The sequence below is a fragment of the Homo sapiens genome, chromosome Y (assembly GCF_000001405.40).
Source record: "Homo sapiens chromosome Y, GRCh38.p14 Primary Assembly".
In the NCBI taxonomy this organism is placed as follows: domain Eukaryota; kingdom Metazoa; phylum Chordata; class Mammalia; order Primates; family Hominidae; genus Homo; species Homo sapiens.
In genome coordinates, this window is record NC_000024.10 from 20,807,592 (window position 1) to 20,879,680 (window position 72,089).

Below are 72,089 nucleotides of genomic sequence, written 5' to 3' on the forward strand. Positions count from 1 at the left end.
TGTGTTAACCTTTCTCTAGATTTTCTATGTGTGTATGTGTGCGTGTGTGTGAGTTTGTGTGTGCATGTGTTCCCTCCTTTATGCCATCCTAATTTGGGCCCTACTAGATTTATGCTAGACTATTTGAGAAGTTGCTTATTACCATTTCCTAACTCCAGTTCCTTTATTTTCTTTTGCCTGCTGTCATGGTTTTGAATGTCCCCTCCAAATTTCACATTGAAATTCTCTGGCCATTGTGATAGTGTTGGGAAGTAGGACCTTTAAGAGGTGATTAGCCATGAGGGTGCACCCTCATGACTGGATTGAAGGTATTATCTGGAAAACAGGTTAATTATTGTCCAAGTGAGCTTTGGATCAAAGGATGACTTTGGCCCCAATTTTCTGTTCCTCATGTGACCTTCACCATATGATAGCCTCCTGCCATGTTGTAACATAGAAAGAAGGTCTCACCACATGCAGCCCCATGGACTTCCCAGCCTCTAGAAACATCAGCAAAATAAGTCTCTTTACAAATTACCCAGTCAGGGCCAGGCGCGGTGGCTCACGCCTGTAATCCCAGCACTTTGGGAGGCCGGGGCGGGCAGATCACGAGGTCAAGAGATTGAGACCATCCTGGCTAACACAGTGAAACCCTGTCTCTACTAAAAATACAAAAAATTGGCCGGGCGAGGTGGCGGGCGCCTGTAGTCCCAGCTACTCGGGAGGCGGAGGCAGGAGAATGGCGTGAACCCCAGGGGGCGGAGCCTGCAGTGAGCCGAGATCCTGCCACTGCACTCCAGCCTGGGAGACAGCGGGACTCCGTCTCAAAAAAAAAAAAAAAAAAAAAAAAAAATTACCCAGTCAATGGTATTTTGTTCTTGGAGCAGCAAGTAGACTAAAACCGTCTATTATTTATTCCTTTTTAGGTAACTAAATAAACTAACTTACAAAGGAGCATGTCAAATTTCCTGTCAAATTGTCAAAAAGCCCATAAATGTTTTTAAAACGTAGTACAATAGCCTGCCATTGAAATAAAACTCCATTTTACTCTTAGCCACATTTTTAGAAATAAGTAAAAAACAACCATAAAGGTGAACATGTAATTTTATTGTTCAGTAAAAGAAATACAGGAATTTTTAATTTTTTGTCAATATAAATTTCAATCACTGTTGTGCTGCGTAAGTTGGCCCTCCTCTGATGGAAGTTCAGTTGTAATTAGGGTGATATTTGTCAAGTGAAGATAGTTATGAGCTGGCCTGGAATTAGAGGCAGCTGATGAATCAGCTATCACAGGCATTTGGAACCACTGGTTGCCTGCTGGTAGCCAGTTAGGATAAGAAGCCTTATTGACTAATACCTCAAAATGTCTGGTTGGAAAAGCAGATGGTTCCACCATTAGCCCCGAAGAACTGTTCTGTATCGAAGTTACGATGTGGTATTGGGAAGTTGTGGTTGTAACAAAATTCATAATGTGGCCATTTGCTTGCGTTGCAGGTGCTATGAGAGTGCATATGAATAGTGGCCAACTGATTTAAAATAGCATGCTGATCTGTTGCAATTTTGTCTGATGGTCCAACTGAGGCTGAAATGGAGGAGAAAGAAAAAACACTTTGGATTGTTTCAGGTGAATTAGCAATTCTCTGGCTGACAATAGACTTCCTTGTTAGAGGCATATTTAAATTTGTAGAGTTAGAAAATGAACTTTCTCCACTAGTTTCAGCCACTGAGCTGGAATTATGATTATCCATGTTACCCCCTGCTCTAAAGTGCTTCTTGTTGGCATTTTCAGCAACTAAAGTAGATACATAAGGGTTTTTAATCCCAGCTCTTCTTTTCATTCTTATTAAAAGTTGAGGACAGCCATGTTTAAAATTTGGAATATGATAGAACTGTAACTAAAACCAAAAGAAAAAGTAATTTAGTGCCATTTTAAACCAAAAGACAAGCAACAATAACAAAATGCATAAAATCTCAGATTTCTGTTTTATCATGCAAAGTTAATCTCATCAAATAATGCATGTACACTCTCGACTATTTTTAAGAGTAAGCATATCTACAACTATCTGATCTTTGACAAACCTGAGAAAAACAAGCAATGGGGAAAGGATTCCCTATTTAATAAATGGTGCTGGGAAAACTGGCTAGCCATATCTGGAAAGCTGAAACTGGATCCCTTCCTTACACCTCAAACAAAAACTAATTCAAGATGGATTAAAGACTTAAACGTTAGACCTAAAACCATAAAAACCCTAGAAGTAAACCTAGGCATTACCATTCAGGACATAGGCATAGGCAAGGACTCTATGTCTAAAACACCAAAAGCAATGGCAACAAAAGCCAAAATTGACAAATGGGATCTGATTAAACTAAAGGGTTTCTGCACAGCAAAAGAAACTACCATCAGAGTGAACAGGCAACCTACAAAATAGGAGAAAATTTTCGCAACCTACTCATCTGACAAAGGGCTAATATCCAGAGTCTACAATGAACTCAAACAAATTTACAAGAAAAAAACAACCCCATCAAAAAGTGGGTGAAGGACATGAACAGACACTTCTCAAAAGAAGACATTTATGCAGTCAAAAAACACATGAAAAAATGCTCACCATCACTGGCCATCAGAGAAATGCAAATCAAAACCACAATGAGATACCATCTCACACCAGTTAGAATGGCAATCATTAAAAAGTCAGGAAACAACAGATGCTGGAGATGATGTGGAGAAATAGGAACACTTCTACACTGTTGATGGGACTGTAAACTAGTTCAACCATTGTGGAAGTCAGTGTGGCGATTCCTCAGGGATCTAGAACTAGAAATACCATTTGACACAGCCATCCCATTACTGGGTATATACCCAAAGGACTATAAATCATGCTGCTATAAAGACACATGCACACGTATGTTTATTGTGGCACTATTCACAATAGCAAAGACTTGGAACCAATCCAAATGTCCAACAATGATAGACTAGATTAAGAAAATGTGGCACATATACACCATGGAATACTATGCAGCCATAAAAAATGATGAGTTCATGTCCTTTATAGGAACATGGATGAAATTGGAAATCATCATTCTCAGTAAACTATCGCAAGGACAAAAAAAACACCACATGTTCTCACTCATAGGTGGGAATTGAACAAGGAGAACACATGGACACAGGAAGGGGAACATCACACTCTGGGGACTGTTGTGGGGTGGCGGGAGGGGGTAGGGATAGCATTAGGAGATATACCTAATGCTAAATGACGAGTTAATGGGTGCAGCACACCAGCATGCCACATGTATACATATGTAACTAACCTGCACATTGTGCACATATACCCTAAAACTTAAAGTATAATAATAATAATAATAAATAAATAAATAAAATAAAATAAAAAAAGAGCATGTTTGTTGGGAAAAAAAGCATTCAAATAGTAAAGCCCTCAAGTGTAAACATGTTGAATATTGATAGTAATGTTTCATTAAATGCCTTTGGTACCTTTATTTGGAGGTCACTTCATTCAAAGTTGCTAGCAAAATTTCTTAAAACCCTGAAAGTTTAATACTTAAGCTGCCCTCAATGATTTTAAGAAATTAAAAACTTAAATAATTACCTTAAATATTAAAAAATTAAATAATTTTAACCTTAATATTTTATATAATTTTCAAAATCTGACCTTACTTCATGTATTAACATGTTTACTTATGTACAAAATAAAATACACTCTACATAAAGTGGCAACTGAAATATTTTGAATACCTTGCTTCAAACAGAGATTTTTGTTTTTCTTCTGCCAGAAGGTCAGCTAGAATATCAGATCTTTGAAAATTCTGTGAAATTTTACTATATCCATGAAGGTTGAGCTGTTGAGCTAAGCTTTTCATACTGTCAGTTTCAAATATTCTGTAAAAGAGTCTTTCTTTCCAAAACTTCTCATTTATCACTATGCAAGTTCCATTCTTATTCCACCAAATAGAGTTGAATTGGTCACTTTGCCAAAGTTTTCTGGGTAAGATCAGAGAAAGAAAATCATTATCTTTATCTGGCTCAGAGACACAAACTATGTAACATTGCCTTTATATCAAGGATTCTTGCGACAAAACTTGAAAAGCATTTTCTTCAATTATTGGCCTTAAGTTTGCATCCCCAAGAAATGTGTGTTCATATAATGGAGACCTTAAGGCAGGCTTCTGAACCAGTTGATTCATCTTTAGGAGAAATATCTCAAGTTCCTGAAAAATATGTGCCATCTCAAACAAATTTTTCTTCAGCTACTCTTCCAGCCTGCATGGTTTTTAACACTGCACTTCAAATGCTGCCTCAGTAAGTCTATGCAGGTAAAGTAATCTAGGCCATTACAGTGGTTCTCAACTTTAGTACCAATGATATCACAAGAGGACTTTTGTCTTCTAGCAACAAATGTTAAAAAAAAAAAAAAAAATAGCCAAAAGTGTTTCCTTCCGAGTCTGAGAAATGTATCCAGTAAAAATAAAATGTAGCCTGAGTACTTACACTGTGCAATCTGCACAATCTCACTCCTGCAGAATCTTTTAAGTAAATAAGGAAATAAATAATGTCCTAAATCCCTGAAATAAATATGCTTTTCTCCCTTACACATATGCTCTTAATAAATTGGTGCCAGAACTATACGGCCTGGTAATTGGGCAATGCAAAAAAAAAAAAAAAAAAAAAAAATTTAAAAAGTTATGTTTATTTAAAACTAGAATGTGTATATAACATATATATTGTAAGGCATAAATTTGTTATACTCATGTGATTTAAACTATAATTATATTTAATAAAATGGTTATTTATATATTTTACATAGTACTCTTTTAAATATATAAAAAGCTTTCCATAGTCATGTGAATGGGATATTTTAGTTAATGTTTATAAATATTTCACAAATATTTATAAAGTAAAACGAGTTTAAACAATCATATATTTTATTAAAAAGGTACCAAAAATTAAATAAAAAATAACCACAGTTTTATAAGTAAAGTAATGTTACTATTAAAACAGTAGTAAATGTATGTTAATATTCTACCCTGAACTTCACACACAAAAAAAAACTACAAAATCTTATGTTCATTACTTAAGTTCTGTATACTTAGTTTTTTTCTTCCCCTGCCTTAAGTCTTTCCAGTCCTAACAAGGAAGAGATCTACTAATTTTGTTTATAATTCACACTTCTGTAGGTTTTGTTAAATGTTCAATAAATGTTTTAATATTTATCATATTTTTAGGAGGCGGTTCTCTCATACCTAGAAAGAAGCATCATTATAAGGACATTTTATTAGTTTCACATTTTTAAAATGTAATATTTTATAAATTATCAGTATGTAATAGAAGTATTTTTCATTAACAATCTTTAGTATATACAATCATATGTAAAGCTATAATATTTAATTAGTGATTAACTACATGTAACATAATCCATATTGGACAAAAATAAAGGAGTTAAAACAGATCAAACGGGATCGGGCCAAAATGTTGGACTACAAGAGCTCACGTGTGCTGCTATCCCGGAGAGGAGATAGAAGGGCTAGCGAGCACTGACCCTGAAGGCTGATTATCTGAGAAACCACATTAGGATTCACCAAGGCAGCAGAGGAACACAGATAGCAGAGAGAAGTGAAGTTGTTGTACACCAGCCTGTTTGGGTTCAGTGCAGATGGGACTAGGAGAATCTCCCTGACCCTCCTGCAACCCCATCACAATTCTAGACTGAAGCAGAGAGCCATCTGGATGTTTTACAGGGCCACTCTACAAGTCTTGGGCCCTGCAACATACCAGCATCAGTGCCACATCCCCAGGACAGGCCACAGTTGCAGTGCCTAGGAGAAATAAGATTGTATCACCCTCTGCTTGTTGGTTGAGGCTCGGTGCCTCAGTGCCAGCTTCCAGACCAGTGGTCCTCTTACAGTGAGTTAGATAGGCAGAAATGAGCATGGCAGGACAGAGTCCCAAAGAATATCAGGTGACTGTCAGGCAATTGTCAGGTGGCTGGAAACAGGAAGAAGACAATTTTCTAACAAACACAGGATGTCTTTGGCTTGTGGGCAATCACTGCCTGATAAAAACTGAAAATGGCTAAATGTTTGATCTTCCTCTAAGGGCATGCTCAGTCATCACAGGAAAGGGCAAAATGATGGTATGCAACCCTCATATGACCTTTCTCTGGGAACACTAGACCGGTAAGAGAAAATTACCCTAAGAGATCATGCACATAACTTTAACCACCAAATGATGCATGCAGTCCCTCCCCAAAATTGGCAATATCCTCCAAAGGCAGCAATTAGCCAACAGCAAATACATAGAGAATAATGAGTAGATGAGACCAGATAAAAAAGATGATAATGTAAATTTATAGGACCCCTAAGCCAAACATTGTGTGGGACACTCAATTTTTTGAATTGCTCACCAGGTGCCTTCCAATTATACTTTTCTTTTTGCTTCAGTAAACTCTTGTTTCTGCCTTAAATCTACCTGTTCCTTTTGGCCAAATTATTTCTCCCAAGAAAACAATAATCAAAGGCTGTAGAACTCACTCAGTCTTGCTGCTGATAACAGTCTCTTTGGCCCAAACTGGGCCATCCACTTCACACATCCCCACCACTGATAATCAGGCAGGCAGTGTTTGCTAGAGATTTTACCCCAGTGGTCCCCCTTTTGTGTGAACTCAGCAGGAGGGGTAGATTCCTGTTAACTAGGGAAACACCTGGAGAGCAGAACACACAACCCTCCACTGATAGCAAGGTGGGCAACTCTTGCAATAACCTCTGGCCCAGCAATCTCACTTCTGTCTAAACTCAGCTGGAGGACACAGCTTCATCTTGTCCCAGAAAACACTGAGATGGCATAGCATGTGACACCACCTGCCATTGCCACTGGCAATCAGGCAAACAAGGCTTGCTACAGCTTTTGGCCCAGGGACTCCATTTCTGAATAAACTTCAGCTAGAGGTTGAAATTTGCTATTAACCTGGAAACACCTGGAAGCACAGTACCACCCTGTATGCCACCACCATAGGTAGGCAGGTGGGCAATGCCTGCTAGAGCCTATGGCCCACTCACCCTGCTTCTGTGTGAGCCCAGCCAGTGGGCTCAACCTGTTGTCCCATGAAACATCTAGATGGCAGACCAGGTGACCGAACCCACCCCTACCAATGATAGCCAGGTGGCCAACATCTGCTAGAGCTTCTAGCCCAGTAGACCTGCTTCTGTATAGACTTACCTAGAGGGCATGACTTCCTCTTGTCCCAGAAAACACCTGGATAGTACCACCTATTCCTGACACTGGTATCCAGGCAGGCAGGGAGGCAGGCAATGCTTGCTAGAGATTCAGGCCCAGCAGACACCCCTCTGGGTAAATGCACCTGGAGGGCACAGCTTACTGTTGTCATGGGAGATACCCAAAACACCCAGAAAATGGAGTGTATGACTATACTCACCACTGCCACTGGCAACCAGCCAGCTTCCCTGCTTGGATATAAATTCAGCTAAAGGATACAGCTTTCTATTGTGCCAGGAAACACCTGAATGGCAGGGCAGACATTTCTACTCATTGGTCAGGCATTGGTGGTAGCGGGATGAGTCAAACCTGCTACAGCTTCCAGTCCAACAGTACTACCTCTGCCTGAATTTGCCAAGGGACACAGACTCCTGTTGTCTGTGTTCACTCCTAGATGGCAGGGTGGACAACTCCACCCACTCCCACCACTTGTAGCCAGATGGGTCACACCCATTAATCCTTCCAACCAGTGGACTTGCTTCTACCTGATCTTGGAGGGCAGGCACAATTCTATTTCCCAAGGAAGCTTAGAAACAGTAGAATATAGCCAACTTTGCAAGGATACAGCTTGTTTGCCAACTGTGGCCTCTGCTTGAGGTAGCCCTGTGGACCCAAACGCCCAACAAAAGAAACATAGGCATGGAGACAGTAATTGAATTTGGTTGAATGGGTTGAAATTCTAGTTCACTCAAAGCCCCAGAGTGAACTAGAATTAAAGCCAGTCAACCAAACACACTTTATGCCATAATCAACCCCCAAGGGGCATCAAACAAGAAAGAAGCAAAGAAAATAAATAAATAAATACATACATACATACATACATACATACATACATACATACATACATAAAATTTAAAAAATAAAAAAATTATCCAAAAGTAGCAACTTCAAAGATTGAAGAAATGTCAGCCCACACAGATGGGAAAGTCCACTAGCTCTGGTAACTCAAAAAGTTTGAGTGTTTTTTTTACCTTCAACCCCAGCAATGGTTCTTAAACAGTCTGAAGTGGCTGAAATGTCAGAAACAGAATTCAGAATATGGATAACACTAAAAATTAACAATATACAGGAGATAGCCAAACCCAATTAACCACAAAATCAGGCAAAAAACAATTCTCAGGAAATTCAGAAAAACTGAAATTAAACACACTGTTCAACCACACTGCAATACAAAATAAGAATTAATGCTCACAAAATCACTTCAAACTATACAATTACATGGAAATTAAACAACCTACTACTGAATGACTTCTGAATAAACAATGAAATTAATGAAGAAATCAAGAAATTCTTTGAAACTAATGAGAACAAATTTACAACATACCAGAACATGTGACAAAGGCATAGTAGTGTTAAAGGGGAACTTTACAGCACTGAATGCCCACATCAAAATTAGAAAAATCTCAGATTAACACCATACATCACAATTATTAATAGGAGAATTGGAGAAACTAGGGGAACTAGAGAAAAAATAAACAAATCCCAAGGCTAAAAGATGACAAGAAGTAAGGTAAATTAGAGTTGAACTGAAAGAAATTGAGACACTGAAAACCATACAGCAGATCAATGAAATCAAGATCTACATTTTGAAGAATTAATAAGATGGATGTACTGCTACCTAGAATAATAAATAGAAAAGACATAATTTAAATAAACAATGAGATACAACATTACCATTTGCCCCATAAAAATGTGAAAAACCCCCAGAGAATATTTTGAACCCCTCTATTCACATAAGTTATAAAACATTGACGAAATTTACTGGATAAATTACTGAAAACACACAACCTCTCAAGTCTGAAGTAGGAAGTAATTGAATCCCTGAACAGACTGATAATGAGTTCCAAAATTGAGTAAGTGATAAAAAGCTTAGCAGAACAAAACGGAATAAATGGATACACAGCAGAATTCTACCAGATGTATAAGGACAAACATACTATTTCTACTGAAAATATTATTTAAAAGTGAGAAGAACGAACTACCTATTTCATCAAGTGAGGGAAACATCATCCTGATACCAAAATCTGGCAGAGACAAAAATAAAAATAAAACTTCAGGCTAATATTTGTGATGAACATTGATGTAAAAATACTCAACCAAATAATAGCAAATTGAATAAAGCAGCACATTAAAAAGCTTATTTACCATTAACAGGTAGGCTTTTTCTCGGTTGTAAGGATGGCTCAACACATGGATAAAAATGAATGTGATTTACCAGATAAATGTAACTAAAAACAAAGAAAAGATTATCTAATAGATGCAGAAAAGACTTTCAATAAAATTTTACATTCCTTCAGGCTAAAAATCTTCAACAAATTAGGCATTGAAGAAATATACTTCGAAATAATAACAGACATCCATGACAGATTCGTAGCCAACAGCACACAGAATGGCAATGTTGGCAACTTCCCCTTTCAGACCAGAGCAAGACCAGGGTTTTCTCTCTCACCACTCCCATTCAACATAGTACTGGAAGCCTTAGCCAGAGCATTCAGACAAGAGGAAAAAAAGAAAAGACCTCCAAATAGGAAAAGAGAAAGTTAAAAAATTCCTGTTTTCAGATGATATGATTCTATATCTAGAAAACCCCATAGTTTTTGCACAAAATCTCTCTTACATGATTAAAAAAAATTAGCAAATTTTTAGGACACAAAATCAATGTATGAAAATCAGTGTCCTTCAAATCAGGAAGATGGCCAAATAGGAACAGCTACGATCTGCAGCTCCAGCAAGATCAACACAGAAGAAGGGTGATTTTCGCATTTCCAACTGAGGTACATGGTTCTTCTCACTGGAATGGTTGGACAGTTGGTGCAGCTCATGGAGGGTGAGCTGAAGCAGGGCAGGGCATCATCTTACACAGGAAGTGCAAGGGGTTGGGAGATTTCCCTTTCCTGGCCAAGGGAAGCCATGACAGCCTGTACCTGGAGAAATGTACACTCTTGACGAAATACTGTGCTTTTTCCCACACTCTTAGCAAGCGGCAGACCTGGAGCTACCCTCCCGTGCCTGGCTCGGCAGGTTCCATGCCCATGGAGACTTGCTCACTGCTAGCACAGCAGTCTGAGATAAACCTGTGATGCTGCAGCTTGACAGGCCATCCACCATCACTGAGGCTTGAGTAGTTCACAGTGTAAATAAAGTGGCTGGGAAGCACAAACTGGGTGGAGCCCAACACAGCTCAGTGCAGCCTACTGCCTCTATAGATTCCACCTCTGGGGACAGGCGATAGTGGAACAAAAGGCAGAAGACAGCTTCTGCAGACTTAAGCATCCCTGTCCAACAGCTCTGAAGAGAGCAGTTGTTCTCTCAGCACGGCATTCAATCTCCAAGAATGGAAAGACTACCTCCTCAACCCCTGTCTAGCCTGACTGGGAAACATCTCCCAGTAGGGGTCAACAGACACCTCAAACAGGTGGGTAGCCATCTGGGACAAACCTTGCAGAAAAAGGATCAGACAGCAATATTTGCTGTTCTGCAGCCTCCCCTGCAGATGATACCCAGGCAAACTTGTCTGGAGTGGACTCTAGCAAACTCCAACAGACGTGCAGCTGAGGGGACTGATTGTTAGAATGAAAACTAACAAACAGAAAGGAATAGTATCAATATCAACAAAAAGGACATCTAGTCCATTCCAAGATGGCTAAATAGGAAGAGTTCTGGCCTGCAGCTCCCAGTATGATCGACACTGAATATGGGTGATTTCTGCATTTCCAACTGAAGGACCTTGTTCATCTCATTTGGACTGGTTGGACAGTGGTTGCAGCCCATGGAGGTTGAACCAAAGTGGGCGGGATGTCACCTCGCCTGGGAAGCACAAAGAGTCAGGAGATTTCCCTTTCCTAGTCAAGGGAAGCTGTGACAGATGGTACGTGGAAAAATGGGACAGTTTTGCCCAAACACTGCACTTTTCCCATGGTCTTAGCAACTTGCAGACCAGGAGATTCTCTCCCATGCCTTGATCAGTGGGTCCCATTCCCATGGAGTTTTGCTCACTGCTAGTGCAGCAGTCTGAGATCGACCTGCGATGCTGCAGCCTTACGGGGGGTGGGGGGTCATCCTCCATTGCTGAGGCTTGAGTAGGTAAACAAAGTGGCTGGGAATCTCGAACTGGGCAGAGCCCATTGTAGCTCAGCAAGGACTACTGCCTCTATAGAATCCACCTCTGTGGGAAGGGCATACATGAACAAAAGGCAGCAGAAATGTCTGCAGATTTAAATGTCTCTATGTGACAGTTCTGAAGAGAGCATTGGTTCTCCCAGCATGGTGTTTGAGCTCTAACAAGGAACAGAATGCCTCATCAAGTGGGTTCCTGAACCCTGTGTAGCCTAACTGGGAAACACCTCCCAGTAGGGGCCAGCTGACACCTCATACAGGTGGGTCCCCCTCTGGGACAAAGTTTCCAGAGGAAGGATCAGGCAGCAATATTTGTTGTTCAGCAATATTTGCTATTCTCCATCCTCTGCTGGTGATACCCAGGCAAACAGCATCTGGAGCGGACCTCCAGCAAACTCCAAGAGGCCTGCAGCTGAGGGACCTGACTGTTAGAATGAAAACTAACAAACACAAAGGAATAGCATCAGCATCAGCAATAAGGACATACACATCAAAACACCTTCTGTAGGTCACCAACATCAAAGCCCAAAAATAGATAAAACCACAAAGATGGGGAGAAACCAGAGCAGAAAAATGGAAAATCCTAAAAAGCAGAGTGCCTCTTCTCCAAAGTATTGCAGCTCTTCGCCAGCAGTAGAACAAAGCTGGATGGAGAATGATTGATGAGTTGACAGAAGTAGGTTTCAAAAGGTCAGTAATAAACTTCTCCGAGCTAAAGGAGCATGTTCTAACCCATCGCAAGGAAGCTAAAAACCTTGAAAAAACATCAGATGAAAGACTAACTAGAATAAACAGTGTAGAGAAGAACTGAAATGATGTGATGGAGCTGAACGCCATGGAACAAGAATTATGTGATGTATGAACAAGCTTCAATAGCTGATTCAATCAGGTGGAAGAAAGGATATCAGTGATTAAAGATCAAATTAATGAAATAAGGCAAGAAGACAATATTAGAGAAAAAAAGTAAAAAAAAAAAAAAATGAACAAAGCCACCAAGAAAGATGGGACTATGTGAAAAGATCAAATATATATTTGATTGGTGTCTCTGAAAGTGATGGTGAGAGTGGAACCAAGCTGGAAAACACTCTGCAGGATATTTTCCAGGAGAACTTCCCCAACCTAGCAAGACAGGCCAACATTCAAATTCAGGAAATAGAGAGAAATTCACAAAGATACTCCTCGAGAAGAGCAACGCCCAGACACATAATTGTCAGATTCACCAAGGTTGAAATAAAGGAAAAAATGTTAAGGACAGCCAGAGAGAAAGGTCAGGTTACACACAAAGGGAAGTCCATCAGACTAACAGTGGATCTCTCAGCAGGAACCCTACAAGTCAGAAGAGAGTGGGGGCCAATATACAATATTCTTAAAGAAAAGAATTTTCAACCCAGAATTTCTTTTTTTCTCTTTTTTCTTAAGTTTTATTATTATTATACTTTAAGTTTTAGGATACATGTGCACAACGTGCAGGTTTGTTACATATGTATACATATGCCATGTTGGTGTGCTGCACCCATTAACTCATCATTTAGCATTAGGTTTATCTCCTAATGCTATCCCTTCCCCCTCCCCCAACCCCACAACAATCCCCAGTGTGTGATGTTCCCCTTCCTGTGTCAGTGTGTTCTCTTTGTTCAATTCCCACCTATGAGTGAGAACATGCAGCGTTGGTTTTTTTGTCCTTGCGATAGTTTGCTGAGAATGATGGTTTCCAGTTTCATCAATTCCCCTACAAAGGACATAAACTCATCCTTTTTTATGGCTGCATAGTATTCCATTTTGTATATGTGCCATATTTTCTTACTCCAGTATATCATTGTTGGACATTCGGCTTGCTTCCAAGTCTTTGCTATTGTCAATAGTGCCACAATAAACATACGTGTAGCATGTGCCTTTATAGCAGCATGATTCATAAGCCTTTGGGTATATACCCAGTAATGGAATGGCTGGGTCAAATGGTATTTCTAGTTCTAGATCCCTGAGGAATCACCACACTGATTTCCACAATGGTTGAACTAGTTTACAGTCCTACCAACAGTGTAAAAGTATTCCTGTTTCTCCACATCCTCTCCAGCACCTGTTGTTTCCTGACTTTTTAATGATCGCCATTCCAACTGGTGTGAGATGGTATCTTATTGTGGTTTTTTGATTTGAATTTCTCTGATGGCCAGTGATGATGAGCATTTTTTCATGTATTTTTTGGCTACATAAATGTCTTCTTTTGAGAAGTGTCTGTTCATATTCTATGCCCACTTTTTGATGGGGTTGTTTGTTTTTTTCTTGTAAATTTGTTTGAGTTCATTGTAGGTTCTGGATATTAGCCTTTTGTAAGATGAATAGATTGAAAAAATTTTCTCCCATTCTGTAGGTTGCCTGTTCATTCTGATGGTAGTTTCTTTTGCTGTGCAGAAGCTCTTTAGTTTAATTAGATCCGATTTGTCAATTTTGGCTTTTGTTGCCATTGCTTTTTGTGTTTCAGACATGAAGTCCTTGCCCATACCTATGTCCTAAATGGTATTGCCTAGGTTTTCTCCTAGGGTTTTTATGGTTTTGGTCTAATTTTTAAGTCTTTAATCCATCTTGAATTAATTTTTATATAAGGTGTAAGGAAGGGATCCAGTTTCCGCTTTCTACATATGGTTAGCCAGTTTTCCCAGCACCATTTATTAAATAGGGAATCCTTTCCCTATTGCTTCAACTTTGATGAATCTGACAATTGTGTCTTGGAGTTGCTCTTCTCAAGGAGTATCTCTGTGATGTTCTCTGTATTTCCTGAATTTGAATGTTGGCCTGTCTTGCTAGATTGGGGAAGTTCTCCTGGATGATATCCTGCAGATTGTTTTCCATCTTGGTTCCATTCTCCCCATCACTTTCAGGTAGATGTAGATTTGGTCTTTTCACATAGTCCCATTTTCATGGAGGCTTTGTTTATTTCTTTTTATTCTTTTTTCTCTAAACTTCTCTTCTGGCTTCATTTCATTCATTTCATCTTCCATTGCTGATATCCTTTCTTCCAGTTGGTCTCATCAGCTACTGAGGCTTGTGCATTTGTCACATAGTTCTCATGCCATGGTTTTCAGCTCCATCAGGTCCTTTAAGGACTTCTCTGCATTGCTTATTCTAGTTAGCCATTCATCTAATTTTTTTCCAAGGTTTTTAACTTCTTTGCCATTGGTTCATACTTCCTCCTTTAGCTTGCAGTAGTTTGATCTTCTGAAGCCTTCTTCTCTCAACTCGTCAAGTCATTGTCCATCCAGCTTTGTTCCATTGCTGGTGAGGAGCTGCATTCCTTTGGAGGAGGAGAGGTGCTCTGATTTTTGTCAGGTTTGTCAAAGATCAGATAGTTGTAGATATGTGGCATTATTTCTGAGGGCTCTGTTCTGTTCCATTGGTGTATATCTCTGTTTTGGTAGCAGTACCATGATGTTTTGATTACTGTAGACGTGTAGTATAGTTTGAAGTCAGGTAGTGTGATGCCTCCAGCTTTGTTCTTTTGGCTTAGGATTGACTTGGCAATGCAGGCTCTTTTTTGGTTCCATATGAACTTTAAAGTACGTTTTTCCAATTCTGTGAAGAAAGTCATTGGTAGCTTGATGGGGATGGCATTGAATCTATAAATAACCTTGGGCAATGTGGCCATTTTCCTGATATTGATTCTTCCTACCCATGAGCATGGAATGTTCTTCCATTTGTTTGTATCCTCTTTTACTTCATTGCGCAGTGGTTTGTTGTTCTCCTTGAAGAGGTCCTTCACATCCCTTGTAAGTTGGATTCCTAGGTATTTTATTCTCTTTGAAGCAATTGTGAATGGGAGTTCACTCATGATTTGTCTCTGTTTGTCTGTTATTGGTGTATAACAATGTTTGTGATTTTTGCACATTGATTTTGTATCCTGAGACTTTGCTGAAGTTGCTTATCAGCTTAAGGAGATATTGGGCTGAGACGATGGGGCTTTCTAGATATACAGTCATGTCATCTGCCAACAGGGACAATTTGAATTCCTCTTTTCCTAATTGAATACCCTTTAATTCCTTCTCCTGCCTGATTGCCCTGGCCAGAACTTCCAACACTATGATGAATAGGAGTGGTGAGAGAGGCATCCCTGTCTTGTGCCAGTTTTCAAAGGGAATGCTTCCAGTTTTTGCCCATTCAGTATGATATTGGCTGTGGGTTTGTCATAGACAGCTCTTATTATTTTGAGATACATCCCATCAATACCTAATTCATTGACAGTTTTTAGCATGAAGCATTGTTGAATTTTGTCAAAGAACTTTTCTGCATCTGTTGAGATAATCATGTAGTTTTTGTCTGTAGTTCTGTTTATATGCTGGATTACATTTATTGATTTTCATATGTTGAACCAGCCTTGCATCCCAGGGATGAAGCCCACTTGATCATGGTGGACAGCTCTTTGATGTTGCTGGATTTGGTTTGCCAGTATTTTATTGAGGATTTTTGCATCAATGTTGATCAAGGATATTGGTCTAAAATTATCTTTTTTTGTTGTGTCTTTGCCAGGCTTTGGTATCAGGATGATGCTGGCTTCATAAAATGTGTTAGGGAGGATTCCCTCTTTTTCTATTGATTGGAATCATTTCAGAATGAATGGTAGCAGCTCCTCCTAGTACCTCTGGTAGAATTCAGCTGGGAATCCATCTGGTTCTGGACTTTTTTTGGTTGGTAAGCTAGTAATTATTACCTCAATTTCAGAGCCTGTTATTGTTCTATTCAGGGATTCAACTTCTTTCTGGTTTAGTCTTGGGAGGGTGTATGTGTTGAGGAATTTATCCATTTCTTCTAGATTTTCTATTTTATTTGCATAGAGGTGTTTATAGTATTCTCTGATGGTAGTTTGTATTTCTCTGGTATTGGTGGTGATATCCCCTTTATCGTCTTTATTGCATCTATTTGATTCTTCTCTCTTTTCTTCTTTATTAATCTTCCTAGTGGTCTATCAATTTTGTTGATCTTTTCAAAAAACCAGCTCCTGGATTCATTGATTTTTTGAAGAGATTTTTGTGTCTCTATTTCTTCAGTTCTGCTCTGGTCTTAGTTATTTCTTGCCTTCTGCTAGCTTTTGAATGTGCTTGCTCTTGCTTCTCTAGTTCTTTTAATTGTGATGTTAGGGTGTCAATTTTAGATCTTTCCTGCTTTCTCTTGTGGGCATTTAGTGCTGTGAATTTCCCTCACACACTGCTTTGAATGTGTCCCGGAGATTCTGGTATGTTGTGTCTTTGTTCTCATTGGTTTCAAAGAACATCTTTATTTCTGCCTTCATTTCGTTATGTACCCAGTAGTCATTCAGGAGCAGGTTGTTCAGTTTCCATGTAGTTGACCGGTTTTGAGTGAGTTTCTTAATCCTGAGTTCTAGTTTGTTTACACTGTGGTCTGAGAGACAGTTTGTTACAATTCCTATTCTTTTACATTTGCTGAGGAGTGCTTTACTTCCAACTATGTGGTCAATTTTGTAATAGGTGTGGTGTGATGCTGAAAAGAATCTTTATTCTGCTGATTTGGGGTGGAGAGTTCTGTAGATGTCTATTAGGTCTGCTTGGTGCAGAGCTGAGTTCAATTCCTGAATATCATTGTTAACTTTCTGTCTCATTGATCTGTCTAATGTTGACAGTGGGGTGTTAAAGTCTCCCATTATTATTGTGTGGGATTGTAAGTCTCTTTGTAGGTCACTAAGGACTTGCTTTATGAATCTGGGTGCTCCTGTATTGGGTGCATATGTATTTAGATACTTAGCTCTTCTTGTTGAATTGATCCCTTTATCATTATGTAATGGCCTTCTTTGTCTCGTTTGATCTTTGCTGGTTTAAAGTCTGTTTTATCAGAGACTAGGATTGCAACCCCTGCCTTTTTTTTGTTTTCCATTTGCTTGTTAGATCTTCCTCCATCCTTTTATTTTGAGCCTATGTGTGTCTCTGCACTTGAGATGGATTTCCTGAATACAGCACACTGATGCGTCTTGACTCTTTATCCAGTTTGCCAGTCTGAGTCTTTTAATTGGAGCATTTAGTCCATTTACATTTAAAGTTAATATTGGTATGTGTGAATTTGATCCTGTCATTATGATGTTAGCTGGCTATTTTGCTCGTTAGTTGATGCAGTTTCTCCTAGTCTTGATGGTCTTTATATTGTGGCATGATTTTGCAGCGGCTGATACCGGTTGTTCCTTTCCATGTTTAGCGCTTCCTTCAAGAGCTCTTTTAGGGCAGGCCTGGTGGGACAAAATCTCTCAGCATTTGCTTGTCTGTAAAGTATTTTATTTCTCCTTCACATATGAAGCTTAGTTTGGCTGGATATGAAATTCTGGGTTGAAAATTCTTTTCTTTAAGAATGTTGAATATTGGCCCCCACTCTCTTCTGGCTTGTAGGGTTTCTGCCGAGAGATCTGCTGTTAGTCTGATGGGCTTCCCTTTGAGGGTAACCTGACCTTTCTCTCTGCCTGCCCGTAACGTTTTTTCCTTCATTTCAACTTTGGTTAATCTGACAATTATGTGTCTTGGAGTTGCTCTTCTCGAGGAGTATCTTTGTGGCATTCTCTGTATTTCCTGAATCTGAACATTGGCCTGCCTTGCTAGAGTGAGGAAGTTCTCCTGGATAATATCCTGCAGAGTGTTTTCCAACTTGGTTCCATTCTCCCCATCACTTTCAGGTACACCAATCAGATGTAGATTTGTTCTTTTCACATAGTCCCATATTTCTTGGAGGCTTTGCTCGTTTCTTTTTATTCTTTTTCCTCTAAACTTCCCTTCTCACTTCATTTCATTCATTTCGTCTTCCACCACTGATACCCTTTCTTCCAGTTGATCGCATTGCCTCCTGAGGCTTCTGAATTCTTCACGTAGTTCTCGAGCATTGGTTTTCAGCTCCATCAGCTCCTTTAAGCACTTCTCTGGATTGGTTATTCTAGTTATACATTCTTCTAAATTTTTTTCAAAGTTTTCAACTTCTTTGCCTTTGGTTTGAATGTCCTCCCATAGCTCAGAGTAATTTGATCATCTGAAGCCTTCTCACAGCTCGTCAAAGTCATTCTCCATCCAGCTTTGTTCCATTGCTGGTGAGGAACTGAGTTCCTTGGAGGAGGAGAGGCACTCTGCGTTTTAGAGTTTCCAGTTTTTCTGTTCTGTTTTTTCCCCATCTTTGTGGTTTTATCTACTTTTGGTCTTTGATGATGGTGATGTACAGATGGGTTTTTGCTGTGGATGTCCCTTCTGTTTGTTCGTTTTCCTTCTAACAGACAGGACCCTCAGCTGCAGGTCTGTTGGAATACCCTGCCGTGTGAGGTGTCAGTGTGCCCCTGCTTGGGGTGCCTCCCAGTTAGGCTGCTCGGGGGTCAGGGGTCAGGGACCCACCTGAGGAGGCAGTCCGCCCATTCTCAGATCTCCAGCTGCCTGCTGGGAGAACCACTGCTCTCTTCAAATCTGTCAGACAGGGACATTTAAGTCTGCAGAGGTTACTGCTGTCTTTTTGTTTGTCTGTGCCCTGCCCCCAGAGCTGGAGCCTACAGAGGCAGGTAGGCCTCCTTGAGCTGTGGTGGGCTCCAACCAGTTGGAGCTTCCTGGCTGCTTTGTTTATGTAAGCAAGCCTGGGCAATGGTGGCCGCCCCTCCCCCAGCCTCGCTGCCACCTTGCAGTTTGATCTCAGACTGCTGTGCTAGCAATCTGCGAGACTCCGTGGGCGAAGGACCCTCCGAGCCAGGTACAGGATATAATCTCGTGGTTCACCATTTTTTAAGCCGGTCCGAAAAGCACAGTATTTGGGTGGGAGTGACCCGATTTTCCAGGTGCGTCCGTCACCCTTTTCTTTGACTCGGAAAGGGAACTCCTTGACCCCTTGAGCTTCCCAAGTGAGGCAATGCCTCGCCCTGCTTCGGCTCGCACACGGTGCACGCACCCACTGACCTGTGCCCACTGTCTGGCACTCCCTAGTGATATGAACCCGGTACCTCAGATGGAAATGCAGAAATCACCTGTCTTCTGCGTCGCTCACGCTGGGAGCTGTAGACCAGAGCTGTTCCTATTCAGCCATCTTGGCTCCTCCAACTGTACTCCTTTCTTAAAGCATAAAAAAATTCTACTCAAAATGAATTAAAGACTTAAAAGTAAAACCCAAAATTTCAAAAAACCAAAAACCCTGGAAGATAACCTAGAAGATAATCATTCTAAACATAGGATCTGATGAAATTGGAAATCATTATTCTCAGTAAACTATCGCAAGAACAAAAAACCAAACACAGCATACTCTCACTCATAGGTGGGAATTGAACAATGAGAACACGTGGACACAGGAAGGGGAACATCACACTCTGGGGACTGTTGTGGGGTGGGGGGATGGGGAGGGATAGCATTGGGAGATATACCTAATGCTAGATGACGAGTTAGTGGGTGCAGCGCACCAGCATGGCACATGTATACATATGTAACTAACCTGCACATTGTGCACATGTACCCTAAAACTTAGAGTATAATAATAATAAAATAATAATAAAATAAAATAAAATAAAATAAAACATAGGATCTGGCTAATATTTCCTGATGAAGACTCCAAAAGCAATGGCAAGAAAGAAGTAAATTGACAAGTGACACCCAATTAAAAAGCTTCTGCACAGCAGAATGAACTATCCAAGGTAGATAGAAAACCTACAGAATGGGAGAAAATATTTGCAGTTCAATATTCCATAAGGAACTTAAATTTACAAGAAATAACAACCCCATTGAAAAGTGAGCAAAGGACATAGAGATACTTTTTAAAGGAAGACATACATGCACCCAACAAGTATATAATATTTCTTTTTTTTTTTTTTGAGACGGAGTCTCGCTCTGTCGCCCAGGCTGGAGTGCAGTGGCGCGATCTCGGCTCACTGCAAGCTCCACCTCCCGGGTTCACGCCATTCTCCTGCCTCAGCCTCCCGCGTAGCTGGGACTACAGGCGCCCGCGACCACGCCTGGCTAATTTTTTGTATTTTTAGTAGAGACAGGGTTTCACCGTGTTAGCCAGGATGGTCTCAATCTCCTGACCTCGTGATCCGCCCGCCTCGGCCTCCCAAAGTGCTGGGATTACAGGCGTGAGCCACCGTGCCTGGCCATAAAATTTCTTAATATTACTAAGAATTAGACTAACACAAATCAAAACCAAAATGAGATACCATTTCACACAAGTCAACTCTGACTTTTTTTTTTTTCCCCGAGATGGAGTTTCACTTTCGTTCCCCAGGCTGGAGTGCAAGGGCAAGATCTCTGCTCACTGCAACCTCTGCCTCCCGGGTTCAAGCAATTCTCCTGCCTCAGCCTCCCGAATAGTGGGATTATAGGTATGAACCACCATGCCTGGCTAATTTTGTATTTTTAGTACAGACGTGGTTTCTCCATATTGGTGAGTCTGGTCTCGAACTCCTGACCTCAGTTGATCTGCCCTCCTGGCCTCCCAAAATGCTAGGATTACAGGCATGAGCCACCGCACCCAGCCCTCATCTGACTTTTATGATTACAAAGTAAAAGAAAAAATAACAGATGCTGGTGAGGTTCTGGAGAAAAGCGTATGCTTATACACTGCTGGGGGGAATGTAAATTAGTTCAGCTATTGTGGAAAGCAGTTTAACAAGTTCTGGAAGAATTTAAAACAGAAATACCAGGCTGGGCGCGGTGGCTCAGGCCTGTAATCCCAGCGCTTTGGGAGGCCGAGGCGGGCGGATCACGAGGTCAGGAGATTGAGACCATCCTGGCTAACACAGTGAAACCCTGTCTCTACTAAAAATACAAAAAATTAGCCAGGCGTGGTCGCGGGCGCCTGTAGTCCCAGCTACGCTGGAGGCTGAGGCAATAGAATGGCATGAACCCGGGAGGCGGAGCTTGCAGTGAGCCGAGATTGCGCCACTGCATTCCAGCCTGTGCAACTGAGCCAGACTCTGTCTCAAAAAACAAACAAGAAAAGAAATACCATTTCACCCATCAATCCCATTATTAGGTAGATACCTAGAGAACTATAAATCATTCTAACATAAAGACACACACACACACTCAACACACACACACATTTATTTCAGAAAAGTTTACAATAGCAAAGACATGGAATTAACCTAAATGACCATCAATGACAGAAGGGATATTTATTTTATATTTTTTATTTTTATTTTTTTGAGACAGAGTCTTGCTCTGTAGCCCAGGCTGGAGTGCGGTGGCGCAATCTCGGCTCACTGCAAGCACCGCCACCCAGGTTCACGCCATTCTCCTGCCTCAGCCCCCCGAGTAGCTGGGGCTACAGGCACCCACCACCACTCCCAGCTAAGTTTTTGTATTTTTTGGTAGAGACGGGGTTTCACTGTGTTAGCCAGGATGGTCTTGATCTCCTGACCTACTAATCCACCCGCCTTGGCCTCCCAAAGTGCTGGGATTACAGGCCTGAGCCACCATGCCCCGCCGGCAGAAGGAATTTTTAAAATGTGATACACATGCACCATGGAATACTATGCTGCCATAAAAGAACATTAATGTCCTCTGCAGCAACATGGATGGCCATTATTCAAAGGAAACCAATGCAGGAACAGAAAACCAAACATTGCATGTTGTTATTTATAAGTGGAAGCTAAACACTGAGTATATATGGACATAAAGAAAGAAACAACAGCCACCTGGACTTACTTGATGGTTAAGTTTGGGAAATAAGATGAAGATGAAACACTACCTATTGAGCACTATGCATTTTACCTGGGTGACAAAATAATATGCCGACCAAGTTCCTGTGAAATGCAATTTACCTATATAACTAACCTGCACATGGGTTCTTGAACCTAAAATAGAAGTTAAAAAAGGAAACTAATTACAGAAAAATGTAGACAGAATTCTTTGGGATTCAGCAAGATAAAAGTTGATTTCGGGCATATTTCTGAAAAAGCAGATGCATCAATTCCATTTTGTCATAAAAAATTTAGTTTTCTTTTCACTCAGTGTTTGTAACTCAAATTTAAAGTTCATCTTTTTTAGGTAGAGCATTGTTTTAGTAAATCTTTTTTGATAATAACTGAAGCAGGCAAAAAAGTTTTATTATTCAATAAAATAAACAAATCAGAAAATTTTTTAAAGTTTGAAGAAACATATCGGAATTTCTTCTCAACCTAAAATGTTTTTTTTTTTCCTTTTAATGAGTATATCTTCCTCATTGAAATTTTTGTTGTACAAATGTTTAATATGATTTCAGAATACCTTTTTTAACCACATATTTCTGACCGGCTTAGAAGGTGATAGTGTTTGTGATGAAAATAGATTATGTGCAATATTCACAAAAGTACCTTTTAAGATAGTTGTATGAGCTCCTAGGGAAAATTTGATTTTTACTGCCCTATAATATACATTTGTCTTCAGCAGACACTTTTATGATTGTGACATACACCTGGTTTCACTTTAGTCATATTCCTTCTAAGGGAATAGCTAAGTATATTGTAAAGACAAAGGTAGCACGCTTGTCTAATATTAACTTGGAAACAATATAGTTAAGCTATTTGCTGTTTATATATGAATAAATGTTTGTAGAATCATGTTGTTTCCCAAATTCTTAGCAAAATGATGACAACCAGATTTAATATTATCTTAAAATGCATTTAATAAATGTGATTTACCTATAGAAGTATAAATGCTTTTAAATATATGATGGCATATCCATCAGTTGTCAGTGTAATATTCATGTTCTCTCATGGAAAAGGCAGGTGATATGAAAGAAATATGATCACATGAAAACACTTCTAGTATCTCCAGAAATTAAATGAGAACTAATTTTTTGTTAGTAAGTAAGCAGGAAGTTTCTTAAAATCTTTCAAAGTTTAGTTTTGTGTATCATAAACTGGTCTTGCTACCGTACTTTGAACAAATCTAAAGGAAACCATTTGAAAAAATATTTTGAAATAAGATTTTAAAAATGTCTTAAGTATAAAAAGCTCATTATGACATTATCTACAAAGATAGAAGAGATTTTAATGTCCCAAATAAAAAAATCAATTTTGATTAATGGCATATTAATAACCATTCTAAGGTCTAAATAAATAACCCAGAAAACACTACAATAGAAAGAGAAAAAAAGTAAAATGCAAATGAAAAACTATAAGAATAAAACCACATTTATTATTCCATACTCTATTTCCATTTATGTACATTAACTCCCACTTGTATGTGAAAATATGTATATTTGACTATTTCTAGGTTGTTTTGCTTAAGATAATGCCTCTATTCAAAAGGCATTCATGTTATTACAAAAGGCATAACTCCATTCTTTTTATGGCTGAATAGTATTCCATGCATATAGATTATATGTAATATTTACAAAAGTACAAAGAGATGAGCAATTACTCAATGGATATGATGTACATTATTTAGGCGATAATTATACTTAAAGTGCAGACTTAACCACTACATAATATATACATGTAATAAAATTGAATGTATACTCCTTCAATTTACACGAAAAAGAAAACTATATACCTCATGAATATGCATAATTACTATTTTTTCAATTTAAAAATGTTAAATAGGACAGGTACGGTAGCTCATGCCTGTAATTTCAGCACTTTGGTAGGCCAAGGCAGGCAAATCACGAGGTCAGGAGTTCAAGACTAGCATGGCCAACATAGTGAAACCCTGTCTCTACTAAATGTATAAAAATTAGCCAGGCATGGCAGTTGGTGCCTGTAGTCCCAGCTACCTGGGAAGCTGAGGCAGGAGAATCGCTTGAACTTGGGAGGCAGAAGTTGCAGTGAGCCGAGATCGCTCCATTGCACTTCAGTGTGGGAAACAGAGTGAGACTGTTTCAAAAATAAAAGAAAGTTAAATGTGTATATGTACTTTTTATTTTTAAAATTATAACTCCACATTTTAATAACTGCCTTGCACAGAAAACATAATGATCGACCCATCTTCCCAAAGCTAAAATAGATTGAGCTGGGTAATCTTCATTTGATTGTAAGTATTGGGAAATAACAGAAAAATAAATGAGGATCAAAAGTTAGAGTGGGACTAGTAAGTGTTAAGCTAACTCTCAATTATAAACTGAAGCATGAAAACTTTAATGCTCAGGCAATGAGAGGACAGTAAAGAAAGAAAAGTGTATGATGTTCATACTGTTAGCCCTACAATTAATAAGAAAGCAGGACATATGAAAGGATACAGATTTAAAAATATTACAGAGTATATGATTAAGAAATTAACCTTAGTAACATGGTTTAGATTATTAATTTAAATTTAAGTATTCAGATATTTGGTTAGTATATCTAAACTAATAGCAATGAAAGGAGCAAGTTAACCAAGATATTGTACAGAAACAACTCACAGTATTGATGACAATCTAGGTGAGAAAATACAGATTATTTATATATATACATATATGTATGATAGAAAAAATTAAAGTTTTACTGATGTAGTTGAAAATAATGTAAAAGTATATTTTGTACAGATACATGGAAGAGTCACTTTTTAAAACTTTTAGATTAAGTTCTGGTGTAAATGTGCTGGTTTGTCATATAGGTAAACTTGTGTCACGGGGGTTTGTTGTACAGATTATTTTGTCACCAGGGTAGTAACCCTAGCACCAGTTAGTTATTTTTCTTGATCCTCTTTCTTCTTTCACTTTTCATTCTCTGGTAGGCTCCAGCGTCTGTTGTTTTTTTCTTTGTGCCCGTGTTTTCTCACTATTTAGCTTCAACTTCTAAGTGGAGAAGATGTGGTATTTGGTTTTCTTTTTTTACATTAGTTTGCTAAGAATGATGACCTTCAGCTCCATCCATGCTTCTGCAAACACATGGTCTCATTCTTTTTTATAGCTGTGTAGTACTCCATAGTGTATATGTGTCATATTTTCTTTATCTGGTCTACCATTGATGGGCATTTAATTTGATTCCATGTTTTTGCCATTGTGAGCAGTGCTGCAATAAACATTCACATACATGTCTCTTTATAATAAAACAATGTATATTCCTTTAGTTATATGCCTAGTGGAATTACTGGGTCAAATGATAGCTCTGTTTTAAGCTCCTTGAGGAATTTCAACACTGCTTTCTGTAATGATTGAACTAATGTACAGTCTCACCAACAGTGCATAAGTGTTCTGTTTGCTAGCATTTATTTTTTTACTTTTTACTAATAGCCATGCTGACTGGTGTGAGATGGTACCACATTGTGGTTTATACTTGCATTTCTCGAATGATCAGTAATAAATTTTTTTGAAATATGATTTTTGGCCACTTGTATATCTTCCTTAGAAAAGTACATTTTCTTGTCCTTTGCCCACTTTTTAATGTAGTTGTTTCTTTCTTGTACATCTGTTAATGTTCCTAATAGATGATTAATATTAAACATTTGTCTGATGCATAGTTTGCAGAAATTATCTCCCACTGCAGAGGTTGTCTGTTTACACTGCTGATAGTTTCTTATGTGTTGCAAAAGCTCTTTTGTTTAATTATATTTCATTTATCAATTTTTGATTTTGTTGCAATTCCAACACCATTTTTTGAATAGGGAGTCATTTCCCCATTGTTTTTTTTTTTTTTTTTTTTTGTCACCGTTGTCAAAGATCAGATGGTTGCAGGTGTCCAGCCTCATTTGTGGGCTCTCTATTCTGTTTCATTTGGTTTATGTGTCTATGTTTGTACCGGTACTATGCTGTTCTGGTTATTGTCGCATTGTTGTGTAGTTTGAAGTTGGGTAGCATGATGCCTCCAGCTTTGTTATTTTTGCTTGGGATTGTCTTGGCTATTTGGGATCTCTTTTGGTTCTATGTGAATTTAAAAATAGTTACTTTTAGTTCTGTGAAGAATTTCATTGGTAGTTTGATAAAAATAGAATTGAGTCCTTAAATTTATTTGGGATGTATTGTTAAAATATTAACAATATTGGGCCAGGCATGGTGGCTCACACCTGTAATCCCAGCACTTTGAGAGGCTGAGGTGGGTGGATCAAGAGGTCAGGAATTCAAGATCAACCTGGCCAACAGGGCGAAACCCCATCTCCACTAAAAATACAAAAATTAGCCAGGCATGGTGGCATGCACCTGTAGTCCCAGCTACTTGGATGCTGAGGCAGAGAATGCTTGAACCTGGGAGGTGGAGGTTGCAGTGAGCCAAAATGGTGCCACTGCACTCCAGCCTGGGTGAAAGAACAATACTCTGTCTCAAAAAAAAAAAAAAAAAATAATTAACCATATTGATTTTTCCTATCCATGAGCATAACATTTTTTTGTTTGTGTCTTCTCTGATTTCTTTGAACAGTGCTTTATAATTTTTATTGCAGAAATCTCTCACCTTTCTTGTAATTATTCCCTGTATTTCTAGGGTTTTTTTTTCTTTTTTGTGGTGATTGTGAATGGGATAGTAGTTCTGATTTGCCTGTTAGGTAGACTGTTGTTGATGAATGGGAATGCTAGTTATCTTTGTTCATTGCTGTTGTACCCTGAGACTTTGCTACAGTTATCAATATTTAGGGAGCTTTTGGACTGAGACTGTAGAGTTTTCTATATATAGAATCATGTCATCAGCAAACAGGAATAGTTTGACTTCGTCGCTTCCTATTTGGATGTCCTTTATATTTTGTCTTGCTGATTGCACTAACCAAGACTTTGATTACTGTGTTGAATAGGAGTGGCTTTGTTATAGTTTCAGTAGGATTGGTGGCAGTTCTTTTTTGAATGTCTGATAGAATTCAGCTGTGAATCTGTCTGCTCCTGGATATTTTACTGGCAACTTTAAAATTACTGTTTCAATCTTATTACTTCTTATTACTTAGTCAGTATAGAGTTTCTGTTTCTTCCTAGCTTAATCTGGGAGGGTTGTACTAATAGATGTTCATGTAGATCTGGTGTGGATCTGAAAGAAAACGAATTTACACTGCTGGTGGAAATGTAAACTAGTACAGCCACTATGAGAAACAGTAAAAGATTCCCTAAAGAACTAAAACTTGAACTACCATTTGATCCAACAATCCCACTACTGGGTATCTAGGCATAGGACAATAAGTCATTATATTAAAAAGACTCTTGGACATCCATGTTTATAGCAGCACAATTTACAATTGCAATAATATGGAACCTGCCTAAATGCCCATCAACCGATGAGTGAATAAAGAAAATGTGGGATATATATATATATATATATATATATATATATATATATATATTTAAACACACACACACATATATATGTATTTATATACACACACACACATATCATGGGATACTACACCTCCACTAAAAGGGATAAAATAAAGACATTCACAGCAACCTGGATGGAGTTGGATATTTTTATTATAACTCAGTAACGGAAAACAAAACATCCTGTGTTCTCACTTATAAGTGGGACTATGCTATGGGGGTGCAAAGGCAGAAGAAGGTTATAATGAACTCTGGGGGCTTGTGGGAAAAGTTGGGAGGCAGTGAGGGTTAAAATACTACACACTGGGTCTAATATACACTTCTGGGGTCATGGGTGCACCAAAATCTCAGAAATCACCTTTTAGAAACTATTAATGTAACTAAATACCACCTGTTCCCCCCAAAACTACTGCAATGATTAAAAAAAGATAATAAAATACCCAGGCGCTTCTAAAAAATGTCTTTTATAATATCTTGCAATTTTTTTTCAACATGGGAGTCAAATATGCTTAGGAAATAATAATATATAAGAAAAAGATATACAAATAGCAAAATGATGTTTGATAAAAATGCTTATCACTAATCATCATGGAAATGCAACTTACAATTACAATAATATATACTTACCAGTTAGAATGGCTTTTATTTTAAAAACACACAGAAGTTAGGCTGTGCACTGAGGCTTACTCCTGTAATCCTAGCACTTTGGGAGGCTGAGATGGGTGGATCACCTGAGGTCAGGAGTTCAAGATGAGCCTGGCTAACATGGTGAAACTTCTCTCTACCAAAAATATGAAAATTAGCTGGGCATGGTGGCATACACATATAATCTCAGCTAGTTGGGAGGCTGAGGCAGGAGAATTGCTTGAACACAAAAGGCAAACATTGCAGTAGCTGAGATCACACCACTGCACTCCAGCTTGGGTGACAGAGGGAGACCCTGCCACAGAAATAAATAAATAAATAAATAAAAATTAAAAATTAAAACACAGAAATTAACAAGCATTGGTGAGAGTATGAAGAAATGGGAACCCCATATGCTGTTGGTGGGAATGTGCACCAATAGACACATTAAGAAAAACAATAAAGTTTCCTTAGAAAACTAAAAATGGAACTATCCCACTTCCAGATATGTATCCAAAAGAACTAAAAAGGGTACGCTGAAGAGATATCTGTACTCTCATGTTCATTGCAACATTATTCACAATGGCTAAGACATGAAAGCAAACTAGTTGTTAATCATCAGATAAACACAAAGAAAATCTGATATATATACACAATGAAATATGATTCAACCTTTAAAAATAATGAAATACTGTATTTTGAGATGATAGGGATCAACTCAAAGGACATTATACTTAGTAAAATAAGCCAGACACAAGAGACAAATACCACATGATTGCAATTACATGTGGAAACCTAAAAGTCAAACTCATAGAAATAAAGAGTAGAATGGTAATTATGACAAGATAGAATGGAGAAATTAAAAAAGCTGGTTACACATGCATAATTATAGATAGGAGTATTGTGATTTAGTAATCTATTGTACAAATAGTAACTAAAATAATAATGAATTTCATATTTCAAAATGACTGAAAGCATAAATCTTAAATGTTTTCACCAAAATATAAGCATTTAAACTAACAAATCTGTTAATTAGCTTGATTTAACAATTAACTCTACAGTGTAAGCATATATCAATACATCGTATTATAAATGTATAATATATACACATTTTTTATTTGTAATTGCATAAATTGTAATTAATAGTTTTTAAAAATAAAATAAATTCTCATGATAGAGTAAAATAAGAAATAATATAACATGCAAAATCAAAGACATTATAATTTCAACAGTGGGTTTAATATTTCAGAAAATTAATTCAAATATTTTGATTAAACAATACTAACAAACATTTTAATTTTAAAACTTTATGTAACACAACACAGTCACATTTTAGGATAAGACTTATAGTTCTGAAATAACCTTACTGTTGCATAAAAAGTTTCTTCTGTTTGCCTAAAAAGAAACAATAAGTCTTTAATAAAGTAAAAGCAATTGTATGTCCATGTCTGAAAGTGCTATAATAAGATTTTCTTTTAATTGTATAAGGCAAACTAACTTCCCTTTGATGACAGAGATTATTTTTCTTTTTCTCTTATTTTATATCTTTATTTATGTTGTAATTTTTTATTGATGCATAGTAATTGTATCTATAGGGTACATGCAACATTTTGATACATGAATAAAATAAGTAATGATCATGGTACGGTATTTAGAATATCCACCACATCAAATATTTATCATTTAATTGTGTTGAAAATATTTTAAATCCTTTTTTCTAGCTACTAAAAAATATGCAATATGTTGTTATTAACTATAGTCACCCTATACTGTTATCAAACATTAGAGTTTATTCCTTCTACATAACTATATGTTAGTACCCATTAACCCACCTCTGTTTACCAGCCCCACCTTCACACACTTCTTCCAGCCTCTGGTAATGATCACTATTCTCTCTAGTTTTATGAGATCAATTGTTTTAGCACCAATATATGGGGGAGAACATTTAATATTTGTCTCTCTGTGCCTGGCTTAGTTCACTTCACATAATGACCTCCAATTCCACTTTTGTTGCTTGATGCCTAAGTTGATGTCATATCTACACTGTTGTGAGTAATTCCACAAAAACATGCAAGCACAGGTATTTATCTGATGTATTGACTTCTTTTGGGTAGATGTCTAGCAATAAAATACTTGAATGGTAATTCTATTTTTATTTTTTGAGGAATCTTTATATTGTTTTCCACAGTGGCTGTATTAAATTTCCACCAACGGTATTTAAGAGTTCCCCTTTCTCTCATCTTCAACAAGATTTTTTGTTTTTTGTCGTTGTAATAAAACCATTCTGATTGGGGTAAGGTGATAGCTAATTGTGGTTTATTATTTTGCATTTCCATGATGATTAATAATGTTGACCATTTTTCATGTATCTGTTGGCCATTTCTACATTTTCTCTTTATAAATGTTTATTTACATATTTTCCCTTGATTTTAATGGGATTATTTATGTTAACATATATATGTTCTTTGTATATTTTGGATGTTTAGTAACCTATGACATGAATAGGATAAAAACATTTTCTCTCATTTAACAGTAAGTTTTTTCACTCAGTTGATTAGTTCTTTTGCTGTGCAGAGCTTTTTAATTTAAGTCCAATTTGTCAATTTTTGTTTTTCTCTCCTGTGCTTTTGAGGTCTTAGTCAAAAATTCCTTCTGTAAGCCAACATCTTAAAACATACGTCTAGGTTTTCTTTTAGTGTTTTAATGTTTCAGGTCTCACATTCCTAAATATTTCATATATCTTAAGTTGATTTTTGTATACTGTGAGAGAGAAGAGGCATATGTATTTTTCTGCATGTGGCTATACGATATTCCAACATTTACTATGAGGATTTTTTTTTCCTGAGTGTAAATTCTTATCAGTTATGTCAAAGATCATTTACATACAAATATATTTTGCAGTTACTTATAGCTGGATTCCCTATTACAGTGCTCTATGTGTCTACTTTTATACCACTAACTGTTTTGGTTGGTACAGATTTGTAATACATTTTGAGGTCAAGTAGTATAATGCCTTTAGCTTTGCTCTATTTGCTCAAAATTGGTTTGTCTATATGTCCTCTTTTGGAGTTTTATAAGAATTTCAGGATTAAAAAAATTCATGAAGAATGATGTTGGGATATTCCTAAGGCTGCACTAAATATTTAGCTTCTTTTGGGCAATGTGATCATCTTAATGATATCTCTTTTAGTCCATAAGCATGGGATATTTTCCCAGATGTTTGTGTTATGTAAAATTTGTTTCAACAGTTTTTTTATTTGTAATTTCCCTTGTAGTAATTGCTTACATCCTCCATTAAATTTAGTCCTAGATAGTTTAATATTTTGCGGCTATTATAAATGAGATTGACTTCTTCATTTCTTTCTCAGCTAGATGACTATTGCTGTATGAAAATGCCACTAATTTTTGCAAGCTGTTGTAACCTATAATTTTGCTGAAATTACATATCAAATATAATTTTTTTTTTGGTGGAGTCTTTAGGTGTTTCTGCATTTAAGATCGTGTTCTCAGAGAAGAGGTACAGTTTGACTTTCTAATTTCTAATTTGGATACTTTTTCTTTCCTTCTTTAGCCTGGTGGCTCTGGCTAATACTCCCGGTGTTATGATGAATAAGAGTGATGAACATGGGTGTCTTTGTATTGTTCAATTTTGAAGGGAAAGGACTTTTAATTTTTTTCCGTTCAGTGTGATGTCAACTGCGGGTTTATCATATATACCCTTTATTGTTTGAGATATGTTCCTTCTATGACCGCATTGTTGCATTTTTTTTATGATGAAGGGATGCTAAATTTTACCAAATGCTTTTCTTGTATATATTGAGATGACTATATTATTTTGGTCCTTTATTCTGTTGATGTGATATATCATGCTTACAGATTTACACATGTTGAACCAGGCCTGCACCTCGGCTGTAAATTCCACTTGGTCTTCATGCAATGTATTTTCGATGTGCTGCTGGATTCTGATTGGTGGTAATTTGTTGAGAATTTGTGTGTCTGTTTTCAGCAGTGATACTAGACTGAAGTTTTTGTTGCTATTATTGTTGTTTTGTTTTTGTTTGATTTGGGCATCAGGGTGATCCTGGCCTTCTAGAATGAATTGAGAAGAATTTTCTATTTTATCCTTCTTTTGAATAGTTTTGGAAGAATTGATATTAGTTCTGTGTGAATGTGGCAGAATTTGGCTAACAATCTGTCCAATTTTTGGCTTTTTGTTGGAGGACTTTTTATTACTGATTCAATCTTGCTACTCATTATTGGTCGGTTCAGGTTTTCCATTTGTTATTGATTCAGTCTGTATAATTGCATGATTTCAGAAATTTGTTCATGTCCTGTAATTTTTCCAGTTCATTTGTGTATGTTTGTTCATAATAGTCTCATGATCCTTTGGTATTATTATTACATCACATGTAATGTCTTTTTTTTATTTTTGATTTTCTTTATTTGGCTTTTCTCTCTCCTCTTGGTTTGTCTAGCTAGCACTTTATCAATTTTGTTTATATTTTCAAAGTACTAACTTTTTGTTTCAATGTTTTTGGTCTCTTTGATTTTAGTTCTGCTAATGTTATTATTATTCCTTTATTCTGATAAATTTTGATTATTTGTGTTCATGCTTTCTAGTTTCTTGAGGGACATTTTTATATTGTTAATTTGTAAAATCTTTTTACTTTCTTGATGTAGGTGTTTATTGGTGTGAACTATCCTTTTAGCTTTTTTTTTTTTTTGCTGTATTGCACACGTTTCATATGTTGCATTTCCACTTTCAATTGTTTAAAGCAATTTTTAAATAAATTTTAAGAATTTTTTCGTTACTTATTGGTCATTCAGGAGAATGTTGCTTAAATTTTATGTACTTATGTAGTATAATTTCCAGAGTTCTGGCAGATATTTCTTTCCAGTTTTATTCTATTACAGTATAATAAAAATATTTGATATGATTTTGACTTTCTAAAATATATGAAGACTTATGAATGCTGATATATGGTCTATCCTGGGAAATGTTTTACATGCTCATTTTAAAAAAGTCTATTCTGCAGTTGTTGAATAGAGTGTTCTGTAAATATCTATTTGGTTTAAAATACAGCCTAACCCAATGTTTCTTTATTGAGTTTTGGTACAAATGAACTGTCTAATGCTGAAGGTGGGGTATTGCAGTCCTCTTAATATTATTATATTACAATATCTCTCTCTTCTTAGACTTAATAATATTTGTTTATGATTCTCAGTACTCTAGTGTTAGATGTGTATATATATATATATATATATATATATATATATATGTGAAATTATTACCACCTCATTTGATTGCTCCCATTATTATAATATAATAACCTACTTGGCATTTTTTTCCTTTTCACTGTTCTTGATTTAAAGTTTGTTTTATCTGATATGGGTACAGGTAGGTACTTCAGTTGATTTTTGGTTTCTATTTACATGGAATATATAAATTTACATCCCTTTATTTTCGGTCTGTATGTGTGATTGCTGGAAAGGTGAGCTTCTTGTAAATGGCATATAAGTGGATCATGATTAGTACATTCATCCAGTAATTCTACATCTTTTAACTGAAGAATGTAGTCCGTTTACATTGAGATTTTTATTACTTGTGAGGTTTATTTCTTGTTATATTAATTATTTTCTGGTGGTTTATACATTTTATTATTTTCTTTTTCTCATATATCTCCCATTATGGTTTACTGATTTCTGTGGTGATATCATTTACATGCTTTCTTTTCTTTCTTTTTGTGAAAACTTTACATGTAAGTTTTATAATTCTGTGTAATTTGATAATGGTAAATGTCTTCCTTTACTTCCATGTTTAGGACTTCCTGGAACGTTTTTTCTAGGTCCAGTCTAGTGGTAACAAATTTCCTCAGAATTTCCTTGTCTGGGAAGACATTATTTCTCCTTCATTTAGAAAGGATAGAATTGCTGGATATTTTATTCTTGACTTACAGTGTTTTTTCCCTAAGCACTATAAATATATCATTTTATTATTTTTGGGGTGAAACATTTCTGCTCAAAAGTCTGCATTAATTCGGTGATTTTTTTTCTTCATACAAATTTATTTGCTTTTCTGTTGCTGTTTTTAAGATTCACTCTTTGAATTTTACTTTAGACAAATTATAATGTGTCACAAGTATAACTTTTTGCATTGTGTTTATCTGGGGATCATTCACCCTCCTATATCTGAATGTTTATATATATATATACGAATATATAAATATTGATAGATGGGAAGATTTTAGCTATTATTTTATTAAATATGTTTTCTAGTTTTAAAATTTTCTATTCACCCTTAATATATTAATAATTTACACATTTAGTTGCTGTATGTTGTCCTAAATGTCATGAAGGCTTTCATTCTTTTTTTTTATTATACTTTAATTTCTGGGGTACATGTGCAGAATGTGCAGGTTTGTTACATAGGTATGTATGTGCCACGGTGGTTTGCTGAACCCATCAACCCGTCACCTACATTAGATATTTCTCCTAATGCTATACCTCCCCTAGCCCTCCACACCTGACAGGCTCCAGTGTGTGATGATCACCTCCCTGTGTCCATGTGTTCTCATTGTTCAATTGCCATTTATGAGTGAGAACATGCAGTGTTTGGTTTTTTGTTCTTGTGTTAGTTTGCTGAGAATGATGGTTTCCAGCTTCATCCATGTCCCAGCAAAGGACATGAACTCATCCTTTTTTATGGCTGAATAGTATTTCATGGTGTATATGTGCCACATTTTCTTTATCCAGTCTATCATTGATGGGCATTTGGATTGGTTCCAAGTCTTTGCTATTGTGAATAGTGCTGCAGTAAACATATGTGTGCCTATGTCTTTATAGTAGAATGATTTATAATCCTTTGGGTGTATACCCAGTATTGGGATTGGTGGTTCAAATGGTATTTCCAGTTTTAGACTCTTGAGGAATCACCACGCTGTCTTCCACAATGGTTGAACTAATTTACACTCACACCAACAGTGTAAAAGTGTTCCTATTTCTCCACATCTTCTCCAGCACCTGTTTCCTGAATTTTTAATGATTGCCATTCTAACTGGTGTGAGATAGTATCTCATTATGGATTTGATTTACATTTCTCTGATGACCAGTGATGATGGGCATTGTTTCCCATGTTTCTTGGCTGAATAAATGTCTTCTTTTGAGAAGTGTCTGTTCATATCCTTTGCCTACTTTTTGATGGGGTTGTTTTATTCTTGTAAATTTGTTTAAGTTCTTTGTAGATTCTGGATATTAGCCCTTTGTCAGATGGATAGATTGCAAAATTTTTCTCCCATTCTGTAGGTTGCCTGTTCACTCTGATGATAGTTTCTCTTGCTGAGCACAAGCTTTTCAGTTTAATTAGATCACATTTTTTTTTTGACTTTTGACATTGTTTATTAGGTTCAAAAATGCTTCACAAAAGCCTAACAATGGTTCTGTGGAAACCAGTACATCTGAGGCCCTTTCTGTTTTTCTGAGCAGGCACTGATTTGAAGATGGGCAGCATTTGCGGAACAATTCCCTCGCAGCTGTCAATGTAAGTGAGCATTCACCACTGGCCTAGAAAGGGCCTGTGAATAAACCGTATGGAAACGCTGGATTGGGCGGGGGGGTGCTGAGGAGCAAACCTTTATTAACCTCTTGGAGGGGAAATGGGTGGAAGCACCAGCCAGCAGAGGAAGGGGCGCTCCTGCCAGATTGCCATGGAGGGAGGTGTCCGCCTGAGGCCTCCTGTCCCGCGGGGTATGAGGATGCTTGGGGAGCATCTCTGGCGCCATGGCAAATGCGCCTCTTTCAACGGGATTTCCGGACGCGCTGCTTTGGATGTCGGGGTGTGCCTGAGCGCCTGCTGGGACTGCCATCATCTTCTCCGGCTCCAGCTCTGTGTTACTCGGGCAGGCGCTCTACAGAGCGCCGGGAGTCTGTCTCCTCCTGCAGAGGCCAATGGCAGTGGAAGGTCTGGCGGCAGAACCAGAATTTTTCTTGGTTCAATTTTGCCTTTTGTTGTCATTGCTTTTGGTGTTTTAGTCATAAAGTTTTTGCCAATGCCTATGTCCTGGATGGTATTGCCTACGTTTTCTTCTAGGGTTTTTGAGTTTTAAAGTCTTATGTTTAAGTCTTTAATCCATTTGAGTTAATTTTTGTATAAGGTGTAAGGAAGGGATCTAGTTTCAGCTTTCTGCATATGACTAGCCAGTTTTCCCAACACCATTTATTAAATAGGGAAGACTTTCTCCATCGCTTGTTTTTGTCAGGTTTGTCAAAGATCAGATGGTTGTAGATGTGTGGTGCTATTTCTGAGGCCTCTGTTCTGTTCTGTTGGTCTTTGTATCTGTTTTGGAACCAGTACCATTCTATTTTGGTTACGGTAGCCTTGTACTATAATTTGAAGTCAGGTAGCACCAAAGCCTCCAGATTTGTTCTTTTTGCTTAGGATTGTCTTGGCTATGGAGGCTGCCATTTGAACTTTGAATTAGTTTTTTTTCCAATTCTGTGAAGAAAGTCAATAGTAGTTTGATGGGGATTGCATTGAATCTATAAATTACTTTGGGCAGTGTGATCATTTTTATGATATTGATTCTTCGTATCCTTGAGCATGGAATGTTTTTCCATTTGTTTGTGTCCTCTTTTATTTCCTTTAGCAGTGATTTGTAGTCCTTCTTGAAGAGGTCTTTCACATCCCTTGTAAGTTGGATTCCTAGATATTTTATTCCCTTTGAAGCAATTGTAAATGGGAGTTCACTCATGATTTGGCTCTCTGTGTGTTATTGGTGTATTGGAATGCTTGTGATTTTTGCACATTGATTTTCTATCCTCAGTCTTTGCTGAAGTTGCTCATCAGCTTAAGGAGATTTTGGGCTAAGAGGATGGGATTTTCTAAATAAACAATCATGTCATCTGCAAACAGAGACAATTTGACTTCCTCTTTTCCTAATTAAGTATCCTTTATTTCTTCCTCTTGCCTCATTGTCCTGGCCAGAACTTCCAATGTTATATTGAATAGCAGTGGTGAGACAGGGCATTCTTGTCTTGTGCCAGTTTTCAAAGGGAATGCTTCCAGTTTTTGCCCATTCAGTATAATATTGCCTGTGGGTTTGTCATAAATAGCTCTTATTATTTTGATATACATTTCATCAATACGTAGTTTATTGAGAATTTTTAGCATGAAGGGTTGTTGAATTTTGTCAAAGGCCTTTTCTGCATCTATTGAGATAATCATATGGTTTTTCTCATTGGATCAGTTTATGTGATTGATTACATTTATTGATTTGTGTGTGTTGAACCAGACTTGCATCCCAGGGATGAAGCCGACTTGATTGTGGTGGACAAGCTTTTTGATATGCTGATGGATTCAGTTTGCCAGTATTTTATTGAGGATTTTCATATTGATGTTCATCAGAGATATTGGCCTAAAACTTTTTGTTGTTGTTTTGTCTCTGCCAGGTTTTGGTATCAACATGATGGTGGCCTCATAAAATGAGTTAGGGAGGATTTCCTCCTTTTCTATTGGTTGGAATAGTTTCAGAAGGAATAGGACCATCTCCTCTTCATACCTCTGGTAGAATTTGGCTATAAATCTGTCTGGTCCTGGACTTTTTTTTGGCTGGTGGGCTATTAATTACTGCCTCCTTTCCAGAACTTGTTATTGGTCTATTCAGGGATTCAACTTTTTCCTGGTTTAATCTTGGGGGTATATGTGTCCAGAAATTTATACATTTCTTCTAGATTTTCTAGTTTATTTGTGAAGAGTATTCTATGATGGTAATTTGTATTTCTGTGGGATCATTGCTGATATCCTGTTTATCATTTTTATTGTATCTATTTGATTCTTCTCTAATTTTTTCTTTATTAATCTGGCTAGCGGTCTACCTATTTTGTTAATCTTTTCAAAATACCAGCTCCTCAATTCATTGATTTTTTGAAGGGTGTTTGTGTCTCCATCTACTTCATTTCAGCTCTGGTCTTTGTTATTTCTTGTCTTCTGCTAGCTTTTGAATTTGTTTGCTCTTGCTTCTCCAGTTCTCTTAGTTTTGATGCCATGTTGTCAGCTGTAGATCTTTCCTGCTTTCTCTCATGGACATATAGTGCTATGAATTTCCCTGTACACACAGCTTTAAATTGTTCCAGAGATTCTAGCACGTTGTGTATTTGTTCTTATTGGTTTCAAAGAACATCTTTATTTCTGCCTTCATTTCATTATTTACCCAGTAGTCATTCAGGAACAAGTTGTTCAGTTTCCATATAGTTGTGTGGTTTTGAGTAAGTTTCTTAATCCTGAGTTCTAATTTGATTGCACTGTGGTCTGGGAGACTGTTAGTTATGATTTCCATTCTTTTGCATTTGCTGAAGAGTGTTTTACCTCCATTTATGCCATCAATTTTAGAATAAGTGCTTTATGGTGCTGACAAGAATGTATATTCTGTTGATTTGGGGTGGAGAGTTCTGTAGATGTCTAGTAGGTCCACTTGGTCCAGAGCTGAGTTCAAGTCCTGGATATCCTTGTTAATTTTCTGTCTCTTTGATCTGTCTATTATTGACAGTGAGTTGTTAAGTTTTCCCAGTATTATTGTGTGGGAATCTAAGTCTATTTGTTTGTATTTAAGAAATTGCTTTATGAATCTGGGTGCTCTTGTATTCGGCACATATATATTTATGATAGTTACGTCTTGTTGCATTGATCCCTTTTCCATTGTGTAATGACCTTCTTTGACTCTTGATCTTTATTGGTTTAAAATCTGTTTTATTAGAGACTAGGATTGCAATGGCCTTTTGTTTTTTGTTATTTTATTTTATTTTATTTTTTTGCTTTCCATTTGCTTGGTAAATCTTCTTCCATCTCTTTATTTTGAGCCTATTTGTGTCTTAGCACATGAGATGGGTCTCCTGAATACAGCACTCTTAGGGGTCTTGAGTCTTTATTCAATGTACCAGTCTGTATCTTTTAATTGAGACATTTAGCTTGTTTACATTTCAAGTTAACATTGTTATATGTGAATTTGATCCTGTCATCATGATGCTAGCTGATTATTTTGCCCACTAGTTAATGCAGTTTCTTCATAGCATCAACAGTCTTTACACTTTGGCATGTTTTTGAGTGGCTGGTACCGGTTGTCCCTTTCCATTTTAGTGCTTCCTTTAGGAGCTCTTGTAAGGCAGGCCTCGTGGTGACAAAAATCTCTCAGCACTTGCTTGTTTATAAAGGATTTTATTTCTCCTTCACTTATAAAGCTTAGTTTGGCTGAATATGAAATTCTAGGTTGAAAAGTGTTTTATTTAAGAATGTTGAATATTGGCTCCCACAGTCTTCTGACTTGCAGGGTTTCTGCTGAGAGATCTGCATTAGTTTGATGGACTTCCCTTTGTGCATAACCCAATCTTTCTCTCTGTCTGCCCTTAAGATTTCTTTCTTCATTACAACCTTGGTGAATCTGATGATTATGTGTCTTGGGGTTGCTCTTCTCAAGGAATGTCTTTGTGGTTTTCTCTGTATTTCCTGAATTTGAATGTTGGCCTGCCTTAGGTTGAGGAAATTCTCTTGGATAATATCCTGAAGAGTGTTTCCCAACTTGATTCCATTCTCCTTGTTACTTTCATGTACACCATTCAAACATAGATTTAGTCTTTTCACATAGTCCCATATTTCTTTGAGGCTTTGTTTGTTTTAACTCTTTTTTTTCCTCTAATCTTGTCTTCTCGCTTTACTTCATTAAGTTGATCTTCAATCTCAGATATCCTTTCTTCTGTTTGATTGATTTGGCTATTGATACTTGTGTATGCTTCATGAAGTTTTTGTGCTGTGTTTTTCGGCTCCATCATGTCATTTATGTTCTTCTCTAAGCTGGTTATTCTAGTTAGCAATTCATCTAACCTTTTTTCCAGCTTCTTAGCTTCCTTGCAGTAGGTCAGAACATGCTTCTTTACCTCATAGAAGTTTGTTATTACCCACCCTCTGAAGCCTACTTCTGTCAATTCATCAAACTTACTCTCTATCCAGTTTTATTCCTTTGCTGGCGAGCAGTTGTGATCCTTTGGAGGAGAAGAGACATTCTGGTTTTTGGAATTTTCAGTCTTTTTGCTGTGGTTTCTCCCCATCTTTGTGGTTTTATCTACCTTTGGTCTTTGATATTGGTGATGTTGATAATATTCCTTTCTTTTTGCTAGTTTTCCTTCTAACAGTCAGGCCTGTCTGCTGCAGGTCTGCTAGAGTTTGCTGGAGGTACGCTCCAGACCCTATTTGCCTGGGTATCACCAGTGGAGGATGCAGAACAACAAAGACTGCTGTCTGGTCTTACATCTGGAAGCTTCCTTCCAGAGGGGCACCTGCCAGATGCCAACCAGAGCTTTCCTGTATAAGGGGTCTGTCAGCTCCTACTGGAAGGCGTCGTCCAGTCTGGATACACAGTGGGTCATGGACCCACTTGATGAGGCAGTCTGTCCCTTATTAGAGCTTGGATGCTATGCTGGGAGAACCACTGCTCTCTTCAAAGCTGTCAGGCAGGGCCCTTTAAGTCTGCTGAAGCTGCGCCACAGCCACCCCTTCCCCCAGATGCTCTGTCCCAGGGAGCTGTGGTGGGTTCTGTCCAGTCCAAACACTCTGGCGGCTTTGTTTACACTGTGAGGGTAAAACAGCCTACTCAAGTCTCAGCAATGGCAGATGCCCCTCACCCCTCCAATCTTGAGTGTCCCAGGTCGACATCCAACTGTTGTGCTAGCAGTGAGAAATTCAAGCCAGTGGATCTTAGGTTTCTTGGCTCTGTGGGAGTGGGACCCACAAAGCCAGGCACTGGAGAGAGTCTCCTGGTCTACCCATTGTGAAGACTGTGGGAAAAGTGCATTATCTGGGCCAAAAGCACCATTCCTTATGATACAGTCTCTCATGGCTTTCATTAGCTAGTAAAGGGAAATCCCCTGACCCCTTGCACTTCCTGGGTGAGGCGACACCCCACTCTGCTTTGGCCCATGCTTTGTGGGCTGCATCCACTTTCCAACCGGGTCCAATGAGATGAACCAGGTACCTTAGTTGGAAATGCAGGAATCACCTGCCTTCTGTGTTGATCTCAATGGGAGCTGCAGCCCTAAAACTGTTTCTATTTGGCCATATTGCCAGCTTCTTATTTTTAATTTTTTTAAATTTTATCCGTGTTATTTCAAAATGCTTGTCTTCATGTTTTAATATTATTTCTTCTGCCTGAGATGGTCTATTGTAGCTTTAAAATGTACTTGTATTTTCTTCAATTATTCAGTTCCAGAAGTCCTATATTTTTTATCTTTCTTAATTATCTATCTATTTGGTAAAGTTTTCATTCATATTCTTTTTTTATGTGCTTAGCACTTTTTTTATTATACTGTGAACTTTAGGGTACATGTGCACAGTGTGCAAGTTTGTTACATATGTATGCATGTGCCATGTTGGTGTGCTGCACCCATTAACTCTTCATTTAACATTAGATATATCTCCTAATGCTATCCCTCCCCCCTCCCTCCACCCCTCAAAGGCTCCAGTTTGTGATATTCCCCTTCCTGTGTCCATGTGTTCTCATTGTTCAATTCCCACCTATGAGTGAGAACATGTGGTGTTTGGTTTTTTGTCCTTGTGATAGTTTGCTGAGAGTGATGGTTTCCAGCTTTATCCATGTCCCTACAAAGGACATGAACTCATCCTTTTTTATGGCTGGTTGTTTTGTATCTGGTTTTTATTTTTTCATTCTTAATTGTTGTTCTGATTTGTTTGCATTAATTTTCTGATTCCCTTGTTTTTCAATATGCTTCTTTGAAATCAGGATTTTGAATTATTGACCCAGAATTTTGTGAATTTCATTTTGACTGAAATCTGTTGTTTGCAAATTATTGTCTTTGATTGGTGGTGTTTTATTTTCTTGTTTGTTATGTTTTCTCTGTCCTTACATTAGTATCTACAATGGTGTAACAGTCACCTTTATAATTTTTTGAAACTGCATTCATTGAGAGAATTTTTTTCTGAAGAATATATGTGTTTTGCTGGTTGTATGGGATGATTTAACTTTCAATTTTTGGTGCCTACAATGGTATGATCTCCATATAAGTTTTTTGAGAATACACAGGATTAGTTGTAGGATCCTGTTGTGGATCCTGGGGTGGGGGGCAATTTTGGGCCTCCAGGGAGCTTATTCTGATAAGATATAGGGAGTGGCAGTGATAAGCCAAGCATATAGATGATCCTTAGGACTCCTGGGCAACTAATGAGATGAGGGTGATGACAGAAGCAGTAGTGGAGCAACCCACTGGAACCCTAGTAGTTCATGCTGACACTAGTAGTGGCAGTAGAGGTTTGGGTGGGCCAGTTCTCTGGTCCACTAGTGTGGCATGTTCAGGTTGATGTCAGCTGTGGTGGTAATGGCAGGTTGTGTTAGCCAGTGCTTAAATCCTGGGAGGAGCAACTGGGCTGAACAATTAATAGGCCTTGGATGTACTGGGATCACCAGAATATGCCAGCAGACTTGTTCTCAGGCTCCTTGGTTGTACATACAGTTGCTGACTGTGACTGAAAGAAAAGAATGTTCTTCAGGGCACCGGCAGAGTGCTCACCTGTCAGCTGTGCCAGCTATGCTGCAGGGCTGCCACTGGGAAGTGTGAGGCCTCTCTCAGCTGGAGCAGCATCAGGAGGTAACAGTGGAGAGTGTGGCCAGCCTTTCTTTTGGTCTCACAACATTCCATTGCTGTTGTGTTAGGATTTGTTGTATGTGGACATGGGAGTGCTCGGTCTTCCCTATCTTTTCTCAGACCAGTGGTGGCAACAGCAGTGACCACATCATTCTGAATTCAGGACAGGACACAGACTCTGTGAGTTAACTCTCATAATAATATTAAGCTGAAGCAACTCTGGACTCAAATGTTTGTAGTACTTTGTGTGATCTTTCTTTCTGGAACAATTTCTCCGTGCATTCTCTAGGCAGCTGTGTATGTTAGGTTTAATGACCACACAAGAGGAGAGATTCTCTCACAACTAAGATTGTTAAATCTCACAGTGCAAGTGTGAAGTTCTTTCTCTTACTTTTCTCCTGTATCTAGTGTCTTCCCCTAGCTCTAAGCCTATTGCTTTGCTCTCCTTCCTCATTTTTGGTGGTTCCTATCACATCTCTGTTGAATCTCAGTATTCCTTCTTCGAATCCATTTGAAGTATTGGTATTTTGCCATCTTGATTCTCCCTTCTCTCAAGTGGAAAAGTGGAATTTTTATCAAACCTTATGATTATGAGATAATCATAAGATTTTGTCCTTCATTCTGTGGATATTAATGGATTGGTGTTTGTTGGAACCATTCTTGCATCCCTGTAACAAATTCACTTGATGATGATGCATAATCTTTTGATTCACTGTTGAATTTTGTTTGCTACTATTGTGTTGAGTTTGTTTTTATCTATGTTCACCAGGGATAATGGCATTTTGTTTTCTTTTTTTGTGTGTTATCATAATTTGTTGGTCAAGGTAATGCTCACTTCACAAAATAAGTCAGGGAGTATTCCTTTATCCTGTTTTGAAATAGTTGGAGGAGAATTGGCCTTAGTTCTTCTTTGTAAGTGGGCACAATCCAGCAATTAGGCTTTCCCGTCCTGTACTTTTCTTTGTTGGAAGACATTTATTATTAATTCAATTGTTACTGATTATTGGTCAATTTTGATTATCTATTTCTCTTTAATTCAATCTTGGTAGGTTTTGTATGTGTTGCTATTTACTCATTACCTCTAGTTCTATTTTATTACTGGATAGCTGTTCATAACAGTCTCTGATAATTTTTTTTTATTTTTGCATCAGTTGTAACATATTTTTTTATTTCTGATTTTATTTATTTGAATTTTTTCTTTTTCTTAGTTCCACTAGTGGCTTATTAGTTTTATATTTTTTCAAAAAATTTATGTTTTGCTTTTTTGTGTGTTTTTAAGTCTCTATTTGGTTCAGTTCTCCTCTGATATTTAGTAGGTCCTTTCTTCTATGAGTTTAGGTGTTCTATTGTTTTGCTTTTTATTAACTTTTATTTCATCTTTCTCTCTTTATTATTATTATTATTATACTTTAAGTTTTAGGATACATGTGCACAACGTGCAGGTTTGTTACATATGTATATATGTGCCATGTTGGTGTGCTGCACCCATTAACTCTTCATTTAACATTAGGTATATCTCCTAATGCTATTCCTCCCCCCTCCCCCCTCCCCCCACCCCACAACAGGCCCCAGTGTGTGATATTCCCCTTTCTGTGTCCATGTGTTCTCATTGTTCAATTCTCATCCATGAGTGAGAACATGTGGTGTTTGGCTTTTGTCCTTGCGATAGTTTGCTGAGAATGATGGTTTCCAGCTTCATCCATGTCCCTACAAGGAGATGAACTCATCATTTTTTATGGCTGCATAGTATTCCATGGTGTATATGTGCCACATTTTCTTAATCCAGTCTATCATTGTTGGACATTTGGCTTCCTTCCAAGTCTTTGCTATTGTGAATAGTGCCACAATAAACATACGTGTGCGTGTGTCTTTATAGCAGCATGATTTATAATCCTTTGGGTATATACCCAGTAATGGGATGGCTGGCTCAAATGGTATTTCTAGTTCTACATCCCTGAGGAATCGCCACACCAACTTCCACAATGGTTAAACTAGTTTACACTCCCACTAACAGTGTAAAAGTGTTCCTATTTCTCCACATCCTCTCCAGCACCTGTTTCCTGACTTTTTAATGATCGCCATTGTAAGTGGTGTGAGATGGTATCTCATTGTGGTTTTGATTTGTATTTTTCTGATGGCCAATGATGATGAGCATTTTTTCTTGTGTTTTTGTCTGCATAAATGTCTTCTTTTGAGAAGTGTCTGTTCATATCCTTCACCTACTTTTTGATGGGGTTGTTTGTTTTTTCTCTTACATTTGTTTAAGTTCATTGTAGATTCTGGATATTAGCCCTTTGTCAGATGAGTAGGTTGCAAAAGTTTTCTCCCATTCTGTAGGTGTCTGTTCAATCTGATGGTAGTTTCTTTTGCTGTGCAGAAGTTCTTTAGTTTAATTAGATCCCATTTGTTAATTTTGGCTTTTGTTGCCATTGCTTTTGGTGTTTTAGATATGAAGTCCTTGCCCACGCCCTATGTCCTGAATGGTATTGCCTACATTTTCTTCTAGGATTTTTATGGTTTTAGGTCTAACATGTAACTCTTTAATCCATCTTGAATTAATTTTTCTATAAGGTGTAAGGAAGGGATCCAGTTTCAGCTTTCTACATATGGCTAGCCAGTTTTCCCAGCACCATTCATTAAACAGATTATCCTTTCCCCATTGCTTGTTTTTCTCAGGTTGGTCAAAAATCAGATAGTTGTAGATATGCTGCATTATTTCTGAGGGATCTGTTCTGTTGCATGTGTCTATGTCTCTGTTTTGGTACCAGTACCATGCTGTTTTGGTTACTGTAGCCTTGCAGTATAGTTTGAAGTCAGGTAGCATGATGCCTCCAGCTTGGTTCTTTTGGCTTAGGATTGACTTGGCAATGTGGGCTCTTTTTTAGTTCCATTTGAACATTAAAGTAGTTTTTTCCAATTCTGTGAAGAAAGTCATTGGTAGCTTGATGGGGATGACATTGAATCTATAAATAACCTTGGGTGGTATGGCCATTTTCACGATATTGATTCTTCCTACCCATGAGCATGGAATGTTCTTCCATTTGTTTGTATCCTCTCTTATTTCCTTGAGCAGTGGTTTGTAGTTCTCCTTAAAGATGTCCTTCACGTCCCTTGTAAGTTTTATTCCTAGGTATTTTATTCTCCTTGAAGCAATTGTGAATGGGAGTTCACTCATGATTTGGCTCTCTGTCTGTTATTGGTGTATAAGAATGCTTGTGATTTTCGCACATTGATTTTGTATCCTGAGAATTTGATGAAGTTGCTTATCAGTTTAAGGAGATTTTGGGCTGAGACAATGGGGTTTTCTAGATATACAATCATGTTGTCTGCAAACAGGGACAATTTGACTTCCTCCTTTCCTAATTGAATGCCCTTTATTTCCTTCTCCTGCCTGATTGCCCTGGGCAAAACTTCCAACCTCTGTTTAGTAGGAGTGGTGAGAGAGGGCATCCCTGTCTTGTGCCAGTTTTTGAAGGGAATGCTTCCAGTTTTTGCCCATTCAGTATGATATTGACTGTGGGTTTGTCATAGATAGCTCTTATTATTTTGAGATATGTCCCGTGAATACCTAATTTATTGAGAGTTTTTAGCATGAAGCGTTGTTGAATTTTGTCAAAGGACTTTTCTGCATCTGTTGAGTTAATCATGTGGTTTTGTCTTTGGTTCTGTTTATATACTGGATTACGTTTATTGATTTTTGTATGTTGAACCAGCCTTGCATCACAGGGATGAAGCCCACTTGATCATGGTGGATAAGTTTTTGAAGTGTTGCTGGATTCATTTTGCCAGTATTTTATTGAGGATTTTTGCATCAATGTTCATCAATGATATTGGTCTAAAATTCTCTTTTTCAGTTGTGCCTCTGCCAGGCTTTGGTATCAGGATGATGCTGGCCTCATAAAATGAGTCAGGGAGGATTCCCTCTTTTTCTGTTGATTGGAATAATTTCAGAAAGAATGATACCAGCTCCTCCTTGTACCTCTGGTAGAATTTGGCTGTGAATCCATCTGGTCCTGGACTTTTTTTGGTTGGTAAGCTATTAATTATTGCCTCAATTTCAGAGCCTGGTATTGGTGTATTCAGAGATTCAACTTCTTCCTGGTTTAGTCTTGGGAGAGTGCATGTGTCGAGGAACTTATCCATTTCTTCTAGATTTTCTAGTTTATTTCCATAGAGGTATTTATAGTATTCTCTGATGGTAGTTTATATTTCTCTGGGATCGGTGGTGATATCCCCTTTGTCATTCTTTATTGCGTCTATTTGATTCTTCTCTCTTTTCTTCTTTATTAGTCTTGCTAGCGGTCTATCAATTTTGTTGATCTTTTCAAAAAGGCAGCTCCCGGATTCATTGATTGTTTGAAGGGTTTTTTGTGTCTGTATTTCCTTCAGTTCTACTCTGATCTTAGTTATTTCTTGCCTTCTGCTAGCTTTTGAATGTGTTTGCTCTTGCTTCTCTAGTTCTTTTAATTGTGATGCTAGGGTGTCAATTTTAGATCTTTCCTGATTTCTCTTGTGGGTACTTAGTGCTGTGAATTTCCCTCTACACACTGCTTTAAATGTGTCCCAGAGATTCTGGTATGTTGTGTCTTTGTTCTCGTTGGTTTCAAGAACATCTTTATTTTTGCCTTCATTTTGTTATGTACCCAGTAGTCATTCAGGAGCAGGTTTTTCAGTTTCCATGTAGTTGAATGGTTTTGAGTGAGATTCTTAATCCTGAGTTCTATTTTGATTGCACTGTGGTCTGAGAGATCGTTTGTTATAATTTCTGTTCTTTTCATTTGCTGAGGAGTGTTTTACTTTGAACTTTGTGGTCAATTTTGTAATAGGTGTAGTGTGGTGCTGAAAAGAATGTATATTCTGTTGATTTGGGGTGGAGGCTTCTGTAGATGTCTATTAGGTCTGCTTGGTGCACACCTGAGTTCAATTCCTGGATATCCTTTTTAACTTTCTGTCTCATTGATTTGCCTAATGTTGAGAGTGGGGTGTTAAATTCTCCCATTATTATTGTGTGGGAGTCTAAGTCTCTTTGTAGGCCACTAAGGACTTGCTTTATGAATCTGGGTGCTTCTGTATGGGTTGCATATATATTTAGGATAGCTACCTCTTCTTGTTGAATTGATCCCTTTACCATTATATAATGGCCTTCTTTGTCTCTTTTGATCTTTGTTGGTTTAAAGTCTGTTTTATAAGGGACTAGGATTGCAACCCCTGCCTTTTTTTGTTTTCCATTTGCTTGGTAGATCTTCCTCCATCCCTTTATTTTGAGCCGTGTGTGTCTCTGCACATGAGATGAGTCTCCTGAATAGAGCAAACTGACGGGTCTTGACTCTTTACCTAGTTTGCTAGTCTGTGTCTTTTAATAGGAGCATTTAACCCATTTACCTTTTAGGTTAATATTGTTATGTGTGAATTTGATCCTGTCGTTATGATGTTAGCTGGTTATTTTGCTCATTAGTTGATGCAGTTTCTTCCTAGCATCAATGGTCTTTACAGTTTGGCATGTTTTTACACTGGCTGGTACTGGTAGTTCCTTTATATGTTTAGTGCTTCCTTCAGGAGCTCTTGTAGGGTTTGAGCCTATGTGTGTCTCTGCACATGAGATGAGTCTCCTGAATACAGCACACTGACGGATCTTGACTCTTTACCCAGTTTGCTAGTCTGTGTCTTTTAATAGGAGCATTTAACCCATTTACGTTTTAGGTTAATATTGTTATGTGGGAATCTGATCCTGTCATTATGATGTTAGCTGGTTATTTTGCTCATTAGTTGATGCAGTTTCTTCCTAACATCAATGGTCTTTACGGTTTGGCATGCTTTTACAGTGGCTGGTACTGGTAGTTCCTTTATATGTTTAGTGCTTCCTTCAGGAGCTCTTGTAGGGCAGGCCTTGCCCTGACAGAATCTCCTAGCATTTGCTTGTCTGTAAAGGATTTTATTTCCTCTTCACTTTTGAAGCTTAGTTTGGCTGGATATGAAATTCTGGGTTGAAAATTCTTTTCTTTAAGAATGTTGAATATTGGCCCCCACTCTCTTCTGGCTTGTAGGGTTTCTGCCGAGAGATCTGCTGTTAGTCTGATGGGCTTCCCTTTGAGGGTAACCTGACCTTTCTCTCTGCCTGCCCGTAACGTTTTTTCCTTCATTTCAACTTTGGTTAATCTGACAATTATGTGTCTTGGAGTTGCTCTTCTCGAGGAGTATCTTTGTGGCATTCTCTGTATTTCCTGAATTTGAATGTTGGCCTTTCTTGCTAGATTGGGGAAGTTCTCCTGGATAATATCCTGCAGAGTGTTTTCCAACTTGGTTCCATTCTCCCCGTCACTTTCAGGTATACCAATGAGATGTAGATTTGGTCTTTTCACATAGTCCCATATTTTTTGGAGGCTTTGTTTATTTCTTTTTATTCTTTTTTCTCTAAACTTCTCTTCATGCTTCATTTCATTCATTTTGTCTTCCATCGCTGATGCCTTTTCTTGCAGTTGATCGCATTGGTTACTGAGGCTTATGAATTCATCACATAGTTCTCGTGCCTTGGTTTTTAGCTCCATCAGGACCTTTAAGGACTTCTCTGCATTGATTATTCTGGTTAGCCATTCATCTATTTTTTTTTCAAAGTTTTTAACTTCTTTGCTGTTGGGTCAAACTTCCTCCTTTAGCTCAGACTAGTTTGATCTTCTGAAGCCTTCTTCTCTCAGCTCATCAAAGTCATTCTCTATCCAGCTTTGTTCCATTGCTGGTGAGGAGCTGCATTTCTTTGGAGGAGGAGAGGCACTCTGATTTTTAGAGTTTCCTGTTTTTCTGCTCTGTTTTTTTCCCATCTTTGTGGTTTTATCTACCTTTGGTCTTTCATGATGGTGACGTACAGTTGGGTTTTTGGTGTGGATGTCCTTTCTGTTTGTTAGTTTTCCTTCTAACAGTCAAGACCCTCAGCTGCAGGTCTGTTTGAGTTTACTGGAGGTCCACTCTAGACCCTGTTTGCTTGGGTATCAGCACTGGTGGCTGTAGAACAGCAGATATTGGCAAACCACAAATGCTGCTGCCTGATCGCTCCTCTGGAAGTTTTGTCACAGAGGAGTACCCAGCCGTGTGAGGTGTCAGTCCACCCCTACCAGGGGGTGCCTCCCAGTTAGGCTACTTGGGGGTCAAGGACTCACTTGTGGAGGCAGTCTGCCCATTCTCATATCTCAAGCTGCGTGCTGGGAGAACAACTACTCTCTTCAATGCTGCCAGACAGGGACATTTAAGTCTGCAGAGGTTTCTGCTGTCTTTTGTTTGTCTGTGCCCTGTCCCCAGAGGTGGAGCCTTCAGAGGCAGGTAGGTCTCCATGAGCCGTGGTGGGCTCCACCCAGTTCGAGCTTCCTGGCCACTTTGTTTACCTACTCAAGCCTGAGCAATGGCAGGCACCCCTTCCCCAGTCTCAGTGCCACCTTGCAGTTTGATCTCAGACTGCTGTGCTAGCAGTGAGTGAGGCTCCACAGGCATAGAACCTGCTGAGCCAGGTGCGGGATATAATCTGCTGGTGTGCCATTTGATAAGCCCATTGGAAAAGCACCGTATTAGGGTGGGAGTGACCCAATTTTCCAGGTGCCATCTGTCACCCCTTTCTTTGACTAGTAAAGGGAATTCCCTGACCCCTTGTGCTTCCTCACCCTGCTTTGGCTTACACACGATGCACTGCAGACAGTGTCCTGCACCCACTCTCCAGCACTCCCCAGCGAGGAGAACCTGGTACCTCAGTTGGAAATGCAGAAATCACCTGTCTTCTGCATCACTCACAGTAGGAGCTGTAGACTGGAGCTGTTCCTATTCAGCCATCTTGGCTCCACCGAGATGAGAGCATTATTTTCAATGGCATTTCCTGAGTCCTATGAAGTCTTTCTTCTAGTTCCATCCACACACTCCTCTGGAGACCTGAGGACAAATAGTGACAGATTAGATTAATTTATTCAATTAGAGATTTAGTCCATGTAGAGCAGTTCTGCTGTACATATTTGTATGCATTCTTTCTTTGTTAAGTTTTAAATATTAAGACCACAAGTATTTGTTAATTTTTTATTCCCTTAGAATACTTATAGTTATAAGGAAATATATATCAATATTTTAAAATCTTTCTTTAAATATTGAACTCTCAATGCTAGAGCCAGATTCTGTTGCTTGAGTTCAAAAGCATCTTTTTCTATTATTAAACTAACATGAGTTTTTGTATAACCTTTGTTAATTGATTCATGAATTGTTTGTTCTGTCTGCTTTACAAGCTCTATGAGAAAATTCATTCTTTACCCTCATGTAGAAAACATTTTCCAGACGTATTGCAGCTTGAACTTTCACTGAACAAGAACTCTCAGGCTTAAGTATTAAATTGTAGACATGGGGTGTGGATAATACCGTCATAGCTATGGAGAAAGTGGTAATGGTGTCACTGTGTTTGGAGGTGAAGGGCATATTAGACATCTCTCAACCTCATGTCTTGTTGAATACTGTGCACAGTTTTCTGCCTATATTAACTGGGACCAACAGTTAGTAGTCAGGCAAGAAGGAGGATCAAAGGGAGCTAGATAGAAACAGGTGAATATGAATGAAGATCTGGAAGTAAATTAAAACAATATATGAGAAAATAAGAAAGAACAGAAAGATAATTTCTCATTACATTGTGCTTTTATTTCTTTTTAATGAACTCATCTTTTACCTAATGCTACTTAATCTTGGTAATGCTGCCAGGTGTGTGGTGGATGCTCAAGGGGTAGTCAGATTTTCTCATGTCTGGTAGCCAAGGAGAGGAACTATGTCATGGAGAAAATTGGAAGTGGGTACAGATAACCCTGTGCTCTGTGCTGAATCTGTGCTGAATCTCTGAAATCGGCAAAACCAGTAGGCAAAACATAGGCAGTTATGGGGAACTACATGTTTACATACATCTTCACCTAAGCTGATTTGTCTTGATCTTGAAGAGGATTAAAAGGGAAAACATTTTATAGCTTCTCAATTTTGATCCACTTAAATGTTTTCCTCTCTCTCTGGTAAATCTTGCAAAGTAACCTAGGAGACTAGGAAACTTGGACAGCTATCTCAAATTTACTTCTCCCAGTGTACAGACTGAATCTAGGGGTTTTCTCCATGGGTTACTTTGTTTGCTTGGTGTAGGGGCTTTGTAGTTAAAGAGGACCATTAGCCTTACCATGTGCTCATGTTTCTTTCTTTATTCTGCATCCCAAGTGACTGTCACAGCCTCAGTTCATGTTCTGGAATGTTGGGGTGATAATGTTGCCTCTAGATTCGCTTGTATGTGGGTGACACTGAAGCCAGATAACTCCTACTTTGCCATTTTGCTGACATCACTGTCCTGTTTTGTCCTTTGTATTAGGGCCATGCTGTTATAAGTGTGGAAAGGAGGTCACTTTCCACCACATACTACTGCATACACTAGTGGTGCTGCCATCATTGAAGTGCGTAGGCTCCCTGTCATTCACTCGTCAATTCACAGGGGCCTGCCCATGTACCAGGGTTGTTTGAAAAAACAGATGCTGCCACTTGTTTCTCTGTTTATGATCAGGGGATTGAAAAAAGGGAAAGGCACATCCTTCTATCATTGGAAACACTATTTTCCCCATTGGCCTCTTCCTACAGATATAGTTTATATTTTACTAAGGCATTAGTGTTATTATTGACTATCTGCTGAAGAAGTATGAGACCCAGGGTATAACAGAAAACTGGGTGCACAGCAGCAATAAAGCATGTTCCTAAAGTGCCTTATTCTCTGTGTGGGCCCTGTATGAAGAAAAGAGCTGCCTTTCTAATACATTGTAATGAGTCATGGCATTCAGGTGACTATGTATGCAGAAAGTCATTGGTAGCAAGAATAGGTTATTTTTTACTCCATGGGCTCCAGGGTGTGCAATTGATGGCAGCAAGGTTCCTCAACACCAAACTCAAAAGTCAGTGGGAGCAGGATACTTAGGCTGAGGTAATAAAACCTCAGATAATGGGTTCAGGGACATAATTCGAGAAAAGTCACAATGTCATCCTGGGAAACACAATCTTTTTATGCTGGGACCTCTCCATAGCTGCAGAACAGTTCAAAAGTTCTGAACATTTGTCACTGCAATTTCAGGACAATTTTTAAAGCAATATCAAGAAACAGCATTATGTAGTGGCAGAAAGTAGCATAATAGAATACTGGCAAGCAGCAGGGAAACTAGAGAGGCAGACAGCAGTCTTCCAACCTAGTTTTCTGTATGATAAGTAGCTATGCAAAATGCATGAATCTTTCCTTATCTAAGAATCATTTGGGATTAATATTTCTAATTGTATGAGATTACTATTTATGAGATAGTGTAAAAAGTCTGATAGCAAGGGCAGTTGAACAGTTTGTCATGAAGCTATGGTTAAAGAATGGCTCTGCAGATGTATTTCTTGTTCATCTTGGTCAGGCTTGGCCAGGACTAGGCAGCAATCAACTGGTGTTTTCCTATTACTTTCCATACAATAACCTACATACATTTATTTGAAATAAATACATTTTCTAAAACCATACAAGCTATGAAACCTGGATCATGAAGATATAGAAACCTGAATGGACCAATAATGGAGACATTGAATTAGAAATAAAAACCTATCATTCAAGAAAAGTCTGGGATGAAGTGGCCTCATTTAGAAATAAACTTTAACAAGTGAAGTAAAAGAGATTTATACAGAAAATTATAAAATATTTATTAAAAGTTAAAAACAAAAGTAAAGAAAATACTTTTTGTGTTCACAATTTGGAAGACAATACTGCAAAAATGCCCCTACTATGCAAAACAACCTAAAGATTTTATCCTGGAACTTTCAAAATCTCAAGGACCTTTTAAACATAAAATTAGAAAAAATAAAAATAAAAACACTGATGTAGACTAAGAAAGGAAACCAGATATCAGCTTTCTGCACCTCTTGTTTGACGGTCACATCTTGGGCAGCACCAGCTCCATTCCTGAGACACTATGCAGAAAGTGAAGGTCAAAAAAATAGATTTGGCTCTATCAGGCACCTGGTGACCAGGGATGCTTTAGTTCTGACAAAGTAGATACTGTAACCATCAATGACCTCTTCACTGACCTTAATGACATTGTCTACATGTTTCAGTATCATTCTCCCTATGGCTAGTTCCACTGCACCAGCAAGGCTGAGAATAGAAAGTTTTTCACAAATGACAATCCCATCACCATCTTCCAGGAGAAAGATTCCACCAAAATCAAATACAATGATATTAGACACCGATTATGTTGTGGAGTCAAAGGGAATCTTCACTGGCATGGAGACATCTGGGGTTCACATAGATGGAAAGTCCTAAGGGGTTACAGTCTCTGCCTCTTCTACTGATGCCCTCATGTTCATGATGTGCATAAACCATAAGTAAAAAGTAAAAATAGTGTCATGATTATCAACAATGCTGTCTGCATCAGCAAGTTCTCAGACCCCAGGTGAAGGTTATCCATGATAAATGTAGCATCATGGAGAAAATCATGACCACAGTCCTTTACATCACTGCCACCCAGAATACCATGAATGGTCCCTCTGGTAAACTGTAGTGTCTACCATGGGGCTTTTCTGAACATCATTCCTGTATCTACTGGCACTGCCAAGGCTGTGGCAAAGGTCATCCTTGAGCTTAATTTGAAACTTACTGACTTAACTTTCTGTGTCCCAGCAATCAGTCTATCAGTTACTGGCCTGACATGGCATCAGGATAAACCTGCAAAATATGACAGCATAAAAAAGACAGTGAAGCAAGCACTAGATAAAACTTTCAAGGGCATCCTAGGCTTCACTGAAGAACAAGTTGTCTCCTCTGACTTTAATGGTGACATCCACTCTTCATCTTTCTTGCTGGTTCTTGGATTTTACTTAATGACTACTTTGTCAAGCTAAGTTCTTGGTAAACAATAAATTTGACTACAGCAACAAGGTGGTCAACCTTATTGTTCACATTGGCCTCCATGAATTAAAGAGCCCTGTCACCACTGGCAGTAGAGAGCATAAGAGAAAGAGATAGGGCCTTAGCATCTGGGGATCCCTCTGCTGCACTGAATCCCTACTGCACTGATAATTACTCCTCAACACAATTTTCAAGCTACATACCTGAAGAGGAAGGGGTCTAGGAAGCCCCACCTTGTCATGTACCATCAAGAATATCCACTGTACTCAAGAAAAAAAAAAGACACCAGGTGGCCAAAAAAAATCCTGAGAAAGAAGAAAATGCTGTAGATATCACATTTGCTGATTTCAAAATGAACACAAGCTATAGTAATCAAAGTGGCTTCGATAGGCATGAAAACACACATAGTGACCCATGAAATGAACATATTCACTAGAAATGACCTATATATGTACAATAAATCTTTGAAAAGGGAGGCAAAACTTTAAAATGTGAAAAGAAAATTCTCTTTAACAGAGAATATTCAGAAGTGAATCCACATACTAAAGAGTTATATATACATGCTAAAGGAGGGAACCATGTCATTATCTTACCCCATCCTAAAAATAAAATTAGAATGTATTGGTAACTTAAACATAAGACCTGAAATAAAAAGGCTTCTAGAGAAAGGCTTAGGAGAAAAGTTTCTAGCCACTGACTTTGAAAATAATTTATTAAATATGTTACAGAAGTGTAGTCATAAGAAACAAAAATAAACATTTTAGGCTATGTCAAATTGATAAGCTTCTTGACAGCAAAAATACCAATCAGCAAACTGAAAATATAACCTATAGAATCAGAGCAGCAAACCCAATATCTGATAAGTTGTTAATATCCCAAATACCAAAGGGACTCGTATACCTAAATAGGATAATAAAAGCCAAACAGTTGTTTGATTTTTTTGTAGGCAGTTTTAAAACCACCTACAATTAAGGAGATATTATAATGGGGCAATATTTTGAGTAGACATTTATTCAAAGACACACAGTTGACCAAAAAGTATGTGGAAAAGTTCTCAACATCACCAACTAGCAAAAAAAAAAAAAAAAAAAAAAAAAAAAAGTGTAAATTAAAACCACCATGAGTGGTTAAGACCATAGGGGAACACATAAAGATTTATAGGGCTTTCAGTTACTGTAAGTGCCTGCAAAGGTGAGGATCTTTTGTCGGTGGGTAAGAAGGTTGAATTTCAAAAATGGCCAGTCCATTCTGAATGTATTTGGGGCCATGAACATGCATGGCTCTATTCCATATCTACCTGTGCCTTACAGAATGAAGACATTGTGATTGGTCAGAGGGGCAAGTGGCTTAACCAGATTGTGGGGGTTTGGTTGGTTGGCATATATGTTAGTGGAGGTTGGTTGACTTCCAAGAAACCTCCATCAGCAGCTCGTTGTGCTGCATTACTAGATTCAGTATAGGGTCTCAAGGACTCTTGGAAGTTTCCAACAAGTTCTAGTCCAGTTGGATTTCTCAAACCTGCCTGGGTCAGCCCCATCTCCTGCCTCTTTGGCCATTGCTCAACTCTACACACAGAGCCATGCCCTTGGGGTAATCAAGAACTTATTCTAGGACTTCAGTCTCTCTCCCTACATTAAGCACCCAAAGTAGTGGCTGAAAGGGGTAATAAAGTAACATCTTACAATTCTGTACTGCCTGAATGAGGACCAGAGGCCTTTGGAAAACATGACTCCTGGGTGTCTCTTATCTGATAATTAATTAGCTGCCCCTATATGGTTTCTAGCTCCCAGAGTATCTGGCTTCCTCTGAGAAGTGAAAAATGAATGTTTTGGGGTCGTTTTATTTCATCTTCAGAGTCCAATTTGAGTCCTTTACTACACCTCAATCCATAACCATTACTACCTCCCCTGCCTGTCCAATCTTACCTGCTCTCATGTCAAAAATACCACAGCCACTGCAGATGGCTTCAGAACTTCCCTGCCTTATTTTTTAGAAAAATTCTCCACTCTATATGCCCTGATTAGGAGACTGACTGCTGGGATCTTCTTATTATTTTATTTATTTATTTTTTATTTTTTTAACTTTTTATTTTGAAATAGAGATTCACAGGAAGTTACAAAGGTAATACAGAGATCATCCATGTTTCCTTCACCTACTTTTCCCCTATAATTACATCTTAAAGTATGAGAAGCAGGAATTTGATATTGATGACATATGTTTGTGTAGTTCAGTGTATTTTATCAAATATGCAGATTTATGTGACCGCTACTGTAAAGAGCTATTCCATCACCACAAATATCACCCTTATGCCACCTCTTAACAGTCATACCTCTCTCCCTCCCCCAATAATTTCCTTTTTTAACATTTTTTAATTTTTTTATTATACTTTAAGTTTTAGGGTACATGTGCACAATGTGCAGGTTAGTTACATATGTATACATGTGCCATGCTGGTGTGCTGCACCCATTAACTCGTCATTTAACATGAGGTATATCTCCTAATGCTATCACTCCCCCTGCCCCCAACCCCACATGAGGACCCTGTGTGTGATGTTCCCCTTCCTGTGTCCATGTGTTCTCATTGTTCAGTTCCCACCTGTGAGTGAGAACATGTGGTGTTTGATTTTTTTGTCCTTGCGATAGTTTGCTGAGAATGATGGTTTCCAGCTTCATCCATGTCCCTACAAAGGACATGAACTTATCCTTTTTTATGGCTGCATAGTATTCCATAGTGTATATGTGCCACATTTTCTTAATCCACTCTATCATTGTTGGACATTTGGGTTGGTTCCAAGTCTTTGCTATTGTCAGTAGTGCTGCAATAAACATACGTGTGCGTGTGTCTTTATAGCAGCATGATTTAAAATCCTTTGAATATATACCCAGTAATAGGACAGCTGGATCAAATGGCATTTCTAGTTCTAGATCCCTAAGGAATAACCACTCACTTCCACAATAATTGAACTATTTTACAGTCCCACCAACAGTGTAAAAGTGTTCCTATTTCTCCACATCCTCTCCAGCACCTGTTGTTTCCTGACTTTTTAATGATCGCCATTCTAACTGGTGTTAGATGATATCTCATTGTGGTTTTGATTTACATTTCTCTGATGACCAGTGATGATGAGCATTTTTTCATGTGTCTTTTGGCTGCATATATGTCTTCTTTTGAGAAGTGTCTGTTCGTATCCTTCTCCCACCTTTTGATGGGGTTGTTTGTTTTCTTCTTGTAAATTTCTTTGAGTTCATTGTAGATTCTAGATATTGGCCCTTTGTCAGATGAGTAGGTTGCAAAAATTTTCTCCCATTCTGTAGGTTGCCTGTTCACTCTGATGGTAGTTTCTTTTGCTGTGCATAAGCTCTTTAGTTTAATTAGATCCCATTAGTCAATTTTGGCATTTGTTTCCGTTGCTTTTTGTGTTTTAGACATGAAGTCCTTGCCCTTGCCTATTTCCTGAATGGCATTGCCTAGGTTTTCTTCTACAGTTTTTATGGTTTTAGGTCTAACATTTAAGTCTTTAATCCATCTTGAATTAATTTTTGTATAAAGTGTAAGGAAGGGATCCACTTTCAACTTTCTACATATGGCTAGCTAGTTTTTCCAACACCATTTATTAAATAGGAAATCCTTTCCCTATTGCTTGTTTTTGTCAGGTTTGTCAAAGATCAGATGGTTGTAGATATGTGGCATTATTTCTGAGGGCTCTGTTCTGTTCCATTGTTTTATATCTCTGTTTTGGTACCAGTGCCATGCTGTTTTGGTTACTGTAGTCTTGTAGTATAGTTTGAAGTGAGGTAACGTGATGCCTCCAGCTTTGTTCTTTTGGCTTAGGATTGACTTGGCAATGCAGGCTCTTTTTTTGGTTCCATATGAACTTTAAAGTAGTATTTTCCAATTCTGGGAAGAAAGTCATTGGTAGCTTGATGGGGATGGCATTGAATGGGCAGTATGGCCACTTTCATGATATTGATTCTTCCTACCCATGACCATGGAATGTTCTTCCATTTGTTTGTATCCTCTTTTATATCATTGAGCAGTGGTTTGTAGTTCTCCTTGAAGAGATGTTCACATCCCTTGTAAATTGGATTTCTAGGTATTTTATTCTCTTTGAAGCAATTGTGAATGGGAATTCACTCATGATTTGGCTGTCTGTCTGTTATTGGTATATAAGGATGCTTGTGATTTTTGTACATTGATTTTGTATCCTGAGACTTTGCTGAAGTTGCCTGTCAGCTTAAGCGGATTTTAGGTTGAGATGATGGAGTTTTCTATGTATACAATCATGTTATTGGCAAACAGGGACAATTTGACTTTCTCTTTTCCTAATTGAATATCCTTTATTTCCTTCACCTGCCTGATTGCCCTGACTGGAACTTCCAACACTATGTTGAATAGGAGTGGTGAGAAAGGGCATCCCTGTCTTGTGCCAGTTTCAAAGGGAATACTTCCAGTTTTTTCCCATTCAGTATGATATTGGCTGTGGGTTTGTCATAGATAGCTCTTATTATTTTGAGATACGTCCCATCAATACCTAATTTATTGAGAGTTTTTAGCATGAAGCATTATTGAATTTTGTCAAAGGACTTTTCTGCATCTATTGAGATACTCGTGTGGTTTTTATCTTTGGTTCTGTTTATATGCTGGATTATGCTTATTGATTTGCATGTGTTGAACCAGACTTGCATCCCAGGGATGAAGCCCACTTGATCATGGTGGATACACTTTTTGATGTGCTCCATCAGGTCCTTTAAGGACTTCCCTGCATTGGTTATTCTAATTAGCAATTTGTCTAATTTTTTTTCAAGGTTTTTAATTTCCTTGCCATGGGTTCAAACTTCCTCATTTAGCTCAGACTAGTTTGATCGTCTGAAGACTTCTTCTCTCACCTCGTCAAAGTCATTCTCTGTCCAGCTTTGTTCCATTGCTGGTGAGGAGCTGCTTTCCTTTGGAGGAGGAGAGGTGCTCTGATTTTTAGAGTTTCCAGTTTTTCTGCTCTTTTTTTCCCCATCTTTGTGGTTTTATCTACCTTTCATCTTTGATGATGGTGATGTACAGATGGAGTTTTGGTGTGGATGTCCTTTCTGTTACTTTTCCTTCCAACAGTTGGGACCTTCAGCTGCAGGTCTGTTGGAGTTTGCTGGAGGTCCACTGCAGACCCTGTTTGCCTGGGCATCAGTAGCAGAGGCTGCAGAACAGCAGATATTGGTGAACAGCAAATGTTGCTGCTTGATCGTTCCTCTGGAAGTTTTGTCTCAGAGGAGTACCTGGGCGTGTGAGGTGTCAGTCTGCCCCTACTGGGGGGTGCCTCCCAGTTAGACTACTCAGGTGTCAGGGACCCACTTGAGGAGGCAGTCTGTCCATTGTCAGATCTCCAGCTGCATGCTGGGGGAACCACTGCTCTCTTCAAAACTGTCAGACAGGGACATTTAAGTCTGTGGAGGATTCTGCTGCCTTTTCTTTGGCTGTGCCCTGCCCCTAGAGGTGGAGTCTACAAAGGCAGGCAGGCATCCTTGAGTTGTGGTGGGCTCCACCCAGTTTGAGCTTCCATGCCGCTTTGTTTACCTACTCAAGCCTCAGCAATGGCAGGCGCCCTTCCCCCAGCCTCCCTACCACCTTGCAGCTTGATCTCAGACTGCTGTGCTAGCAATGAGTACAGCTCCATGGGTGTAGGACACTCTGAGCCAGGCACGGGATATAATCTCCTGGTGTGCCATTTGCTAAGACCATTGGATAAGTGCAGTATTAGGGTGGGAGTGACCCAATTTTCCAGGTGCCTCCACCCCTTTCTTTGACTAGTAAAGGGAATTCCCTGACCCCTTGCACTTCCCAGGTGAGGTGATGCTTCATCTTGCTTCATCTGATGCTTAGTGCTCTAGACCCACTGTCCTGCACCCACTTTCCAACACTACCTAGTGAGATGAACATGGTACCTCCGTTGGAAATGCAGAAATCACCCATTTTCTGCATCACTCACGCTGGGATCTGTAGACTGGAGCTGTTCCTATTCAGCCATCTTGGCTCCACCCACCCTTATTATTATTTGAAAAATAAAAGAACTTACTCTGGGAAAAAAAAAAAGGCCAGTTACCACAAATGGTAATGGTAGCTTGGGCTGAACTGGGTTAACACAGCAATGTCCTAGGGCTCTCTGTCTTAGAAGGGACTCAATAAAGGGTGTGTGTGTGTCTGTGTGTGTTTGTGTGTGTGTTTCTCTGTTTGGCTTCATTTCTCTCCTTTCTGCATGACTTTCACTGTTTGTTTATTTTGATTGCACATTAGTTCTGCTTGAAAGTCAGTGCATGGAGCTAGCTCAAGTGTCCTGGGGATTCACTGTGCCATATTTGCATAAGACTAGGGTATGTGCAGAGTGTGTAATGGAGTTCAGTTGTAATGACCTTTTGTTTTCTTATCCTAGTTTAACTCAAAAACCATCACCCTAATATTTAAGTACTGGCTCCATTTCCTGTCTATTTCATGGAAAGACCATTAATTTCATTGAGGTAGCAGCCCAGATCTAGTAAGTAAGGGGGTCTAATCTGGTATACATTAGAATAGTAACTGGCAATTTGGACTTTGTGTCATGGGTGAAAATTTCCAGCTTCTCTAGGTGGTGGGCAGAAGACTCACTTCCTTTGAACTCCACCCCCTCCAGAACACGCTTCTCCCATCCCAATGAGGACACTCTTTCGGAAACTTCCTTTAACCTTAAATAGAAGAGAGTCTTTCTTGATGGGGATGTTCAGGAAATGGAGCCAGTGCTCACATATTAAGGTGCTGGTTCTTGGGTTAAACCAGGCTAAGACAGCACCACATGAGGATGGGCTCAGGAAATAGCTCTGACAGGTCTCTAGTATTTTTTTCTGGTCCCTTGTTTGCAAATGCCTAGAGGGAGATCTCATTGGCCACCACAGTATGTTTGGGTGTGTGTGTGTGCGCGCATGTGTTCACACGCACGCATATCCCCCTGTGGGTTTGTGTGTATTCATTGCTTTGTTTTTCTCCTGTCTGCATTAAGCCTATGGACATGCTGAAGCACCTTGATGTTTACTGAAATCGGGGCAAATACACATACTTTAATACCTAAGGCCTCAATGTGTGACATTTACTCAAAAATGGTGTGTACATACTGACTGGGTGATGATGTTTAGAGACAAGAAACACTGATTTTTGTGCCCCATTGTTATTGCAAAATGACATTTTTAAAAACTGGATAACATAGTAAGTCTGTGGAGAGATCTACTCTGCCATAGGATGAGATAGCAGCCTGTGGTTCAGAACACTGGCTTGAGTCTAAAAAATCTTAAGGCCTCCAGTTGTTGGCAGAGACAAAGAAGGTAGAATGCATTTGTCTGAGGGTCATAGTTGGGGGTTTTACTTACTCCTACATAGTCCTGGATTTGTGTGAACCTTTTAGTGTGTAGTGCTAGGTGTTCTTTCTCCTGTGCCACAGGAAGGTCTAGGGAGCTGCTAAAGGGTGTGGGGACAGAGGGTCAGATGATGTTTGCAGAGAGTCTTACGGTTGCCTGTGGCAAAACAAAAGAGACTTAAATTCTTGATGGTGGGAAGGACAACAAAAGCCTATACAACCTGTTATTCTTAATCTGTCTCTTATCCTAATCCAGACATGGCTTAACACCCTTAGCTAGAGATTGCAAAGGAGACTGTGCCTGTGTGTGTTTGTGTGCCCTTGCATATTGGCAGATTCATATTGGTACCCCAAGCATCCATGCCTTTAGTTGCAGTTTCATTAAGCTCAGGTCCATTCTCATGCTAAAGAGTCTCTAAACTGCCTTAAGCTTCCTAGTGCATGCATGTGCAATTTGCTCCTCTTGTCTGGTTTGCCTTGGTAATTCTTGCTCCATTCTGCCAACTGATTCAGAACTAACTTATTAGCCATTATTTATAGAAGTTTAATTAGAAGTGAATCAGACAAAATGGAGACTTGAAACGGGTCAAGACTATTTTTAAGAGACATTATTGTTTCAGAAAACTTGTGAATGTACAGCAAAATTGAGGGCAGAATACAGAGAGTTTCCATATGCCCTCAGTTCCTATACACTCTCAGATGCCCCCACTAACAACATCCTACACCAGAGTAGAAAATGTATTACAATCAGTGAACTTATATTGACACAGTAATATCACATGGAATTCAGAGTTTACCTTAGGATTTACTCTTGTAAACGTTTGGAGAAATGTATAATTGCAATGAAACAAATGATTATTATGTCAGCTATTTTAATATTATGCAGCATATTTTTACTACCATAATAATCCTGTGTTCTACCTATGTATTTTTTCTTTATTTCCCCTAATCACCAGAAATCACTAATCTTTACAATTTCTTTGTAGATTTGCCTTTCTCTCAATGTCATCTACTGGGAATAATGTAGTAGATAACTTTCAGAATTGCTTCTTTCAGTTATTAATATGCATTCAAGATTTCTCTTTGTCTTTTCATGGCTCAATAGGTAATTTCTTTTCAAAGATGACCAATATATCATTTTCCAAATATAGCAAAGTTTTATTTATCAGTTAACTTATTGAAAGACACTTTTGTTTCACTTAACTTTTGGCATCTATGAACAAAGCTGCTATAATCACACATGCAAGTTATTGTTTAGACATCAGCTTTTATGCTATTTAAATAAAGACCAAGGTGTGCTACTGCCGGATCACATAGGAATAGTAGGTATAGTTTTGTCCATATTAATAGAGTATTTTAGATTGTAGAAGATAACATATTAATATACTGAGAAATTAATTCTATGAAGACAGTAAAACTTGAAGATTAAGAACTACATAATCATGAGAGCTGTTAAATGATAAAATTAGACACATTGAAATATTAAGAACTTTATTTAAAGAGTCAACAACTCATGAGTCTGTTAGACCCATATTACAAGTAGTTTAGAGACCCAAAAGAGTGAGTTAGTGAGGGTGGGCATAAACTTTTACAAGGTGAATGTTGGAGAAGGAGAAAAACATACATATATATTTGATTGGATAAAGTGAAACGGTGGCCTCATTGGAAATATTGCTACAGAACATTCTTCAGAGGTTCGTTGGTGGCTTCTGGTTGGTTGAGGTTAAGCTTCCCTTTATTATTTACATTGAGTCAAGTTTCACTATTTACACTGAATCAAGATTGGGTTTGTTTAAGGAGAGACTCAGGACACAGGAGCCTCCACAGCCTAATGGTTTCCCACTGATTTGATTATTTTTAACAGAGAAGATTATATTAAAAGTTAGACTGATGTCATCTAAGTCTTATTTTTTTATTTTAATTAATTAATTAATTTATTTGTTTATTTATTTTGAGACGTAGTCTCACTCTGTCACCCAGGCTGGAGTGCAGTGGCGCCATCTGGGCTCACTGCAAGCTCCACCTCCCAGGTTCACACCATTCTCCTGCCTCAGCCTCCTGAGTAGCTGGGACTACAGGCGCCCGCCACCATGCCTGGCTAATTTTTTGTATTTTTAGTAGAGATGGGGTTTCAATGTGTTGATCAGGATGGTCTCGATCTGCCAACCTCATGATCTGCCCGCCTCAGCCTCCCAAAGTGCTGGGATTACAGGCGTGAGCCACCACACCCAGCTGATGTCATTGAAGTCTTTTATCTCAGATTTGCCTTATACCAGAAGTAAGAGGCACTTTTTTCTTACATATTAGACAGAGGAAGATAAGGTAGGTACAGACTGTTCATATTACTTTCGGGAGCAATGGAAAAACAATTGGTTTTTGCCTGGCAAAATATATTTTTTAATAATTTGTCAAAATATTAGGTGGAAGAGGTTGAATAAAGGTTGAACATAGAAGATATTTGTTATACTTGTTGGGTTTCTGAAGAAATGGTATCACTGGAGAAACATAAATTTTTACTTATTTCTAGAAATATTTAGGGCCAATTTGTTGTGTGGATAATTTGAACTTATGAGAATACTTTCTGACCTCTGTTTAATACTCCTCTTGTTCATCTGAGTGGTGTCCTTGAGAAAACAAAGAGTGAAGCTCATCCAGAAATGGGATTGTGTCAGATAAAGGGAGAGCAGCAAGTGAGCGTCTAATGTGTTAATGAAAATTTGACTTCTGAAGTGGTTGAGGTAGAAGGAAACTAGTTCTGTGTGTTTGGCACTTTTTTTTTTTTTTTGAGACGGAGTCTCGCTCTGGCGCCCAGGCTGGAGTGCAGTGGCGGGATCTCGGCTCACTGCAAGCTCCGCCTCCCGGGTTCACGCCATTCTCCTGCCTCAGCCTCCCAAGTAGCTGGGACTACAGGCGCCCGCCACTACGCCCGGCTAATTTTTTGTATTTTTAGTAGAGACGGGGTTTCACCGTTTTAGCCGGGATGGTCTCGATCTCCTGACCTCGTGATCTGCCCGCCTCGGCCTCCCAAAGTGCTGGGATTACAGGCGTGAGCCACCGCGCCCGGCCGTGTTTGGCATTTTGAGTAAAGGGGAGGGTGGGTATACAGATCAGATGTGTTGTTTATTTATTCTCTTAACAGATAAAATTACAAGATTAATGAACTGTACTTCTTGACAAGGCTGAAGTATTTGTACAAATGCTCTGAAGGGTAGGATGGTGCAGTCAGTCTCTTTATTCAGAAATCAGTAGAACATGTCTACAAGCAGTGAAGAGAAATCATTTAAAAATATGTGAAAACAGAAGGTTTCTCAAAGCAAGTGGCACCATAATCATAACAGAATATCCCCAGAATAAACTGAGCTGTCTGCCTTCAGCCTTGGGTAGTGCCTATTGTCTGCCCCAGTGATATGTTACAATGATTTGTGATCACAGTGCCTCAAAATAGACTAATGTATATTGAGTAAAATTAAGCCCACAGTAAAGCTACCCAACCATCCCCACAGAGATAAACAATATGAATGGCTGAGGAGAAAAGGTACGCTTGCTGCACCCAGGGTAATGAGAGATGTAAAACAAACTGACAGAAATCAAAAGATGGATGATGTAATAAGAATAAACCCACATGCAGAGAATTATAAAACCAACAGAGACCAGGTCTTGTCCAAAATGCCTTTGGAGGCTTTGCTCATGATAACTTTGAGAACTTTTCCAGATCTGATGGCTGCTACTGGCATCTCTTCCTAGAAGAAGCACTGGTCACTTCATTGACTGCCTTCTGAAGGATGTCCAGAACCACTGGACTTCTCTGGAGGCACATTGGTGTCCTAGGTAATCACTGTGGTTTCTTACCTTACTACTGCCTTTGTATAGAATTAATTGCATAAATGATAGTGCCAAGGTTTTTTGATAAACGGTTAATGTCAGTGTACATAATTGGCTGTTGGTTGCTCTAAAACCTCACAGCTTTAGTAAGAGTTAGCACAGCTTGGAAGATTTCACCTTATTCACATTATTGGTGGGGATAATAGACCACTCACAGGCTGCTATAAAGTAATACCCAAGAATGTGTAATTAATAAATAAAAGACTTTGACTCACTGCTCCACATGGCTGTGGAGGCTTCAGGAAACTTAAAATCATGTTGGAAGACACCTCCTCACAGGATGGCAGGAGAGAGAATGAGTACAAGCAGGGGAAATTCCAGAGGCTTATAAAACCCTCAGATCTCATGAGAACTCACTCACTATCATGAGAACAACATGAGGGAAACCAATCCCATGATACAATTGCTTTCCAATAGGTCCCTCCCATGACACATGGGGAAATCTATCTGACAAAGGTCTAATATCCAGAATCTACAGGGAACTTAAACAAATTTATAAAAAACAAACAACCCCTTCAAAAAGGGGGTGAACACACTTCTCAAAAGCAGGCATTTATGCAGCCAACAAACATATGAAAAAAAAACCCATCACCACTAGTCATTAGAAAAATGCAGATCAAAACCGTAATGAGGTACCATCTCATGCCAGTTAGAATTGTTAGAAAGTCAGGAAACAACAGATGCTGGAGAGGATGTGGAGAAATAGGAACACTTGTCCACTGTTGATAGGAGTGTAAATTAGTTCAACCATTGTGGAAGGCAGTGTGGCGATTCCTCAAGGATCTAGAACCAGAAATAACATTTGATCCAGCAATCCCATTAATGGGTATAATCCAAATAATTATAAATCATTGTACTCTAAGGACATATGTATATTTATTGCAGCACTATTTACAATAGCAAGGACTTGGAATCAACCCAAAAGCCCATCAATAATAGACTTGATAAAGAAAATATGGCACATATATACCATGGAATACTATGAAACCATAAAAAAGAATGAGTTTTCATGCTTGTAATTCCAGCACTTTGGGAGGCCAAGGTAGATGATCATCTGAGGTCAGGAGTTTGAGACCAGCCTGACCAACATGGAGAAACCCTGTCTTTACTAAAAGATACAAAATTAGCCAGGTGTGGTGGTGCATCCCTGTAATCACAGCTACTCAGGAGGGTGAGGCAGGAGAATTGCTTGAACCCTGGAGGCAGAGGTTGTGTTGAGCTGAGATGATGCCATTGCACTCCAGCCTGGGCAACAAGAGCAAAACTCTGTCTCAAAAAAAAAAAAAAAAAAAAAGAATGAGTTCATGTCTTTGCACAGACATGGATGAAGCTGGAAACCATCATTCATTCTCAGCAATAACAAAAGAACAGAAAACCAAACACTGCAGTTCTCACTTATAAATGGGAGCTGAACAATGAGAACACATGGACACAGGAAGGAAAACATTATGCACCAGGTCCTTTCAGGGTGGGTGGGTGTGCAAAAGGAGGGAGAGCATTAGGACAAATACCTAATGCAAGTTGGGCTTAAAACTTACATGACTGGTTGATAGGTGCAGCAAACCACCATGGCACATCTATACCTATGTAACAAACCTGCATGTTCTGCACATGAGTCCCAGAACTTAAAGTAAAATAAAATTACAAAATAAAAACATTAAAAAATAACAAAAATGTGATCTGTATTATAATATGGAAATGTATGTATAAATTATATAGAAGCATAAATTAAAATATATGAATGAATAGAGATTTGAATTATGATCTGATCTGTGGTCAGCTATTTTAAATATTTTCTATATCATCTAAATTGGAAAGTATTGCCTAGTTGATTTTTTTTTTTTTTTTTTTTGAGGTGGAGTTTTGTGTTTGTCACCTAGGCTGGAGTACAATGGTACAATCTAGGCTCACTGCAACCTCTGCCTCCCAGGGTTCAAGCGAGTTTTCTTTAAGCATCATTTTCAATTGTTCATTGCTGGTATGCAAAAGTACAGTTGGTTTGTTTATACTGATGTTTTGTACTGCAACCTTGCTGAACCCATTTACTAGCTGTGATTTTTTTTGTATGGATTCCTTTAAATTTTCTACATACATAACATGTCATTTTAAATACAGGTAGTTTCACATCTTTTTTAATCTCTATACCTTTTATTTTTTTCTCTCTACCCCAAAACCTAATTGTGTTGGTTAAAACCTCTAGTATTGTATTGAAAAATAATTTATGTTTCACTTATTTTTGATATGAGAGAAAGTTTTCAGTCTTTTGTCAATAACGAGAGTCAAACTCTGTAAAATATTTTCAAGATTTTTTTTCTGAGACAAATATAAGTCACCATGGCCTTTGACACAGCCTGAGAATGTATGCTCAATGTGGTCATGGTGCAGCTTGGTTTTGGTTTTATATATTTTACAGAGGCATGAGACATCAGTTAAGAAATACATCGTATCCTGAGACTTTGCTGAAGTTGCTTATCAGATTAAGGAGATTTTGGGCTGAGACAATGGGGTTTTCTAGATATACAATCATGTCATCTGCAAACAGGGACAATTTGACTTCCTCTTTTCCTAATTGAATACCCTTTATTTCCTTCTTCTGCCTAATTGCCCCGGCCAGAACTTCCTATGTTGAATAGGAGTGCTGAGAGAGGGCATCCCTGTCTTGTGCCGGTTTTCAAAGGGAACTCTTCCAGTTTTTTCCCATTCAGTATGATATTGGCTGTGGGTTTGTCATAGATAGCTATTATTATTTTGAAATACGTCCCATCGATACCTAATTTATTGAGAGTTTTTAGCATGAAGGGTTGGGCATGGGCAAGGACTTCATGTCTAAAACACCAAAAGCAATGGCAACACAAGACAAAATTGACAAACGGGATCTAATTAAACTAAAGCGCTTCTGCACAGCAAAAGAAACTACCATCAGAGTGAACAGGTAACCTACAAAATGGGAGAAAATTTTCACAACCTACTCATCTGACAAAGGGCTAATATCCAGAATCTACAATGAACTCAAATAAATTTACAAGAAAAAAACAAACAACCCCATCAAAAAGTGGGCGAAGGACATGAACAGACACTTCTCAAAAGAAGACATTTATGCAGGCAAAAAACACATGAAAAAATGCTCACCATCACTGGCCATCAGAGAAATGCAAATCAAAACCACAATGAGATACCATCTCACACCAGTTAGAATGGCAATCATTAAAAAGTCAGGAAACAACAGGTGCTGGAGAGGATGTGGAGAAATAGGAGCACTTTTACACTGTTGGTGGGACTGTAAACTAGTTCAACCATTGTGGAAGTCAGTGTGGTGATTCCTCAGGGATCTAGAACTAGAAATACCATTTGACCCAGCCATCCCATTACTGGGTATATACCCAAAGGATTATAAATCATGCTGCTATAGACACATGCACACGTATGTTTATTGTGGCATTATTCACATTAGCAAAGACTTGGAACCAACCCAAATGTCCAACAATGATAGACTGGACTAAGAAAATGTGGCACATATACACCATGGAATACTATGCAGCCATAAAAAATGATGAGTTCATGTCCTTTGTAGGGACATGGATGAAATTGGAAATCATCATTCTCAGTAAACTATCGCAAGAACAAAAAACCAAACACCACATATTCTCACTCACAGGTGGGAAATGAACAATGAGATCACATGGACACAGGAAGGGGAACATCACACTCTGGGGACTGTTGTGGGGTGGGGGGAGGGGGGAGGCATAGCATTGGGAGATATACCTAATGCTAGATGATGAGTTAGTGGGTGCAGCACACCAGCATGTCACATGTATGCATATGTAACTAACGTGCACAATGTTCACATGTACTGTAAAACTTAAAGTGTAATAATAAAAGAAAAAAAAGAAATACATTGGTTTGGTCTAGAAAAGTGGGACAACCCAAAGCTCGGGGTGTGAGAGGGACTTGCAGACTCTAGGTAAATTTAAACATTTTCTGGTTGATAATTCGATGAGTTTATCCAAAGACCTGGGATTGATAAGTAATATTCAGGTTAAGATAAAATGTTGTGGAGACCAAGGTTCTTTTGAAGTCTTATAATGGCTACCCTTAGAGAGAATAGATGACAAATGTTTTCTATTCGGACCTTAGAAAAGTACTAGACACTTAATTCATCTCTTCAGAATTGGGAGGGCCTGGAAGAAAAAGATATACCTATATTAATGTTCTTTACAGATGCAAATTTACCCCCACAAAGGACAGGGTTGCAAGGCCATTTTAAAATATGGGAAAGAAACATGTTTTGGGGTAAACCATTTTTACTTTCTTCTTTGTCACATAGTGTTATGCCGGAATCAGATCGGAAAGTAAGTCATGATATATAAGCTTAAATAAAAGCCATCTGATGAGAATTTGTGGTTTGTAGGGCATGAATCCCCAGACCTTTTAGATAGTAATTTGGGCAAGATTAAAAATTGGAGCTTAGTTCTCAGACCCACTCTTGGTGAAACGCATTATGTAGAATACATGTGCAGGCCAACACACAGCAGCAGGTCTCAGGCCATTTAGGAAGGCTCATTCCTAGAGTTGTCTAATTTGGCTATCTGTCAAGTTCCCAGGGTGCTAGGAAGTCTTATTTCTAACGTTCTCTGCTTTGATGGTAATAGTTTTAAACATTAGTGATTTGGATCATGGTGGGAGGACATGGTTTGATCCAATGCAATAGCCAATTATTTAAGGAGTGAGATGAAATCAATCCTATAGTTTAGTAAAAAAAAAAAAAAAAATTCAGATCAGATCTATTTTGTGAGCTATCATGATCTGGGTCTTTAACTGTGCCTTTTTCTTTTGCTGTATCTGGCATCACACTTACAGGATATGAATAATGCTAATATAGTAACAAATATTATAAAGATAGGGAAGATTAGGAATCCAAAAAGTTTATATGTAGAATCAGTGGCAGTAAACAAGTGAACTAGTCAGACAAAAACCCTGTATGAATTATCATTATATGATATGCATATTCTTTGATCAGTCTCACAATATGTTTACCTGCTTTACCAAGCATTATGTGACCTTATGATAACTCTTATTTGAGGGTTGTAGAACTAACATTAAATCAGAATCCAAGAAATTTAGTCTCTATTCTGACCAATTTATCTCCACACATGTATAAAATCCCAAGGAGGGTATAAATCTGAATGCAAGGAATGCAGAGTCCTCAGTGCCTAAATTGTTATAGGACTTGTTAAAAGTGGAGGAAACCATTGTTCCCACCACTTTTATATTGCACCATGTACTGGTATTTGGGAGAGAAGAGGAGGCTCAGTTACAAGAGAAGTCATATAATTCTATAGTGCATTTTTTTTTCCCTCAGTGGGACTCCCTATGGCAGAGGACCTTAATAATCAAAACATTTATAGCCAATTAATTTTTTAAAAACATATAGGAATGGATATGGATGAGCATTCATTTCTTCTGAAATGAATTTTTATTTAAGGAAAAAATAGCCAACAACAAAACCAAAATGCAGGCTGAGTAGAGTGGCTCACACCTGTAATCCTAGCACTTTGGGATGCCAAGGCAGGTGATCAATTGAGGTCTAGAGTTTGAGAGCAGGCAGCCAACATGGTGAAACCTCACCTCTATTAAAAATAAATAAAACTAGATGGGTGAGGTGGTGAGTGACTGTAATCCAAGATAATCAGAAGGCTGAGGCAGAATAATCCTTTAAACCTGGGAGCCAGAAGTTGCAGTGAGCCGAGATCACACCATTGCATTCCAGCTGGGGTGACAGAGCAAGACTGTCTGAAAAAAAAAAAAAAAAAAAAAAAAAAAAAAAAAAGCAAAGTTGCAAGACTAAATCATTTTCAACTTCTATGGGTTGGACTACTGTAAGCTTGGTTTCTGTTACAGACTTATAGCAATAAGCTATAAAAACTTAAGCATGTTCTGAAAAACAATTAAAAATAGTTGTATAGATAGATATATTTATCTTCACAACCTGTAATTGAACATATTATACCCAGGAGACTTTGTTACAAGGTATTTTTATCTTGTTAGTAAATACTTTTCTTTATTTCTGTAGTAAAGAGAAAATGTTTATGGTTGGAGTGGATGCAAAGTAATACATGAATTTAGAAGGAAACTAAACTTGTTTTGCCAGCTGTTTGGCCCTT

At 38.3% G+C, this 72,089-nt stretch overlaps 2 pseudogenes; one reads left to right on the plus strand and one right to left on the minus strand.

Annotated features, from left to right (window-relative positions):
• On the minus strand, window positions 1,185-35,997 carry HSFY4P (heat shock transcription factor Y-linked 4, pseudogene; annotated as a pseudogene).
• GAPDHP17 (glyceraldehyde-3-phosphate dehydrogenase pseudogene 17) lies at window positions 53,788-54,950 on the plus strand (annotated as a pseudogene).